This window comes from Rhinolophus hipposideros, assembly GCF_964194185.1.
Source record: "Rhinolophus hipposideros genome assembly, chromosome: 2".
In the NCBI taxonomy this organism is placed as follows: Eukaryota; Metazoa; Chordata; class Mammalia; order Chiroptera; family Rhinolophidae; genus Rhinolophus; species Rhinolophus hipposideros.
Window position 1 is genome coordinate 8,290,488 of NC_138048.1, and position 60,948 is coordinate 8,351,435.

Consider the following 60,948-nt stretch of genomic DNA (forward strand, 5'->3'; position numbering starts at 1 on the left):
CTTATACCAGACAAAGTGAACTTTAAAACAAAGGCTATAACAAGAGACAAAGAAGCACCCAGTAATCCTACTTCTTGCTATTTATCTAAAGAAACCCAAAATGCTATTTCAACGGGACATGTGTATCCATATGTTCATTGCAGCATTGTTTACAATGACCAAGGTATGGAGGCAGCCTTGGTGTCTATCAATGGAAGAATGGATAAAGAGGAGGTGGTACATATATATAAGGGAATATTGCTCAGCCATGGATGGGAATGGGTTCATGCCATCTGTAGCAGCATGGATGGACCTGACTGGAAGATGTTGTGCTGAGTACAGTATCACACAGAGAAAGACAGATGCAATGTGATTTTGCTTATATGTGGAATCTAAAGAACAAAATAAACAAACAAACAAAACAGAAACAAACTCATAGTTACAGAGAACATTTTGATGGCTTCCAGCTGGGAGAGGCATTGGGAGGTTGGGTGTAAAGGAGAAGGAATTAAGAAGTACAAATTGGTTGTTACAAAGTAGTCATGCAGATGTAGATTTTAGTATAAGGAATATAGTCAATAATATTGTAATAATTATGTGTGGTGTCAGATGAGTACTAGATTTATCAGGGTGATAAATGGGAGACGGTTGGGGGCAGGGTGAAAAGGGGAAGGGATGAAGAAGTATGAATTGGTTGTTACAAAATGATCATGGGATGTAAAGTACCAGAGAACATAGTCAATAATATGGTAATAAATAACTAGGCATAGTTAGGTATGGGTACTGGACTAGTCAGAGGGATCACTTCTTAAATTATAACCACTCTTCTAACCACTGTGCTGTACACCTACAATTAATATAATATTAAATGTCAACTGTACTTGAAAATTTTTAAATGGGGGTGGTGGTGAAGGAAAATAAGAAGTTCAAATCTCCAGGTATAAAACAAATAAGTCATGGGGATGTAATGTACAGCATGGGGAATATAGTCAATATTGTGATAGCATGGTACTGTGTCAGATGGTTGCTGAACTTCTCACGGTAGTCACTTCTTTAGGTATATAAATGTTGAACAACTATTGTGTACACCTGAAACTAAAATAATATTGTATGCAAGCTATATTTTAGTTAAAATTTTTCTAAAAGTCATTAAATGAAGTTCAGCAAAATGGGTGACTGTGCAAGTTTTGCAAGTGGGGTCACAGTTGCAATGAGAAATGGACTGCCTACAGGTAGGACTGATGTAATAAATAAATATATCAAGGATAATGTGAGTCAGTTTTTTCACTATTGGAGAAAGGAATGACAAATTTTAGAAGAGAAAATATAAAATGTACTGAAATTGAAGGTATCAGTGGAACTCATGTGTTTCAATATAAACAGTTTCAGAAGTAAATATATACATATATAATTTGTATATATATGTATTGTGCATACATGAGAGAAAAGCGAAAGAGAGACAGAGAGAGACAGAGAGAGAGAGACAGAGAGAGACAGAGAAAATATGTGTGTGAGAACTGAGATTTATAACAATGGGTACACTTAATGCTCAGATCTTAGTTTCTAAATAACCACTCTCCACTAAAAGAAGGACCAGGGCTCCTTGAAGAAATGGCTGCTTCCAGGGCTAGGACAGGAAAAATATAAGATGAGACTGGGATAGCTTTGAGAAAGAAAATAAGAAAATGCCCAAAGAATCATGGTGAAATATCAATGACACAGACACCAGGGTAAAGGGACTCCTAGCCAAATTTTGGACAATTTGAACATCAAAATAAATATTGAAATGGATTATAATCCATTAACTAAAACAGGAATTCATGAGTCTATACTGATATGATTAATTGAATATCTAAGTATGGAGACAAGAGAGCTTTTCCTTGCAATAGACTGCCAGTGAATAAATGGAGATACAATAAAGAAATCAGAAAGTCACAAGTTGACAACCATCAGAGTAATAATTAATTCAGCCAAGAAACATCAATGGATGCTAAAGTTACTTGGTGAAAGTTTAATGAGAAATGGGGTATTTGTACAGTTTTGAAGTGCTTCTCTACAAAATCCTTATTAATTATAAAGGGGTAAAGAGTACATTTGCAGTGGAGATTCTGACAGACACCACTTTAATTATGGTTATGATCACCAATAATGCGACAAATCAAAACCATGTGCCACAGGATTGGATCCAATGAGAAGAACATGGTATCACTTCTGTGATATTCCTGTCAAAATTCATAACTTGAATATAACCATGAGGAACATCAGAGGTACAAAAACTGAGGGACATTACAAAATAACCGGGCTGTAATGTCCAAAAAGTTTCAACATGGAAGTGAAGGAAGACTGAAAACCTGTTCCAGAACAAAGGAGGTTAAAGAGAAATGATAACTACATGCAGTGCGAGACTGTTCTAGGTCCTTTTACTATAAAGGGCATTGTGGAGCCAACTGACAAACTTGAACGAGATCTGATTAAATGGTGGTAATATATCAATGTTAATTTCCTGATTTTGATGTTTGCTTGTGATTATGCAGGAGAATTTCCCTGTTGGTAAGAATTATACACTTAAGTAATTGGAAGTGATAGGGCATGACATTGGCTACTTACTCTTAAATATGTCAGGGCAAAGAGGTCTTTATTGTATTTTTAGAAGTTTTCTCTAAGTTTGAAATTATTTCATATTAAAATATAAAAATGTCAAACAGTAGAGAAGGCACAACTAATAGTGAGTTAATTGTTTAAAACCTAGAACACAAATGATTTTAAAACAAGGGGACACATGTATATGGGCCATTAATTTTCAACAAAGGAGAGAAAACATACAATAGAGAAAAGAATGCCTCTTCAATAAATGGTGCAGGGAAAATTGGAGAGCCACCTGCGCAAAAGAAAGAAACTAGACTGCTGTCACTATACACCAAAATTAACTCAAAATGGATTAAAGACTTAAATATACAATCTGAAACAACAAAATACACAGGTTTGAAACTTATAGACCTTGGTCTCCGTGAGGCTTTTATGAACCTGACCCAAAAGGCAAAGGAAGTAAAACCAAAAATAAATGAACGGGACTACATCAAACTAAAATGCTTCTGCACAGCAAAATAAACCATCAACAAAACAAAAGGGCAACCAACCAAATGGAAGAAGATATTTACAAACAACATGCCCAATAAGGGGCTAATATTTAAAATGTATAAAGAACTCATACAACTCAACAACAATAACAACAAAAAAACAAACAATCCAATTCAAAATTGAGCAGAGGACCTGAACAGACACTTTTCCCAAAAAGACATACAAATGGCCAACAGATTTATGAAAAAATGCTCAACTTCCCTAGCTATCAGGGAAATACAAACCAAAACCATATAAATATCACCTGTTAGAATGGCTATTATCAACAAGAAAAAAAAATAACAAGGAGAAGCTGTGGAGAAAAAGGAACCCTCATACACAGCTGGTGGGAATGTAAACTGGTATAATCACTATGGAAAACATACGGAGGTTCCTCAAAAAATTAAGACTAGAACTACCATACGACCTAGAAATCCCTCTTCTGAGTATCTATCCCCAAAATCTGAAAACGTTTATCCGTAAATATATATGTACCCCTATGTTCATTGCAGCATTATTTGTGGTGGCCAAGACATGGAAACAACTAAAGTGTCCTTCGATAGATGATTGAATAAAGAAGATGCGGTACATGTGCACAATGGAATACTATTCTGCCATAAGAGAGAATGAAATGCTGCCATTTGTGACGACATGCATAGATGGATCTTGAGAGTACTATTATGCTAAGCGAAATAAGTCAGACGGAAAAGGACAAGAGCCATGTGATTTAACTCACTTGTGGGATATAAAACAGAAAGCAACAAACTAACAAACAAAACAAACAAATTCACAGACACAGACAACAGTATGGTGGTTGCCAGAGGGGAAGGGGAGTGAGGAGATGAAGAGGGTTAAGTTAGCCAAATACATGATGACAGAGGGAGACTAGGCTTTGGGTGGTGAGAACACAATGCAATATACGCATAATGATGTATTACAGAATTATACACTTGAAATGTATATAGTGTAATAACCACTGTCATCCCAATACATTTCATTTAATAAAAAATTAAAATAAAACAAGGGAATTAAACATTGGTTGAAAACAAAGAAAATGAATGGGGGATTTCAGAGTTCAGGATCTGCAAGGGCTTTACATTGATTCAGAGGAAAGTAGATGTAGTGTTTAACTTTAGAATTTAAGAAGGCACATAAAAATTTAAAAGCAGAATAAAGTAGAAAAATAATGAAAACCTTCCAAATTAGTAGAGGAAAAAGTGGGGAATAACAAAAACGTGATTAATCTTATAGAAAGCTAGATAGAAAATAACGCCATGGAAACTGAATAAGTATGACTCAAAAAATAAAAGCTAGCAACACCAAAATAAACATCCTTGACTATAAACCTTTCTATTTATATGATCATGTCCTTAAAATCTCCCGAAATGGAATCACTGTGTTAAAATTTACGTACATTGTTTTATTATAGACACAATCACTTTTGATTTATCAAGTAAACTAACTTCGCAAACTGTATATTTTTAATAAAAAAATTAATTGAATATCTCTTAAACTTCCCTTTGCCATGCTCCACCCTATTGATAAAGTTCCAGCCACACTATTCTACCTGCTCCCAAAATGTGCCAAACTCTTTCTCACCTTCCGGTGTTTGCATATGTTGTTTCCTCTTCTGGATTGGTCTCCCACTTACCCCTACACTTCACTATAAACATGCTCCTTTTGGTCTTCCCACAATCACCACCTCCCCGAAGAAGTCCTCTCTTTGCTCTTTTCTTTAGGTAGTCTTTCCTGAAAGATCACCTCCAGCTAACCCATAGCCACTCTCTGCAGAAAACTCCCAACAACTTTTTCTTCTAAAACTGAGGCATGTAGCGTCACCTTCTTATGTTAATTTTTATGGCACAGTCTTTATCTTTTGATACACTATGTTCAATTTTTTCTATCATAAATCAAGCCGCTGAGTGCTAATAAAACATATAATAAAAAAGTAAGTGGCCTCTGTATTAATCTTAAGTACTGCCGCCTATAATATGATTTTTAAAGCTATATTCTCAAATTCCATAAACCCCGTGGGGCTGATTGTCAGTGTCTTTCATACATAAGAAAGCCTCATTGTGGCTGTCATAAGCTTATGCCAAATCTGTTTTCTTCACCTTCTAAAAAAAGAAGAAAAGAAAACCATGTTATAAAGAGACTCTTGTGAACTTAGCGTGAAAGAAGGCACGCGAACAGTGTTCCCGACTTTGGCCTAAGCACAGGAGAAACACCTTATCCTAGCCCTGACAAGCCTCACACCATCGGAAAACCCCACTTTTCCTGATAACAATCACCTACTACTGATGAAAGCTTTTGGCGTTCGAGTTTTTGCCATTTCCAGTGGAAAATGACCTGGACTACCAAAAAACAATTGACTTTAAGGGTCTGGCGATGGCCGCCACGCATGAGCTGGTGAATTATTAACATTACTGGACCTGTCTGTAGCATTTAGGATTTTGAGAGTGTTTTACAACCCCTTTTCTTAGCCATAACTCATAGACTTGTGAAGGAGGCAGCTCCTGTCATTTTTGCTTTGCAATCTGAATGCTGATCCGTGGAAAGGTTAAATACCGTTTCCAGGGTCACCAAGAGTTTTCCTGACAGACCTACTTAAGCATTCATTGCCTCTGACATAGGGCTCTGGGGAGCAGGAAAGAAGCTAGGTGGGGAAAAGGCCTGAGCTACGATGAGAACACAACACCACAAGTACATCGCAGGGATCACCTTTCTCATAAACTACTAGGAACTACTCCACAGAATGTTTGATTATGCCCAATTCTTGGAATATTAACAAGCATTATACTTAGAATTGCTGGGGAACAACAGAGCTATAAATTGAAATTGAATGGGAAGAGGATGAAAGAAAGTACATTGACTTTTTTAACACCGAGATATACTATTTATTTTCTATCTACACCATGTTGATGTTGACACATACAGCGTATATTTATAGACACTAAAGTGGTTCTGTCATATATGCGGAAAGCATTAGGCACTGTTTGATTTTTCTGTCTAAGGACACGACAGGATCTCACTGTCAAGAGAACCCTCTCATTTCTCAGAGAGCACTGTGTTCACAAAAGTAAAATGGCTCATCCAGTATCACACAGGTACCCAGGGCACCGTACCCCCAGCTCAGTACCCTGTCCCCAAGCCAGGCTATCTCTCTCTGGCCTTCCTCTGCTGGGCACTACTGATACCCTGAAATATGTGGAAAACAACATTCATGGAGACATTTTAATTTGGGGGAGGGCATGAGTAGAGGGAACCAATTAGCAAAAAGAGCTACCAATCAACTGCAGAGGATTTGGGTGGTATGCTAAAAATACCCCCAAATCGCATGATCTAAAAACCTTAAGGAGAGGCACTCATCACTGCTCAGTGATCACAAAGGCAGTTAACCTCTCATACTGGGGCCGTGGCCGAGAAGGAGGTTAGAAACCCAGATCAGCTCTGGAGGCAGGCTGTGACTCAATCCTAGGCTCTTAGTCCTCATAATCATTTCTGTAATCAGACTGGTTTCTGCACACTGAAGGGTGCAATCATGGCTTTTTCCCACAGAAAGCAAAGTAATAGTGTACAAATCAAATCTCTGGTCTTTTCTATTTATTCCAGATACTAACTTATTTCCATTGCACTGCAGTTCATGAATACATTTGATCATAAAATAACTTGGCAGTTCTTGGGGGTTAATGTTGTTTAACCTGGAGTAAAATGGATGCCAAGGCAGGGCTGAGGGCTACGGAGCAGATGTGGACCTTCAAGAAATTCCTTCCAGTCACGCCATTCTCTAAGGAGAGTCCAAACATAGGTCTTTTACTCCTGACTTCAGCTGCAAACCACAGACTATTCGCTGTGGGATTTGGGGATTTGGTTTGTTTTCCTTTAGCCCTGTGACCATGACTTTCCTAGCATGTGAGCAAGTTCATTGTCCCTCTGCCGAGCTCCCCAATGGATCCCCACAGAACAGACTTGGCACCCAAGACAATCGAGTTAGGCTGCAGAATCTCCAGAAAAAGGAAATGTTGGAGGCAGGTGACACGTCCAGCTGAGCCTTCTTCCTGGCAGTGTGAGGGAGAGCCTGAAAAAGCTCTCGGGCCTTCAAAACTCAGTGGCAACAACAAATGAGTATTGGCCTGGTCCTCTTGGGCAAGACAGGGTAGGTAACGTGCAAATAAGTTTGACTTATTTTCATCTCTGCATTTAAAAAAGAAAAGTCACACTCTCACCCAGGCCACTTTCATGGAGTCATTCAGCTCTGCCTCCCTCATGTGTGATCCAAAGCTCTTTGCATCTCTGACTGCCTCCCAGTACCTGAGGGTCAAGTACCCCACTGAGAGCTCAGGAAAAAAAGCCAAAAAGATTTGGAGCTGATGCGGGTGACTGTCGCGCACAGATGGCCGGTTATCGATGTAATCTGTGTATCTGCGAGGCATGTGCTGTAAGGAGGCAGCTGCTAAACCAAATGAGTCAAGCCATAGTTTTAAAGAAGAGACTGTGTGACTTGGAAAAGGATAACATTTTTTAATGTATGCAGCTGTGTGGGGCGATGATGAATGGATAAAAATCAGGATTATGTGCATTAATTGATTGAGGGTTTCCCAAATTGCAACCCTACAGAGGGTCAGAGAGAGAATCCATTTCACTGAGGGGGTAGTTTTCCAAGGTCAACTTTAACTCTCTCAGTTTCCTGTTCTCCTGGTATGCCGGAATGTGTTTTGTTACCTTTGGTGCTCTGTATTTGGGGATAAAAGAGCAGGTCCATGTTTAAAAAAAGGGATTAAGCTGTCGTTTTCCTATGGAGGGAGAGCAGGGAATGTTTTTACTCCATTTATTGATCCCTTAGATGTGTGGCTTAATCTGTATGGCTGGGTAAATTCTGAATTCTCTATCCATGGCGTCACCCATAGTGTTAGTGGCAAACGAGCCAACAGGACTTTGTTCTGGGTATGTGAGCAGCGCTGAATTTTAACTGTGTTGCGCTGTCTAACAAAGGCCCAGAAGGGAAACTGCCAAGATCAATTCATTTTGATAAATCAACTGTTCCTGATGGCCATCTACACTGAACTACAGCTGCTGTGCTTTATTTTTTTGAACAAAATGATTAGAAAGCAAGCGGCTCCAACTATTACTCATACTGTTTTACTGAACTAATGAATTGTGCTGGGAAGCCTGTTATGAAGACTTTTGACCAATTATTGCGTACAAACTGGTTAAAAGGAAATACATCATAATTAGGCTAACAAATCGGTTGCGATGCTTCCTTTCCTGATGAATGAATTCCTTGGAGATGGAGGGGTTGATGGGCACATAGGGGTACTTTGCATTTTTCAGTTTATTGATTTTCATACTTCATAATATGATGGATTGGCAAACCCTGGCTTACAATTGCTCTTTGTCCAGAGTTGAATGAAGGGGGGGAAAATACTTTTCAGTATCTTAAGAAAAAAATCTCCTCCTAGACGTGAGAGGAATACGCAAACGGTCTCCAGCAATATGACTGAGAACATTCACCTAGATCAAAATGAGGAAATGCATTTCAGCTGTCACTACCGTGTCATTCCAGCCCCTCCTCAACTGCATTTATGTTGCCAGCAAGAAGCCTCACCAGATCAAAATAATTGGACTCAGGCCCGAGACAGCTGTGGCCTAGATAGGGAAAACCAAATGACGTTCAGTCTCCTGGATACCAAGAAACAGCGTATGTCATCAATGGTCAGGTAGTGATCTACACTTCAGTACTGCTCATCTGAGTGTAACACTTTCTGTATAGATCTTGAACTGTCGTTGCTTGTTACGGTTTAAAGACAAAAGGATTCTATTTTCTTTTAAAGCCCTTTACTGCAAAATTGGGGACTCAGACATCAAGTGACACAAAGCAAACTTCAGGAGCCTATGAAAGAACCAACAATCCAATCAATGACCATGCCCGTTTTTATAATAATTTATTTTTCAAAACTGAGGGGAAATTGGCATGTATACATATCCTAGACTACCAAATGACATGGGAAATGTGACTCTGAATTTATTAAAATTGGACATTATACATTACCTAAAAGAGGGGAATGACTACACAAAGAGAACGTCATTGGTTCAAGCTTTCACAGGAAGTTTTGGGCATTGATAAGAAATTTTATACCTATTTATGTTTAAAAATACTGTTGGTGTTAGGCTCTATGAGATGACATTTAATGAATTAAAAATTTTGCAGGATCCAAGTCATTTGGACTTCATGCCCAAACAAATATAAAAGAATATCTGGACACAGGGGTAGTACCTTTCTTAAAAAGAATCAGTGTACCACCTTCCCTTATTCCATAAAAGGTGTGTGAAGCACCCCTGTAATTGGCCTCCATTTTTCCTGGCCAGTGAGGACTCTTGTCTGAGGGCTCTCCCTTAGAAACTCTTGAGTCTCCTCATTCATAGAGCTCTGTGTTGCTCTAAGTTCTTCTCTGTAATAAAGTTCCTTTCTCTTTAAAATAAAGATAATACCATGTATAACTTGAAAAGGTGTGGTGTCCTTGGAAGACCAATGTTAAAAGAGTCAAATCACTAGTAACTTAAAGGATGTTTCCCAACCTTTCTCACATCGTAGAACACATCAAGTTAATGTTTGCTCAGACCAGGCTGTCTGAGGTCAGGCCACCAGCCTCCAGCAGCAACCTGCCACCCTGTAGACTGAGAGCATACACATCTCGGGCATACTATAAGCCATACGTCTGGGAAGCTTTGCTATCTAGCAGAGGTTCTTACGCTTTTTCATGCCACAGACCCCTTTAGTATCTGGAGACACCTACGGATCCCTTCTCAGAATAATATTTTTAAATGCATAAAATGAAATTCATAGAACTGAAAAGGAAACTGATCATCCTGAATTACAGTTACAAAATATTTAAAAACCAAATGCACAATATAGTATGTGTGCTTGTCATTAAAGCATTATATAAGATCCTGACAAGTCTCTAACTACCATGATTTCAAAGTACTCACGAGTAAAAAAAGTATTTTAAGATATCTGCAACAATTAAATTGTGATATGAAAACATTTGTTATTTCTATAAAGTTATGGGTGTTGCTAATACTATAGTGGTTTGGGGCCTTTATTCATAGTTGAGGGAAATGCCTCAACTTTCAGTTAGAAGTGAGAGAAAATAAGGATGTAATTTTTTTTAAATCCCAATTCACGGACCCCCTGAATTTTCTCCATGGATCTCCAGTTGAAAACCCTGAATTAGAAGAAGAAAGGAAAAAGAAAAAGAAAAAAGAAAAAAGGCTCTTCTCTGTTGCCTTCTATTCTTCCATTTCCCCAGACTTGTCTGGTATTTCTGAATCCTCTTTTTCTGCAGTTTCTCGATATTTCTGCTCTGTACCTATCTTTCCTTCATTCTTTCCTTACTTCCTCCTCCCATTCTCTTCCTTTACTCCACTTTCCTTTCTCCCTTTCTGTAACCCACCATTCGATACACTCAGAACATGAGCAGGTCCATCAGGGAAGGCCCTTGAATTCGCATGTCCATGGCAGCCAATGGAGGTTTGGGTACAGAGGGGAACATACCTTGCAATGTTGCCAAGGTGTGAGTGGATGTAGCTTGCCCAAAACTAGGACTCTTTGTCTTAAGTAAAAGAAAGAAAGCAGCTTCCACAGCACTGAATGGAAATGGGCAATTGTTTGTGACCTTTAATCAATATACAGTCAGTAAAGTTATCCAATCTCCAAACTAGAATATTTGCAGACATAATTTTTATCACTTAAACATCAAGTTCTTCCTATAGAAACTGTGGTTACATTAGTTAACCTCATATCATAATAGAAATTAGTATTAGCAAAACCCTAAAAATATTTCTGGACAGTCAAGAAAATTGTAAGGAAGTGCAAGTATTTAAAATTGTTATCCGTCTACCTCAAATACACAATCATACACTGGCACTCAAAAATATAATACTTCACACATTTCACACATACACACACATACACACACACACACACACACACCACACACTCCTCTTCAAATAAAATTCTAGAAGCACCAGATATGATTATTCTCTTAGAAGCCACTGAATTCTCTGGTTGGGCTTCTGGGCTACCACTGAGTAATCCAGAGGACGGTTAAATCCGCCAGTAAGTAGTTAAAGAAAATACTGAATAAATATGTAAACAATAGTAAAACAAGAGACTCATAAATGAAATTTTATTTTCAAATTGTGCCAGATAGGTTAGATTTATCAATGCAGAAAGGGAAGTCTTTAAATGTTAAATATTTCATTTCAATAAAGCACGTGTAACAACATTTAATGTCTTTTTGTGTAAGGCTCTCTGAACTAATTTGCAACAAAAATTCAGCCACCTGGGTAGAAAATTGCCTGAAAAAAAAAATGATAATTTACAAGAATGCCAACTGAGGAAAAGCATTTAATACTATGCTACCTAGGCAGAGAACATGAGATCTATTCCAATTACTTCGATACTCTGACATGAAGATTTTTGTGTCATTTTTTCTTAATTCATTGTGAAGAAGACCCACTCAGGAGGCAGGTGGAAGGATATGTGTATAAGTCACACTTGAATTCAAACTTTTTTTTCAGATGACTCATCCCTTTCCAGACTACATAGGTCTTCATTCTGGGTTTCAAGGACAAATAAACATGATGTCTCTGATTCAAATTGTATGATCTTGAGCAGTTACTTTCTTCTAAGTATCAGTTTCTTCAAATATAAGAGAACAGTAATTCACAGAGCAATTATGAAAATCAAGATAGACAATCCATGTTAAGTGGTTAGTACTGAGCCTGGCACAAAGTTCTCAGTAAATGATATAGCAGCTGATCCACCAGCTGACCAGATAATATTGCAATCTCTGAGAAGGAAGCATACTTGGACTTTATATAATGTGGAATGCTTTTACTTGTTTAGGAATCTATTTTGTTCCCCTTATAGTTGGTGAAATATATACCAACGGTGTGCCAATGCTGCGCTAGTTTTCACACACCAAAGTTGGTAGAACTTTGGTTTTTAACCTCAAATATAAACAGCTCATACTATGTCTAGGAGTATGTCACCTGCCTTAATACCACATAAAGAAAAATCACATCCACCTGGAGAAATAGCTATAGCCTTGTTTCTATTAGGGAGAATAAGTTAAAATTTTGTGATTTCTGTACTTCAAAATGCAAAGTACATTGGCTTAGCCTGTGGATTTCCAAAATATAGTATTTTTTTAAAAAGTAATACTGATCTTTAAAAATAGGGCAATGATTAAAAATCCATCTCCTTTATTCAGTACATTCAAATATAATACCTATAAAAGCTTTGTATTGTGGTAATAATCCCTTACTATTTCCTCTCTCTCCCTGGCCTTTTCATTTATTCATTTCCCATTAATCGTAAAATTGAAATAAAAAGAGAATGAATTTTTTAAAGTCACTTTCCATTCTGGAGCTTTGTTAATTTCTTCTAAGTGTACTTTAGTGCAGTTTAATTTGCACCTAGGGGTAGCATACTGTTATTGCACTATTCACTTATTCCTCCAGATAGAAGCCATTAGCCGGGCTAGCCAAGTCCTCCACCTGGCCACCATCAGTGTACGCATCGCGCCAGGCGAAAACAGGAGGCTGAGTGTTCCTTGGGGCCTGTTTCCTTTGGTATTCAAAATCCCTACTTTCTCCAGTGGGCCTGTGGTAGTGGAGGTGTATTTATGGAACTCGCATCATCTCTGACCCTACTCTCAGCAGAAAATGAACATACCTATATTTCTAGTCTGATACCATGTTTCCCAAAAATAAGACCTAGCCGGACCATCAGCTCTAATGCATCTTTTGGAACAAAAATTAATATAAGACCCAGTCTTATTTTAACATAACACCAGGTATAATATAATATAGTATAATGTAATATAATATAATACTGGGTCATATTAATTATTGCTCAAAAAAACGCATTAGAGCTGATGGTCCAGCTAGGACTTATTTTCGGTGAAACATGGTAGTTCAGTACCAAACATAGTTTTTGCTATTTAAAAGCTATTGCACTGACAAACAAAGAATCTTTAAAGTACACTTACTAATTTGACATTGGTCGATACATGTGATGTGTATGTGTCCTTTGTTAATACCACCAAGCAATTTTCTGACACCAACTGGGTGTCCTACAATTTAACTCATTTCTGACACTATCGGCCTGGAGAGAGCGTCAGATCTCACAGGTTAAAGGCTCAGTACCACAGGACTTAACCACTCCCCCACCTTCAGACCCTAATTAAAAGTTCTGGTTGTCACCTGTGCTTCTGACCCACTGGCTATAAACCGGAGTTTCCCATGACCCCCTTCTTATATTTGATAGATTTGCTAAAGCAGCTCACAGAACTCAGAGAAACATTTTACTTACTCGCTTACTGGTTTATTCTAAAAGGATATAACTCAGGAATAGCTAGATGGAAGATATGCATAGTGCAAGGTATGTGGGAAGGAGATTGAAGCTTCCATGCTCTCTGGATTCACCACTCTCCCCGAAACTACACGTTCACCATTCCAAAAGCTCTCCAATCCCTGTCCTTTTGGGTTTTATGAAAGCTTCATTAGAGAAGCATAATTGATTACTATCCTTGGGCATTGATTCAACCCTTCATTCCTCTCCCCTCCTCAAGGTCAAGCTGGTAGGACTGAAAATTTGAACACTCTAGTCATACGGTTGGTTCTCCTGACAACCAGCCCCTTCCTTAGGTGCTTTCCAAAAATCACTTCACTGGCATATTCTCACTAGTCTGGTTGAAAGGGGCTTATTAAAATATAAAGATACCTTTATGGCTCATCTCTCAGAAAAGTCCAAGGGTTTTAGGAGCTCTGTACTGGGAATGGGACAAAACCAAATATGTGTTTTTTATAATAAATCACAATACTGAAATTCAATGTTTTGTTAACGTTATAAGGAAAGTCTAGAGAGAAACAGGAGTGACCTAGGTTGGCTCAGCCAATATATTATGGATGTGCACACTTTGGAAAATATACAGATTTTGAACTATGGTAAGATTGTCTTTGTAGGGTAACTGTACAACTCCATACCACTATGAATTAGATTTTGATAAATTTGAAATGTCACCTGATATACACCTATGTTGAAAATGATTTTTCTCTTAGATGATAGCATCACTAGTTTCTAGGTTTTCTTCCACAAACTTAGCATTTTCACTAATTTATAAGAAGTTTCACACCTTACATGTCACCTGATAAGCACTACTTTTAACACAGAATAGTGTGAATTTAAAATTTAACTCATGTTTCATCTGGATGGGAATCTGGTACCCAAGAGAGCAGAATTTTTTTTTAATTTTTGTATTGGGAAATATTGGGGAACTGTGTGTTTCTCCAGGACTTCTCAGATCCAAGCTACGTCATTATTTTCAATCTTAGTTGCACAGGGCGCAGCCCACCATCCCATGTGGGAATTGAACTAGCAACCTTGTTGTTAAGACCTCACACTCTAACAAACTGAGCCATTCGGCCGTCCCAAGAGAGCAGAAATTTTTAACTAAGGATCAATTATGTCACATTTGAATGAAGGAAACATTAAACATATTGTATAAAATCAATAGTGTGGGGAAATGTGCAACACTTTTAGATGAATAGGACACAGAACAATATTTTTATTCTCTACGGAAATCTTATAAATAATCTTTTTTTTAATTTGTTAGTTTAATTAATCTTATATTTTAATTTTTGAACAATATTCATATCTTCTCCTTAGGTTTCAACAAGAGACATAGGATTCAGAAGACCTCATCTTGGAGGTCTTGGGACTTTATCTTAGAGAATGATTCTTGTCCTTGGTCATGTTTTTCTTGGTCTTAGTTGCTGCTAAATACTATACCTACAGGTAATTCTGGAAAAATACCCAACAAGTTATTACACCAAAGAGCTGAAGGGAAGCCTCAAAGATCTTTAAATCAAGTAAATAAAAGTTGCAAGTTTCTTCTTCTAAAGCAAATTAACTTTTTCTTTTTAATTAGTTGGGAAAACCATCTGCTAAATAGCTTCTTTTTTTACTCTGTGCAATTTAAATGGCTGTTCAAAGTTGTTATCTAGGTGCCTAGCTCAGAGTCTAGCACATGGGTGATGCCACATAAATAGCTTTACAAGTAATAAGAGGTAGTTTAGTGAATAGATGAATGAATGAATGAATGAATGAATGAATGAATGAATGAATGAATGAATAAATGAATGAAGACCATATTCTAAGTCTTAATCTATCACTACCAATTTAGCAGAAATGTCCTGAGAATTGCTATTGTTAATGTTACATTAACATTTGTCACCATCACATTTTCCCTATTCATACTGTCAAAAATATGCATGTAGAATTGAACTCTAGATTGTTCTGAAGTATGAGAAGCCAGGGAACAGAGCAAATCAAGGTGGGGGAAACTTTCCAATCTCTTCAACTTCTCTGATAAATTAATAAACTATCCTGCATGTTGTTCTTGATTTTAAAAGTTTTAAAACAAATTACTTTTTTCTTTTATCTTGGCCCCTTTAAGAATCAACCAAAATCCCAGTTTTCAAATGTGAAATATCCTTCAACCATAAAAAGACAAAAAGGGAGGGGATAAATGATACATTCAAGGGTATAGTTTCAATGAATTAGTTTGCTATGTTGCCTCACAGCAGACAGTCTGGAAATGACAATTGATAGGCTTTTTGGTGATATTAGCAGAGTAGTAAATATAATGTATATGCTATTTTTATTCCAGACAGGATGACTGGAAGTAGTTACTGGTGAATAACAGTAAATTGTACCAGATGCCAAGTAAATCTGAATAGCCTTTAAGCCGCACTTCTCATATTCACGTATTAATTGGTATTTTAATTTTTAGGTATATAACTCAATACCAGGTTTCAATACAACCTCACATAAAAAGAAAATTTCAAAAATGTCTATAGAACAACATCCTGTTCTTCAGAACAGGTTAGATTCATATTTACATCATAAGATCAAGAAATTATTCAGTATCTACCCAAGAGAATGAAAGCACACATCCACATGAAGACATCCATGTGAATGTTCTTAGCATCGTTAGTCATATAACCAAGAAGTAAAAACAATACAAATGCCGTGAACTGGTGATTAGATAAACAAAATGTGTTACATCCAGACAATGAAATATTATTCAGCACTAAAAACGAATGAACTACTGATAAATGCTACAACATATGTGAACCCCAAAAACATTATGTAAAACAAAATAAGCCAGGTACAAAAGACCACATAGTATATTATTCCACTTATATTTAATGCCCAGGAAAAAAAAATCTATAGAAATAGAAAGCAGATCAATGATTACCTGGAACTTGGCATGAGAGCAGCGGTTGACTGCAAAGATCTCTTTGGGTGACAGAAGGTTCTAAAATCGAACTTTGGTGATAGTTACACAGCTCTGTAAATTTACTTCCTCCCTGATTTCCCATCAATCCTTATTTTACGTGACCTCTCCGTAACACGCTTTTGAGCCTTAGAGTTGGTGCTATAATGGACTGAGACTTTGGGGAATGTTGGGGTGGGTGAATGGATTTTACAGCTTCGCCTCTCCAAATACGCATAACACTTCCAACTACCTCCTGCAGTTTCCACTTGGATAACACATTGACAGTACAGATACACATACTGAATTTCATCAAATCTAAATTGTCATCAGTTATAAAATAACCCATTACTTTATATACCTTTAATTTGAAAAGTTACCAAGTTGATCATGATATGCTATTCATTTTAAGAACCATATAGTAAGCCATACATTAAAATGTGTGTGTGGGGGGACACTTGGGTTCAATGAACTGTCATAAAGAGATGAAGGGTTTCCTCAGGGGAATTCAGAAAGGAAGATATTTCAAGGAGCTGGCAGAGCATGAGCAAAGGCACAGATGTTTGAAAATGCCTGGTCTGTTGGGCAACTATGGCAGCTAGAAAGACCAAAGCCAATTTGAAACAGTCTGTTATCAAAAAGATCCGAGCAATTAATCAGGCTTCCAACAATCATCCATAATCCCCTACCTCTGAAAGTTACTTCAGCAACCACGTTCAAACTTACTGAAATGCAGTGTCACTTCAAATGAAAACGTACCATTCACTTTAGTCTTGAAACCATCCTCTTTCAAGTCACTTAGTGAGCAGTTACACATTTCTAGGAATTCTATAACTCACAAATTATCAAATTACATTAGCTCTTTAGAATTCTAAGATAACTGTTTTCTTTTAAAACTGTGTTGAAGGTTGGGGGAAAAACACGTGGAGAATGTGTAATGCTTGCACAGATCTTTACTAACAATATTATGCAGTCCAAAGCCCAGAACATGCTATAGTCTATGGGAAAATGTTAAGGATAATGAAGATCATTTCTAGATTGTTGGATCCAATTTATGATCAATTGGATCACAAAGAGAAAAGAAATGGGTCTCTCCTGTTCACTTTACTTTGGGGAGACAGTATCAAAACCTACAACAAAGAAAGCAGAAATAAGGGTACTTTCCTAGCCGGCCCTGCTCCAGCTGTCTTCACCTGGAAAGGGCAGAGGGAATCAAGCCCAGGAAAGATAAGGAAGAGTCAGAGCATCAGGTGGCCCATTTACTGTGGTCACAGCAGCTAGACCCAGCTGGCCTGTGTAGCGAACTCTGTTTCCTTGGGGTTCTGGAAGCACTTGCAGATGTTCAGGAGGAACAAATACCAAGGAACTTGAAAGAAATCAAGTGACCTCTATTCAAGAAAGCTTCACACTCAGTTATCTCTGCCCTCCTTGCAGGGAATTGCTACTGCTTTCAGGCTGTCACACCTCAGCTCCCACTCCTCAGGCCATGCTTCAGGCTTTCTTTTACCCCTGAAGTTGCTTCAATTCACCTCACAAAACCGAAGCTGCCCACAAAGCCACCAAGCTCTCTGCTCTGCGCGGTTCCAGAGAATAATGTATGGGAGCGAGGATTGCTTTCATGCTGGCACGTAAGTACCTCACCGTGGCTGATGTGGTCTTGTGATTTAATGCTTTGATCGGTTCTTAGGGATGCTGATGGAGCCCTGAACAAACCACGACCAGTGTCTAATCTAAACATACTTCACGGATCCCTTCTTCCTGATTTGCCTCTCCATCTGTGTCCACAGTCTTACTAAAGTTCACGGAAGCCTAAGCTTGATTTGGAAGCAAGCTAATCCCATCATTGCACCAGCAGTGGTTCTCAGCGGGAGACATTTAGCCCCAACGGGACATTCAGCAAAGTCTGAAGACATTTTTGGTGATCACAACTGAGAGGGGGGAGGAGGACTACTACCAGTATCTAAATGGCAGCATCCAGAGATGCTACTAAACATCCCACAATGCACAGGACAGCCCCACAGCAAAGCATTATCCAGCCCAAAATGTCAATAGTGGTAAGATTGAAAGAACATGCAGTAGTCTAACAAAATGTTACTAATGCCGTGACTATAAACTCATTTCTCACTTGTCATGTATTCTTAGTGTCTAGAGTTATAGTACATGCCTTCAGAGATTTAACAATAATAACAACCAGAATATGGACCTGTTCTGCATACCTGTCATGCATACATTTCCACATTCAGAAATCACCAGCATCACATAAAATAACGCACGTCGAAAACATTCTTGATTTTTTAATTACTAAAATACATGTAAGCCATTCACATGCATAAATCATGAACAAATCATTTAATAAGTGCGTGAAAGAGCAAAGTCACTAACGGTTTCAACACATCATTTTCACTTCTGAACCTGTTCTCCAGATTGTTTCTCAGCCCCATTAAAGCCTTTTCTGCATTGAACACGATATCCCCTGACCATAACCTGGAAGAATGTCTGGAGGGGAAACATCTCCCTCTTTCCCGTCAGGAGATCTGAGCCACACACCTGATGGGCATGGCTGGAGTATCTAGTCTGGACCTGTCTGATGCCCATTATGATGTTCCTACAATTCAGTATTGATTTATGTGAACATCTTGTTTGTTGGACAAAACGCTAAGTAGAAACATGAGCAAATCAGTGGTTTCATAAATGGGTATGAGTGAGACGGTGAAAAGGGAAGAATATTGGAAACAAAAAAAAAGAGAGTTTTGGGGTTTTTTGTTTGTTTGTTTGTTGTGTCACTAAGGCTTACGCCAAAGATGTTGAGGATAATTACTTCAGCTGTGTCCTTTGCTCTGCATCTGAAGCGCTGCCATTGTCCCCAGTTTGGGACTTGGTCCTGTATTTCTCCTGATCAACTTGTCCGTCTGCCAGTTACAATGCGCCATCAAACAAAACTTTTACCAACTGCTACCCTTATGCCCATTGGACTTAAACCAGCTACTCTTCCCCACATTTTATACTCTGAACTAAATTGTGTGTGAAAATTACCTTTTATTGACTTTAGTGAGAGCCTTGTACAAACAACTGAGGGTAGATTTCAACTGCCCACTGCCAAAATAGCCCTCTGTCCCATCTGTTGGATGCACATATCATTAAGACTTTTATTAGCCTCAGAAACAGAGAATTCATTTTATGGTGTTCACTAAAAATCTACAAAAAAACCTTGAAAAGCAGCTCTTACCGGTCTTAGTAACCACAGCATCTGAGCAAATGCTGCTAAAGAACCCCATTAACCAGACATTAAAAGATACAACTGTCTCCAAACGATAGTACCAAAATGTAATTTCATGTTTGCAAAGTCATACTTTATATTCAACTACTCAAAGAAAATACACCTACTGTCCCTCTGAAAATGAAGACTTAAAAATTTTTAAGTCTTTTTTAAGCATAGACTTTTTAAAAATTCAAAATGTAAATAATTTCAATTTTGAAAGAATAAGAAAATTTCCTCAGAAACATAGGAAAAACAATCTTTATAAAGCCCTGTGAAGCAAAGATATGCCATAAGAGTCACCATCAGAAGAAACCAAGAGCTTTCTTGGAAATGGAAAAGTTGTAAAAGGCTTAACCATTCGGGGCCCAGGGAGGAGTAATGATCTTTTACCGGAAGAAGTGAATAAAATCATGGAAGCCTAATATGGCGTTTTACAGTTCTGCTTACAATTACGCATTAAACCATTTACCCCTTGTGGATGAGTTCCTGAAGCCTGCTGAGATGTTGCACTCGGAGAAACGAGTACATGCTGTTTTCTCTTCCGTTGTGGTTTATTTTTATTAAAACAAAAAACTTACAACAACCCCAAAAAATTCACGTTTGCTGAAATTTACTCTTCCCAAGAAGAGCAGCAGCATGGATGAACATTTGTCCAATGTTTGTAGTAAGTCCGACAATAAAAGACAATGGCTTATACATTCATGCCCAGTCAATGTCCAATGGGCTACAATTCACAAAACAAAGGCAGCAGATGGCATACCTAAATTTAATTTGCTATCTGATTTATCCTTGTGTTACCACTCTGAAATGCAAATACTGAATGTTTATCTAACACTGTTAGAAAATACAAGACCATGCTTTGAGCAAAGTTTATCACGTTATCTGATGCTGGATCAATTCTGAGAATGCAAACTGTAGCCCATCCAGAGGCACTCTCCTCAGATGAAGAGGGAGCTGTCAACAGCCAATCCTCCATGTGTCAGGGATGGCATCTGACGCAGTTTGGAATCACTTGCTCATGGCCCTAAAGCAATAGCAGAGACCATCCAGAGGAAGAATGTGCCTTTGATTCTGCTGTTCTAATTTGAAATTAGAGGGGATTTTTGTGTGTTTTGTTTGATTGATTAATGTGGTCACTTTTCCTTGCAGGTTCTGCTCTTGAACACTCTGCTACCATTTTTGGTTGCCCATCAGTACATCAGACCAATAGTCTAGACCATCACATTCTAAAAGAAATCTTCTTAGGTCTTATGTTACTGCTCCTGGCAGCTCTCAAAACAATTCCTGCTGCCCTCAAGTTTAAAGTGTTGCCTCCACGTCAGATTGATGTTGGGGAGCAGCATGCAGTGCTACAAAATTAGATTATTAATTGTGGCGAGCTCAACCCGCCTTGCATTTGGAGACTAAAACTCTGAGGTAAAAGGACATTAAACAAAGATTCTGGAAACTTCTTTTAAATCTCAATCAAGGTGTCAATTTTGCTATTTAATTCTCAGAATTCTTTGGAAGGGTTTTATTGTTTAAAAGTATGATGATATGATGCCTAGTCCTCCAAAGGAACTGTGCAACATTCCAATGTTAAAATGTATCACTCTTCACAGGTGAAAATTCATGTGCTAACATCCATTGTACTGATCATCTTTCTGAGAAAAGATGGCAACTTTTTCAAATGCCTCCAAGAGAATCTATTACTCTCAAGTGTCAAACAGAGTGTGTGACATAGGGTTAGCCTACAAAAAGTCCTCATAGTAATATAGTAGACAGAAACACAGTGTCTCAATGACTGAGAATCCAGGAACAGAAAAAAAAAAAAACAAAAACCAATCTGGTGTTTAGAACCAGATTGCCAAATGACAGCATCAGCTGCATTATCTGAGTGCCTCGAGGATGCCCTTCCAAACCAATTTTAAGAATAAATTGAAATTGAACCAGAGCCATCTAAAGTAGAACACAGACCTTTGTGAAGATTCATATCAGATAAACAATAAACAGGTTGTCAGAAAATATCGACATCTTTTTTAATTGATTTTATGCTTTTATTTCTCTACCCAAATGACATTTTATATTATTAACATTTATTTATGAAAAGGCTGCCCTTTCCTCAAAAGGTTTTAAGGAGCTTTAATGTCCTGTTACAGCCTGTTAAGAATAAAAATAGTTCGCCATTACTTTACAAACAGAATAAAATAAATATTTCTCACATATGAACTAAAGGCAGAAATGTATATCTTCTTATACTTTTGTTTCCCATAGAGTAAAGCTGTTAATATGGAAATATAAGATGTAATTTATTCATGTACTAATTCAAAATATATGGGAATTCTTCCCTAAAATCCATCATCTCATACACAAATCAAAGATCCAAATATTAAGATGGCCTATAAGAACTAACAAAGATAAATGTAGGTACAATAACAGGTTGATTTATTTGGCACCATTCCAGTTTACCTCCCCATGCCTCTGTCCTGATTAATTGCCCTCGGCAAGGAACTGGAGCCTAGTTATGCTGTTTTCTTAATTCCCGGTGATAGGGTGTTGATATAAGGATAGAAAGAGAACCACTGCCTTTTCACTAACCCATTCTTCATGAGTTAATCAATCATAACTTGTCCATTTAATTATCTCCCAAATTCCAAATAGAGATATGCTTGCAGTTTCCAAATATTTGCATGATTAAAGATGTTTTCCTTGTTTCAATAAGGAACCTCAAATTGATGAGTCAGGTGTTAAGATTTATGGGATGAAGTTGTCCTGTTTATCTCTCAGCTTTCAAAAATACTGGTCTGCAATTCAGTAACAAACAACATTCCCAATAGAAATACATAGACTCTGCCCATTAATGATGATCAACATGTTTATACACATGTATGTATCCCAACATCCGTATGTGCCAGAGAGAAAAGCCAGCCAAGAAAGTGTTTATTAGCTTTCCTCTTCACATCCATAAAAAGGTAGTTTATTGGAATATTAAATATAATTACACAAAGCTAACACGCCATTGGTACACCTGGATAACATTTTCAGGTTGTTTTGCCCTCCTTGGAGCAATACCAATAGATGGGGTCATCAATCAGTTATACCCATCAAGTCGCAGGGAAATTCTGGCTGCCTCACAAACAATTGCACAATTCAGTTAAGATCGGGGTGTGAGAAGAATTTTCACCGAACTGACTGAACCAATCACCTATTTTGATTGGATGCAAACAAAAACAAAAGCTAATCTCTTCTCAGAAATAACTGCCCATTTAGGAGCTTCTTTTTTCTATCATGTACAATCCTATTGTGTTTCTAATATCACAATTGAAGTCACAGTGTTCTCCTTTCATAGAAATGGTCTAGCAACTGATGATCGGATATGATGAGGATGATGGTGACCGCAGAGGTGATGCTCACACAGGATTTCTGAGAAAATAATTTTTATATATGATTTTTCCCTATTCAATATCCAACAGACACTAATACATGTACAAAACACTTTAACTCTTCCAAGTCATTAGAATTATTTTCTCTGGTTTAACAGAAATTACACATTCCCTGATTTGTCTCTCTTCCCTTGTGTCATCTGGCCCTTTAGTGAAAAAGAGCCCTCTATTTTTCACTTGTCAGTTCGAGGTAGCATTCAAGTTGAGAGAACAGTTTATCCAAAATCATCAACGGGCCCAATTGTTAAACCCACATTCCAAAACAAAAAACAAAGATGTCAAGAAAACTACTCCCTTAATATTTGTGCCTAACCACTTGCATGCCAGGCAGCGCAGGGTTTGCAGAGCAAAAATCAAGCCTTTTTCAACTCTGAATACTCCACAGCACTTAGCCCAGTAACCTTAACATTGAAGTCAAAATAAACAATTCGTCTTGAAAAAAATAGGCCAAGAATCCACAAGGCCAAACCTTTTTTTTTTTTAAGTTTATTAGGGTGACAATTGTTAGTAAAGTTACATAGATTTCAGGTGTACAATTCTGTATTTCATCATCTATAAATCCCATTGTGTGTTCACCACCCAGAGTAAGTTCTCCTTCCATCACCATATATTTGATCCCCCTTTACCCTCATCTACCACCTCCCTCCACCCTTACTCTCTGGTAACCACTAAACTATTGTCTGTGTCTATGAGTTTTTGTTTCTTCATTTGTTTGTCTTCTTCTGTTGTTTTCAGATTTACATGCCACATACAAATGAAATCATATGGTTCTCGACTATTTCTGTGTGACTTATTTCGCTTAGCATAATAATCTCAAGATCCATCCGTGTTGTCACAAATAGTACTATTTCATCTTTTATTATGGCAGAATTGTATTCCATTATGTATATATACCACATTTTCTTTATCCATTCATCTATCAAAGGATACTTTGGTTGTTTCCATGTCTTGGCCACCGTAAACAAAGCTGCAATGAACATTGGAGCACACGTGTCTTTATGTATAAATGTTTTCAAATTTTTGGGGTAGATACCCAGGAGAGGGATTGCTGGGTCATATGGTAATTCTATTCGTAATTTCTTGAGGAACCTCCACACTGCCTTCCATAGCGGCTGCACCAGTCTGCATTCCCACCAACAGTGTATGAGGGTTCCTTTTTCTCCACAGCCTCTCCAACGCTTGTTACTATTTGTCTTGTTGATGATAGCCATTCTGACTGGGGTGAGGTGATATCTCATTGTGGTTTTTATTTGCATTTCTCTGATGATTAGTGATGTTGAGCATTTTTTCATGTCTGTTTGCCATTTGTATGTCCTCTTTGGAGAAATGTCTATTCAGGTCCTCTGCCCATTTTTTAATTTCATTGTTTGTTTTTTGTTGTTGAGCTGTATGAGGTCCATATATATTTTGGATATTAGCCCCTTATCGGAGGGGTTGTTTGCAAAAATCTTATCCCATTCAGTTGGTTCCCTCTTTATTTTGTCCATCGTTTCTATTGCTGTGCGGAAGCTTTTTAGTCTGATATAGTCCCATTCATTTGTTTTAGCTTTTACTTCCCTTACCTTTGAAGTCAAATTCAGAAAATCCTCTTTGAACCCAAGGTCCATAAGTTTAGCACCTATGTTTTCTTCTATGCAGTTTATTGCTTCAGGTCTTATGTTTAGGTCTTTGATCCATTTTGAGTTAATTTTGGTACATGGTGACAAATAGCAGTCTACTTTCATTCTTTTGAATGTGGCTTTCCAATTCTCCCAGCACCATTTATTGAAGAGGCTACCTTTTCTCTGTTGCATGTTTTTGGCTTCTTTGTCAAAAATTATCTGTCATATTTAGGTAGATTTATTTCTGGGTTCTCAATTCTGTTCCATTGGTCTGTGTGTCTGTTTTTCAGCCAATACCATACTGTTTTGATTATTGTTGCCCTGTAGTACAGGCTGAAATCAGGGAATGTGATACCTCCAGCATTGTTCTTTTTTCTTAGGATCGCTTGGGCTATTTGGGATATTTTGTGGTTCCACACAAATCTGACTTTTTTCTCCTATTTCTTTAACATATGCCATTGAGATTTTGATGGGGATTGCATTAAATCTCTGTATCGCTTTGTGCAATTTGGCCATTTTAACTATCTTGATCCTTGCAACCCATGAACATGGAATATGTTTCCATTACTTTGTGTCTTCTTCAACTTCTTTTAAAAATGTCTTATAGTTTTTAGTATAGGTCTTTCACATCTTTGGTTAAGTTTATTCCTAGGTATTTTATTCTTTTTGTTGCAATTGCAAAAGAAATTGTTTTTATTTCTTTTTCTGAGATTTCTGAGAATACAGTAAGGTTAGAAATAGACTTTTTACGTTGATTTTGTAGCTGGCAACCTTACTGTATTCGTTCGTTTATTGTTTCTAATTGCTTTTTGGTGGCATCTTTAGGGTTTTCTATATATAGCACATGTCATCTGCAAAAAGTGATAATTTAACTTCTTCATTCCCGATTTGGATGCCTTTTATTTCTTTCTCTTGCCTGACTGCTCTGGCTAGGACTTCCAATACAATGTTGAAAAGCAGAGGTGTTAGGGGACATCCCTGTCATGTTACTGAATGTAGAGTAAAGGGCATCAGTTTTTCACTGTTAGTTATATTAGCTGAGGGTTTGTCAGACACAGAGCCAAACTTTTAATTTAATGTTATTCCATTTTTAAATGGAATCAGTTAGTGTTTGCCAAAATGTGTTCCCCTAATCACTGCTCATAGTATTGAAGAGAATGTTCCATAGCCAAACACACTGGAATAAATGAAGCAATGGTCCCAAGTCTTCTAATTTTAGCTGGACTTCACCAACCTGGCATTCACTGGGAGATACATTTGAGAAAAACTGTGTCAGAGTATCTTTGTGATGATTTACAATCCACATTAAAGATTCTAAAAAGCCCTACACTGAAAGAGGTTGTTTGTTTAAGTTTAAAGCAAACACATTTGACCTTTGAACCATTTCCTACTTAACACCACAGAATATGCTTGGGGAAATGCTTTGAAAGAAATTGAGACATCACATAGGATGATTTATAACACCATGGGCAGTTTATAGAGTCTCCAAAATCTCATGCTGTTACATTAAACACAAATAGACACAAAGGTACCTCTTGGCTTATTAATCACTAAAGCTGTGCATAAAAAGTAATTTAAATATATAAACATGAGATGGGGAGCACAAATTTCAATATCTATGGAAAAATTACTGCAACAAACCAAAAAAAAAATGTTAATTACTAACAGAAGATCCTAATTGCCCTCTACTTGGATTCACAGAGCATCCATTGAAATAAAGTCTCTAGTATACTTACAATTCCAAATGAACACCACAAGTCATCCACAAATGATGATGTCCTCCCTTAGTGTGTATTTTTCATTCTTTTTACCCATCCGGATCTGAATCTCTTCTCTAAATGTGGACAATGCTCTAGCTAAGAAGCCACAGGTGGCAGAGTCCCTTTCCACTCTTGAAGTTAAAACACACTCCCACTTCCCCAGTCTGTCTTGTAGCTACACATAGAGCACTGACTTATGACTGTGACTTTGACGTGGGAACTGATCACAAACACAAGTAAGGACTGCTCAAGATCCAGCCTGGGAAGAGTGGCAGCAGCAGCAGTGATAGCTGTATTAGATGTTTTGTGTGGGGCTTATGCCCAGGTTCTAGAGATGGTCAAATGGCTTGGGCCTGGCCATCAGTACCTCCCATCATTCTGACCACAGAACTGTTTCAAGGACAGAGAGGCACATACCAAGTCAGTCCACTGAAGTTCAATGTGAAGATTTGGGAAGAAAAAGCCATCTTACCAATAAGACTGCCAATCTAGTAGGATGCAAAACTGGACCCATTAGTGCACATCGTGTTACCACATGGCAGAACTGACCAAAAAGAGAGACCCAGGCTTAACAAGTATCATCAAGTGAATCTATGAAGCCAGCACTGAACTTTCAGTTACATAAATAATGAGTTCTCTCTTTCATTTAGCTATTTGAGATCAGGGTTGTTATGCATAATAGAATTGCCCTAGATTTGCTTCTTACAGGCCAGGCTGGAGTTTGCACAATGGCTAACAGATCCTGTATTACTGTTGTACCTGTATTACTGCCTCAGACGAAGTGGAATAGTCTATACTGAAACGTAAGAAGAAAGCTACCTGGCTTTTTAAAGCAGACAATGATGGTTTATGGAATTTGCTCAGTTAGTTGGGTTTGGTAACCTCAGGAGGCATAGCTGAGATCAACATTACAGACTGGTTTCACCACGCTGCTTGGAATACTATTGACATTACTCTCAATTAAATATCACATTAGAAAAATTGAATGGATTTTATCCCAACCCCTGTCAGTCAGATTAATCAGAGTAACCAGTACAGTAGCATGGTCACAGGATAATTCACCAGAAGTCAAGAGTATATAGAAAGGAGTAGATATATAGGAAGAGGTAGGGAATTGTTGAAAGACAATTCTTCATGGAGCCTTCTGTTTCTGCCTGTCTTGGGACAGCTGTTATTCTGGACTATCTTTTCAAAGATGTTTGTATACCAAAGAGCTTAGAAGATAGAAGTGGCATCTCCCTCTAGGGCAAAGGAAAGTTCTGTTGCCCTCCAATGTAATAAAGCTAATGTCTCCTCTGAGACAAAGGTTCGGCAGATTTACTGGCAGCCCCCTCATTAAAATTGAGTTTCTGAAACTCAGTCTACCTCAATTAGAGGTGTTAATTATGACACACACCTGTGTAGCCAGCATCCACATGCACCCACCTCCACATTATTCCAGTGGGACTGGGGTGCAAAGGGACTGACACAAATACAAAGCTTATGCTGCCCACTGTGCCACAGATAATAAAGTCCTTTGATTCTGACCCAGGAGTTTCCTGTCTTCTGCCAGCATCTATGAAACTCTGGCAGGATAACTTTTTATCTTGCAGGTAGGTTAAAATCTCAGGCCCCTCACACTTTTTGACAAAGACCTGGATTAATGTACAGAGATAACATGCTTCTAAGTTGAAATACTCAATGTTATATCAGTTCTCCCCAAATTGCTTTACAGATTAATGCAATCCCAATCAAAATCCCAGCAAGATTTTTCATAGAAACTGACAAGTTGATACTGAAAAATATATGGAAATGTAAAGTGCTTAGAACAGTCAAAACAGTCTTGGGAAAGAACAAAGTTGGAGGACTCACATACTGTATTACCTTAATACTACTTAGTATAATAACTAAGATGTTGAGATAGTTGTGTAAAATTAGACAAATAGATCAATGGAACACAATAGAAAATCCAGAAATCACCCCCCACATATATATGGCCAAATGAATTTTGACAGAGAAACCAATGTAAGTCAATAGGGAAAGAAACGCATTCTCAACAACTAGTACTGGACCTACTGGATATGTATATTTTTAAAAATTGTTGATCCATACTTCACACCATACTTAAGACCTAACATACAAAGCTCCTATGAGAAAACATAGGCAAATACGTTTGAGACCTTGGAACAGGCAAAGATTTCTTGGAAAGAATGTAAAAGGCATGAATTATACAAAAAAAACATTGATACCCTAAAACTTCATCAAAATTTAAACCTTATGCTCATCAAAAGATAATATTGAGAAAATGAAGTTCAAAAAGCCACATACTGAAAAACATGTGCAAAATATATTTTAATAGAGGAACTGTATTCAGAATGTATAAAGAACTGGTATAAAACAATTTTAAAAGGCAAACAAATTTATTTAAAAAGGCAAAAGACTTCAATAGATGCTTCACTGAAGAGGGTTTATAAATGGTCAATAAATACATTTAAAAAAATGTTTAACATCATTAGTATCAGGAAAATACAAATTAAAACCACAATTAGATACTACTACACACTCACTAGAATTGCCTAAAGATTAATAATACCAAAATGTTGGAGACAATGCAGAGCAACTTCATACTGTTGAAAGTGTAAAAATCATACAATCACTGGAAAAATGTTTGGCAAAATTTTATAATGTTGAACCTCAACATTATTTATCAATTCCACTTTCATTTACTTCCTCCCCAAATTAAAACATATGTCAACAAAATGATTTGTATAAGAAGGTTTATTGTAGCTTTAGTCATAACACAAAATTGGAAACAACACAAAATCCACCAACAGGAAAATGGATAAACAAATTGTGGTACAGTCATATAATGCAATATTACTTGTTAATAAAAAGGAACAAACCAATAATGCAAACAAAAAGACGAATCAATCTCAAAAACATTATCTTGAATGAAAGAAGCCATACTCAAAGGAATGTATACAGTATGACCTTATTTACATGAAGTTTTAGTACAGACAAAATTAACGTATGAAGCTAGACATTCCCATAGTGGTTGCCTGAGGGGAATATAGAAATAGACTAAAAATGTACTCAACAGAACTTCTCGGGGTGATGAGCATGTTCTATACCTTGATTGGGATATTTATTACATGGGTTATACATTTGTCAAAACTCATCAAACTTTACACTTAAATCTATAGAATCTATTATATGTAATTCTCAATTCAAAATGAAAACAAAATATATTTTATTCTACTCGTTTACCTCCAGACTATTCAAGGTCTAACATCCAAATTAGATAGGCTGAAGCTGGGATTATGTGCTATTTCCACAGGTGTGCAGAAAGATATCCTCTCAGACTTCACACAACTGCCAAGCAACAGTGCCAGGAAAACCATTAATCAAGATTTGATAGTGCCTCTTTGCAGTCAGAAGAAGAAAACAAAGAACACTTTGGGTTATATATAAAAGCAGGTAAAACACATCCAAAAGACCTATTCAAGCACAATGTTGGCGTTCTTAGTTCTCGTGACTGTGGCCCTAGCGTCGGCTCACCATTCTGGTGAGCACTTCGAGGGGTAAGTAAACAGCTCTTTAAATGAGCAAGTCTTTCTTCCTTGGTAGCCCCCAAATTTGAATGTATTACCCAATTTTGAATTCTCCTTTGTTCTTCTGCTATCTCACCATTCAGCGAGAAGGTGTTCCGGGTCCATGTTGAAGACGAAAATCACATCCGCTTACTCCAGGAGCTGGCCAGCACCCACGAGGTAAATAATAACTATACTACAGGTCTGCTTCACACTTACTTTAAAATCTTAGATTGCACTGTGGTTCCATCAAAGGAAGAATGACATGAAATATTAACTATAGCATTTTTGTAGCAAGAAATAAAAACCTGAAAAACATTTAATGCCACATACTTTCTTTTTCTGCCTAAATCAGATTGTCATAGCCCTCTACTATTGTAAATCCAAGGTAACTTTTTAAAGAGCTGACAGAGTACGACAACTGGATGAGCTGGAACTGTTGCAAAGGTCATAGAACATCTAATGTACAGTCATTTCCCTTCTAAGGCAAAAAAGAAAAATGATCAACTTGGATATTACTGAAAAACTGGGCTTTTGTCCAACTTAAAATTCATTTCCACATCCCATGTATCATCTGTTCTCTTTGATTTTCTTTCATTCCAAATCAAACAGCTTGAGTTTTCATGACCTTGAGTCAGGCCTTCTTAATTATACAACATGGTGGGGAAAAGAAGGTAAAAAGCCATGAGTGATTTCCATACTTTCCAGAAACCAAATCTCTATGCTAGTAAAAAAAAACAAAGAAAGAAAGGAAGAAAAAAAAAAGAAAAAAGAAATCCACTGTATATAGGATGAAAACCCACATTTTTAATTCTATTTGTAGTTTGGTAGGAAGCTATTGCTGATCATAAATTGTTCACTTAGGCCAATGCTGTTTCTTCATGAATATATAAACCAAAATAATCTACTAACTCCTAAATATCTACTAACTCCTAAATATCTACCATCTGTCTTTAGTTCTTTAGGCTTTTTATTACTTTTTTTTTTTAAGTGTGGAGAGATAAGAAACAAAAAAGATGGCAGAGAGTATCATAATCTGAAACAGATTCAGAAGTTTAGAATTGAAAGAGAATATAGTCATCTAACCCAGCATTCCACTCAAATCTGGAATTTCCTCCATAGAAACAGCATCCCTGGTTGCTAACCCTAATAAACCTGTTTGAGTACTTCTGGGATAGTTAGAATACTGCTTTTCAGAGTATCCCATTTGCCTTAAAAATCATTCTAATTCTTATACGAGCTGGAAGCTACCTTCTCAAACTTTGACCCATTGGACCTACTGGAGGCAAATATTGTCTTACCTCTATGACTTATCTTTTCCAGGCCTTCCATCATTTCCCTTAGCACTGGTTTACAGACACTCCATCATTCTGGTCACCTCTGGATATTGCTCAATCTTTCTGTCTATATTTCTTTTTTAAAATGTAGCTCTCAGAATTGACAGTGGGCCTCCAGATGTGCTCTGATTAACACATACTGCAGGACCAATGCCTGCCTGCATTTCTAAAGCAGATGTTTATTAATGGGGCTCACGATTCTTTTTAGCATCTTGAATAGAATACTCTCAGCTCATAGCAAACCTATGGCCAATAAAAACCACTAGGTTATTTTTTTCCTCACATGAATCATCCTCAAGCAAGATATTCTTCCTTCTGGGCTTGCCTAATTGATTTTTTAACCCAAATGCGAAATTTTATATTTACCCTGCTAAAATTTATCTTGATAATCTGTTTCCAACATGTTGAGATCACTTTAAAAATGAATTCAGGCATCCGGGGTAATAATTCTTCCCCCTAATTTTGCATCACCAGCAAGTTTGATAAGCATGCCTTCTCAACTTTTATCTCTGTCACTTTAAAAAAAAAAAAATACGCAGCAAGTCAGGGGTCAGCCCAGAACTAGAGGTCTCCTTCATGGATCGTTCACTCCACACATATTTATCATGATTCTCCAATGTTCCAGACATGTGTTAAGCACTGCAAGTGATTCATTAACCAACTCTTCTTGGATGGGTTGGCTCAATTACCCATGTTTCTGTGGTGTTACCTACAGATAGCACTGTGCTTTCCAGTTTGTAAAGAAGAATATAAATGCAGAGACTTGGTCAAATGCTTTTCTAAGATCCAGATTTAGCACTCAGGCTACTGGTCTCTTCCAATAATAAGATGAAGTTAATTGGGCTTGACTCATTCTTGCTTTAAACCATGCTGGCTCCCGGAGATCACAGCTTCCTTTGCTGAGCACTCACAATCCATCTGCTTCCACTTTACTCTGCAGCTTTGCCGGAATCCATGCCAGGCCCCAGGAGCTCCTGCTTCTGGAATCCACCTGTTTTTCTCTTTATAAAATCCAAGACTTACACTTCCACTCCTCAGCAATCCCTTCAAGCTCTGATTCCTCCAAAATTGCTGAGAAAATTCTGCAATCACATTGGCAGCACTTTTTTAGTTACCTGAAATTCAGCATTTTAGGTGGGTCGGAAGCCGAGAATCTGGATGCAGACCACCTGAGTTCAATCCCTGGCCCTACTGCTTGCGAGCTGGACCTTGGACACCTCTCTGAGTCTCAATTTCCTCATTTACCAAACGAGAAAAACAGTATTTACCTTATAGGATTGTCGCAAAATTTAAAAGAATTAATATAAATAAAGTACTTAGAAAGAACATATATAGTAAGAACTATGTAAGTGTTTGCTACTATTATTACCATCATTACATCTGGGATTTGGAGGTCAATTTGCATGACCAATATAATCTCCTTGGGATTCAATGTTCTTTTTCCAAAGAAAGTTATTTCTGCTAAAATTATAACATGTGACAAATTCTTTACTTATGTTAAGTTCATCTCTCTACACAAGTAGAAGCAAGAGACAGTGTAACTCCTCTGGATAGACAAAGCCCAACAAGAGTTAAAAAGGGCTACTTTCTCTCTTTCAGCTGCAGACATCATGCTTTAGCTCCAAGCAGCAGGAGCATGTTTCTTCTTTCTTCATTTATTTCCAACATGGTTGAAAATCAGATTTGTATTCTCCTTACCAATCTTGCAAGTATAGCAGATTCTGGCCCGTAGCCTTCCTGATAAGATCATTACAAGGGCATCTCATCTTTGTATTCATCCTTGGCCACGTGTCCTTCCTCCTGGCATTTGAACACATCCTTTTAAAACCAAATCGAATGTACCGGAGAGATCTGTGACCACACAGTACTCTAGCCGCCTCTCCCTTTTCATCTGTAATTGTACAGTAAGGGCTTTAATTTACCTCCTTACAATCAGGGTTGCACTTGTTCCTTCATTAGTGATATTTACCATAAAACCTACCCTCTTTTCTCTGTGCTTTCCTGAACTCTGTTTGTCTAGGTTAAGGTACATGTTGATCTGTGCCTAGAGTAACCTGGTTATAGTCTTCTAACGTTCCCATCACTCCCACTGTACTAGTGAGTTCCTCCACGCTGTCTGGAATCAGGCCGACTAGAAGTCACTTCCTCTTCCAGCAAGAAAGGAAAATCCCACCAAGATAAATGAAGATTCCATACGATGCTCACCTTAGTCAAATGCGGGGTGAAGAAACAAATTTGTGTAAATTTGTGAAAAACCAAAAATCCCCAACACCAATATTCTTGCATACGCCCATCTTATTCCCCAAAGAAACTAAGATAAAGACTATTTATCTTAACTTAAATGGACACACTACTTTATCTTGCTTTGGGTCTAGTTTTGTGATGTGTTTTAGGAAGGAATCTTTCATTATTGGCCAGCTGGCTGATTAAGTTGACATTCCCACAGTTCTATCACTTAAAGATATTCTTTTATCTTCCAACGAATGTTCCTTATGGTTCTTTGTCACTCAGTTTCCTAGATTATAATTTTATAACCACAGTTTTACAACTTCTTAACATACAATTCAATTCCCCATATCATATATATACATATATGTATATATGTATGTATATATAGATGTAGATATAGATATATATTACTCCATTTCCATACTTCAGACATAGATCTCATTCACAAGGTATTAGTAATTACAGCAATTTATATTTATCTCCTTATACTAATATTTTGAGGATAAATGTTCTCGATTTTTTTGAGTATTATCTATCCTAATTTAGAGAATCCATCATTCTCACTGCAATATACAGAGGGTGCCAAAAAAAGTATATACATTTTAAGAAAGAAAATAACTGTATTAAAATTGCAATATTCAATATATACTGATAATGAAAGATGAATACAAGTCATGTGTTACATTTTTTTGGCACCTCCCGGAATATCTCTCTCTCACACACACACACACACACAAACACACACACACACACACACAATATTTGGCAGAGCCAACACCAATGGGCAAGAGGTTATGAGATCAGGGAAGACAACTTTCAACTAAAAGCAGAAAGAAATCCATCCATAAGATAATTAGGCTGTTCTGAAGAGGGACTAGATGTACTCAAGATTGTACTGGAACCACCACCAAGGAAACGGTGCAGGCATTTGTTGCTCTGAGTGGAAAGCTAGCATTTTAATATTGGTTCTTTCAGAGCAGACCCTTGGACAAAGAGGAAGCCACTGTTAGAGAAGGACAAAGATTTGTGGGCAAAGATTTCATTTGAAATCTTTGTAGGGAGCACTGTTAGAGAAGTGAGAAGTGGTACAGAGGAGGCCAGGAAGGCAGCCAACAAAGGGGGCGCTATTAAGCCAGCCCCCACAGAGGATGACTGCAGCTTAATCCTACAGGCTAATTCTAGGAAAAGGGAGCAAATCACAGGCTTCAGAATTATCCCACTGAGAAGTGGGTCACTGATTGAGCACTTCTCCAGAAACAGTTCTTTCTCTGATACCTCCTCCCTGCCTAGAGCTGTTAGCTCAGTTTTTCCTAATCTCAGGGAAAGATCTTTCAAGCAGAGATCAGACCTCAGCAGTAGGGAGTCCCCCGAGCATGCTAACAGGTCCCAGGGTGCTGCCAACTTGCCTACAGGTGTTTGGAGGACTTCATGTACTTTCCCAATTCTCAACTTCTGTGTCTATAATAAAGATGCATCTCCCTCTCCTATCCCACCTTGGAAGGACAAGAGTTTATTAGGAACACAAATTTAGAGTTAACTTTTAAAAACATACTTCCTCCTATAATGTGCTTGTCTTCATTGCCCTTCTCTTTACAGAACTCGCCAACTGGAATTCTTACCAGCCCCGTGCTTTCTCTGTCCTTGTCATGACATGCTTTACACTTCCTCCACTACCTTTTAACGTCTCATCTTCAGTCTCTCACTTTTGATTCACTAGCCCTTATCAAATCATCAAGACTCTCTCCTTTCAACACCTAATGACAACTACATTCACACTGTTTCTTCTGGAATCCCTCCTGATATAATCCTGTTATCCTGCTTCCCATTTTCCTGACATTCCCGATGACCCTGACTCATGACTCAGCACCCACTAGACATGTATAGTGGCTTGGAGATTACCAGGACAAGATATAGGCTATTGGATTCTCCACAAGTGTATCTAAAATCGAGTCATCCTAACATCTTACCTTACCAGTTTCTATTAAACAACCTCTCAATCTGCCCAAACTCCTTTCCAAGTTACCTAGCAGTGGTCCCAAATATCACCACCTGCCACATCTCTAGCTTAAGACTAATTCGTAAATATCTAAACAGTGATCGTGCATGACACAGAAGCAGAGAAAGACCCACTTTCAGGCTCATCTCAGGCTGGTAGGCCTTTACTCAGCTCAAAGACGGAACAGGAAAGCAGACACTTACAAGAGGCAGCATGTCCTCGGTTAATATTTTTTCCATGGGAAAAGGAGATTTGAAATCACACATTCAGAAAGAAAAACATTAGAATTATCAAATACATCATCCTGTTATTTTTGTGCATAATTTTCTCTAAAATCTCCCCCAATGAGGACAAAAGCCATGTTTGATTTTCTCACTATTGTATTCCAGTCTAAGGCACAGAGCCTATTATATAGTAGTAGGTCCTCAAAAACAGCTGATGAATAATGAATAAATGAAAATGTCAGTACATTACCAGATCCTTAAGAGTATTTTGTTTCTGGCCGTGGTACCAGGATGACCACTGGGGAAAGATAAACATTTTTCTTCTTTTTTGTATCCTACACAGGTCAGGCACACTCCTGGATCCAATATTACTGTGATATGTACAGCACTGAGTTCCAAGATAAACTCATTAAATAGTCCATTATTGTACTATTAAATAGTACAAAGGAAAGTTCAATTTCTCTCTGTTAAATTCTGTGGCTCTAGTTAATTCATCATCACTCATTCAATGCATTTATCCATTACCACAAACATTGCTATCATAATAAGCAACTTCTCTAGAAAATCAATAATTAGAAAAGAGTAGTTATAGAATACCGCAATTAACTAGCACTATGGGAAAAAAATTATATGTTCTTCATGCTTGTTAATAATCAATTAAGCTGATGTAAATATGTGTAAACATTTGTGTTGTATCTAAGTGCTTGATCTCAACTCTTGTTCATTCACAGGAGATATTTCTAAGAGATTTCATGGGTAATTTGAGTTTGAAAATAAATCAACAGAGTAAAGCAATAGTGTGCTTGTCAATGATAATTTACCCAGTGGATTATAGGTGCCCAATACAATATATCTTATTCCTTATTCAGATCGACTTCTGGAAACCAGATTCTGCCTCACAAATCAAACCTCAAAGTACAGTTGACTTCCGTGTTAAAGCAGAAGATATTTCTGCTGTGGAAGACCTTCTGGAGCAGAATGAACTACAATACGAGTAAGTTTATGTTTTATAGCTATTACAATTCTCTCCCATGTATGCTCTCATCCAAGCCTCTGAACAACCCTGGGAAGGTAAAAATAAGACCAAGACCATGACTTCCCCAGGGCCTATAAATAGGTCATGGCCCAGCACGCCCTGGATTCCACATCTTATGACTTCAGGCCTGGTCGATTTTCTGCTTAGTTATTACTCCAATAAAAATGGACCCCCCAACCCCCCTTGAACCCCAAATCTGCAGTCAGATATCTCATCTCCTACTGGTTTAAAAGTTATATATAGACCGCAGGCCAAACCTACTGACACTTTATTATCAGCTAGACACCATTTTTGTCCCAAATTGTATCAAGTCTTCTTCCCAAGTGAGCAGCCAGACGTATTGTGAGCCATAAGGGCCGTTCATGCTCCTTTAGATTAAGTACCAGACTAGAGTCAGACTGAGTGGTCCTTCTGTCCTTTATCCCCCCAAGGCCTCACCACTATCTGTAATGGTAGGAGAAGGCATGGAGAAAAGGACTAAAAAAAAGGAAAGTAGTTCCCCAAAAGAATAGAGCTGGCTAAGCAGATCACCCCACACGTCCTCTCCCCAAATAGCACACTGGTCCATTTAAGCCTTTAAGATGAGGCAGTTGTCCATTTGTTCATCCAATACGTGCCTACATATACCAAGTACCGAAAAGGACAGATATGGCCCCAACCCCTTCTGGGGAAACAAACTTTAAACAAAGAATTGCAATAATGTGTAGTACGTGTCAAGAAGAGTAAAGAGCTGGAGATGCGGGGGAATAGACCAAGTCTAGGGCCTAGAAAGTGCCACCCTAAGAAATGAGGCTTTAGTTAAGAACTGAAAGATGAGTAGGAATTAACCAGACAGACAAGACAAAATCATACTCTAGTGAGAGAACAGACGGTATGCTAAGGCTTAGAACTGGGAGAGACCATGTTGACCTAGAGACATTTACACTAGAGGGAAGGAGGAAGTGGGGTCTTTAATAAGAGTCCAGAGCAGAGTTCTTCCTCCAGGGAATGAGGTAAAGGCGCGGCTTGGGCTCCAGTCCTGAACATTCGAATGTTTATCCAACAGTCCCCCATCACAAGTTCAAGGAAATGTGACCTACATAATTTTAACAGAATATTTCTCTTGTTTTTCACATCTAAAGAATATAGATTAGTATTTATGTTAGCATGTTAGTATTTTCACTTATAAAATCTGTACCTCCATCAGAAGTGGAAGTACAGATTTACACAACAAGTAAATTCTTTGGGGCGGAAAAAAAACAAAACAGATTCAAATCCTGGTTCTGTAACCTCCTGGCTGTGTGACCTTGGATAATTTACTTAACCTTTCTGAGCTTCAGTTTTCTTATCTATAAAATGAGGATATAATGCCTCTCTCAAAGGGCTGTGTGTAAAGGAAATAGAACAATATGTAAATAAATTGCAACTGACATTACTATTGCTGAGGACACTGCTATGGTTTAGTATCATACAAAGAGGGAGATTGTACATTTTTAAAGGTCAACAGAAACCGTTATGTTTAACCCCATTATCATGCTTCACACAGCTTAGCTATCTGCTTCTGCCTGTGGGAAGTCAAAATTTGACCTTAAGAATCGACTGTCTTTTTAAAACAAAGATATAACACAGTAAGTTTCAAAATGTGATTAAGGTTCATGTCTGTGACATTTTGCTCTTCTTATTACACTACGAAGGACTTCTAAATTTCTAGCCTTTAGGGGTCTTCAGCAACATTAAAAAAGATGAGTTTCTTTATAATTCCTTAAGAAAAACAAAAGGAAGAGCAGGGACCATAAGCTTACCCTAGCCACCTGAATGATGTCCTAATTCTACGTATATCACAAAGCCGTAAAATGGCTTCTAATCACATATCAATCTTTTACTGGGTAGGAAATGTACATACTTTTAGCGAGTAAACTTTGGAAGAACTGTGTATGAACGTTGTCTCATCTGGAACACAGGGCATTCCCTGAGAGCTAAGAACTTGTTAACTTCTGCTTCTCTGTTCACTGCTTAGCATATTTGTAGCATATAATTTTCTAAATATTAAATAATAATAAGTCCCTAGAAATCCTGGAGAAGCACACCAGCAATATCCTTGCCAGGCCTGCAAGCAGTCCCTAGGCAACCCATTATTACCTCATATGGTAACTAATTTGTATTTAGATCTCTTCCTGCCAGCAAGATTTTGCAGTAGTGTTTGTATACAATAGGAAACATCTACAGCTCTTTGGATGTTTCAGTGGTTCCAACCCCCTTCACCAAGGCCTGTATCATTTGGCAACTTTAATCAGATTTTGAATCACCACAGGAAAAAGTTCACAATGTGTGCACCAAGAAAAATCACTAGTTTTAAATGTGGCACCCGTAGGTACAGAAAGACTAGGGCTTGGATGGTGTCATTCTCCTAAGTATGGTCTGAAGCCAAGCTGAGGGAACCTTTCTGTGGGCGGCCCTTCGCAGGACTCCTTCCTACAGTATCTCAGGAAGGTTGCTTTGCCCCACCCAAAATGGGGACAGGCTGACTGCGTGTTGCTAACTGCCAAGGCCATCATTTTTCTGCATATTCAGACCCGCACAGGAAAGTGTCCTCGGATGGTAATGGGTCATGCCGGAGGTAGTTCTGCGATAGCAATAGGGCACGCCGTCCAGTATTGACCAAATAAATACTCCTGCACCGGGAACCTGAGAGGCAGAGAAAACTGCGGTGTGTCTCTCCTTCTCAGACGCTGTATTTCTTGCTCTGTTGGGAGTCCCTGTTATCTAATTTGCCTGCGTGTTTGTATTTTGTTTAAAATAAGTTGGATAGCACTATAAAACGAACATATAAAAATATAAAATAGTGTATATGCCTCTAGATGTTGAAGCTGTAATGCAGTTCCTATTACACTAAGAGGCATCGTTTTAATCTCCTAGAATAGAAGCTCATTATTTAGTTATAATATTTTGTAATATAGCTAAAGTAGTGCTTTGCCCTCAATCTAATAAAGTCAAATAATTATGGGGCTGGAAAGGATCATTTTAGGTCAATCCCCCGCCTTCATGCCGAAGTCAGCACCACATTTCAACCTCATTCTGAGGCTCTTCTGCAAGTTACTAGAGGTGATAACTTTACTCATAGGCGTTCTCTTAAATGTAACTGCTTTTTAATGCTTCTTTGTCCTAGTATTGATGACAATGTTTAAATTTAACAGTCCTAACTCTAACAGAATGTCTCATCTTAATACCAAGCAAAACACCAACCCCTATATAGTCACTGGTTCTCCTAAATAATTTAATTTGCGGATTGGGTGCAGGAGAAAAAGCAGTGAAGTGTGGCGGGAGTGCTGCTGCCCCCTCCACTGAGAGATGGATCCTGATACGGTCAAAGATCGTCACCATGGTTACGGTCTTAGATACAAATATCTAGTGAAAGTTCTGAGGCTGTGGAAGGCCTGAGAGCAATCATGTAATACTGTCTTTTCTCTGGGCACCACCAAGAAACCGTGCGCCCTAGATGACACAGTACGGACTTTCTTGCTGACAATGGAAAATCTTGTTAAAGTGAAAATAGGTGTCACTTACCATTCCCTCTTGGATTTTTAGTTTTGTCATTCAGTCAGAGAAGTTCATCCTTGTTAGGCAGGATTTGTTCTTTCAGTTTGAGGATCTTGGAATGTAGTTGTTTTCTTAAGTTTCTGCTTCTTGATTTTTTTTTCTAGTTTTCAGGGTTTTTGTTTTGTTTTTGTTTTTAGGTTTTCGTTATATTTGAAAATCATTTTCCTAAACTATCTCTATTATAGGCATTAGTTCCCTCAATGTTTTCCTGGATTTTATGAAAATGGTAACTAGTAACTTTACCATAGTTTTTTTTTTCATAAACCTTGGAAGACATCTATGCAGGCCTATGGATTTGAGTCAAGTCAGTGCATCTTAGAACTAAACAGGACATTAAACACCACCTAATCAAATGCCCCCATTCTAAAAATTATAAAATTAAGGCCTAGAGATTAAATTACTTTTCTGAACCCAATTTCTGAGGCAAAACTAGGCAAAACTATGACCCTGATCTTTTGATTTCTAATTTAGGATTTCTTCTTCTTCTCCCCTTTTCTTACCAATCCAGTGTGGGTGATGAATATAATTATAGCACCTACTATAACCACTGTTTCTAACTGTAGCAGGTAGAATGACTGTCCATCCAAAATGTCTGCATCCTAATCCCCAGAGCATCTGAACATGTTATGTTACCCAGCAAAGAGGAGTTAGGGCTGTAGATGGAATGAAGGTTGTTGGCAGCTGAACTTCAAATGGGTACATTATGCTAGATTGTCCAAATAGGTCCAATATAATCACACGGGTCCTTAAAAGTGGAAGCGGGAGGCAGAGGAGGTCAAATGATGCGATGTGAGCTTGAGCGGCTCTTGCTGGCCTGGAATATGGAAGGAGAGAGCAGAGAGCCCAGCAGTGTGGCAGCCTCTAAGAGCTGGAGAGGAAAAGGAATCAGACTGCCCCCTAGAGCTTCCAGAGAGGACCACGGCCCTGCTGGGTCCTTGACTAGCCCAGTGAGACCTGTGTTGGACTTCTAATAGACAGAAGTGTGAAATAATAATTTCATGTTGTTGTAAACCACCAAGTTTGTCGTAACCCACAGCAGCCATATAAACTAATGCACTGACCAAGTACTACTAATGGCTGCTCAATGAGAAATTTGCTTTCCACAGAATACATTTTAAAATCTGCTCCTTTTCCTTTTTTATAAAGAATCTACCGTAAGACCTTAAGACAGTACTTGCCTTTTGCTAGGAAGAAATTTCACTGAGCGTTAATTTATTGCATTTTCCATGAACAGACACAAGTTCATGCCCAAGTTAACCAAATGAAGGAGAGACTGAGAGGGAGGTTCAGAGGGTGTCTCTGACATGCTCATCAGGGCAACCTTGGTGCAGCCAGAGGAAAAGGAGACTTTTGATGTGCTGCTGCGATTTTCTGTGGGCGAGATAAAAACATTTCAAGGCTTGACTGTGAATAGAAGTTTCTGCAGACTAGCCTCTGTCCATAATATTCCTGGTGCTGTGATGCTCCTAAAAGTTTGTCCTTTCAGAACACACTTTCCACACAAAAGTAGCAAAGAGAAACAAAATCACACATACACACCCCCTCAGGCCTACCTCTTCTAACAGGAATTTCACCTGAACAATCATTTATAGATATAAGCAGGCCTCAAAGGTCCTGTTACCCATTTTCCTATTACCTCACTACAGAACCATTCTTAGGTTACTTTAAACCTGCGTAAGACAGGCAAGCAGAAACTAGGTCTTTAAACCCAGTATTCTTTTGTCTAATAAATTTTTAGCTTGTTAAGATTTCTGAATTTCCACCTGTCAAGATATCTTTCTCAAAACCTAGAGAAAGGCCTCAAGGGACGAGACCAACTGTCCCAGTTTACCTGGGACTGAGTAGGTTCCTGGGACATGGGACTTTAGTGCTGAACCCAGGAAAGTCCTGAGGAAGAAAGACCACAGATAGGACTCAAGTGCATACTTGCATGTGGCAGCCCACAGCCTTGACCAAGAATGCCCCAGATACCACCGCAAACCATTTTCCAAGTTTAGGATCCTAGGACACCCAAATATGTGAAGTCTGGGCCACTGGAAGAGCCCTAGTATCCTTCTCAATGATTTCTCCACCCTTTGTGATCATCATCTCAGGTTGGGGGACGTTAGGAACAATCAAAGAACACCTGTGACTCCACGGAGAATGCATTGTACCATCTAAAATGCAATGACTCTGGTTTTTCGCATGTGTTCACTGGGAAATATACTTATGTTGACAGTAGCACCCATTTTTATTTATTGCAGGGTATTGATAAGCAACCTGAGATCTATGCTGGAGGCTCAGTTTGATAGCCATGTCCGTGCGACCGGACACAGTTACATGAAGTACAACAATTGGGAAACGGTATGATGCATATTTGATTTAGTCACACACTGATTTGGAAATTGAACCAAGAATGTCACATTAACCCCCATGGTTCCGTTTGGTAGATAGAGGCTTGGATTCAGCAAATTGCCAGTGAGAATCCAGACCTCATCTCTCGCAGCGCCATCGGCACCACATTTGAAGGACGCACGATGCACCTCCTCAAGGTAATTGTTCTTAACCATGACCTTGCTGTATCTGAGGACTTTAAATCAATGAATTCTAACACATTCACATCTGTTTCACAGATATGCTCATCCCAAACATTGTTATAACTCTTTCACTGCCTATATCCCCCAGGGATATTTTACATATGTGGGTTTTTAATTCATTATTTTGATTTATTCAAAAGGAAAAATGCAATAAAATAGGGGATGCCCTATAAATTTAACTACATTCCTGTAAGCAATGTAAATGATCATCTACCTTGATGAGATTCTGCTCTCCCAGATGTTGTTTGCAAATCCATTTGCTGCAGAGCTTCCTAAACTTCATGTCTATCAGACAAAGTGTATCAACAATTTGTTTCTGTCATCCTCTAATGCCATTTTTGTCATGTAATTCTAATGAAGAAAATTAAAAACTGAAGAATAAGTGGGAGAGAAGGAAAAATTCTTACAAGATTAGCAACAATCATGATTATTTCTAATTACTCATCCAGTTGTCTTGGTCATGTCACCTAATAATAACAGCTCAAAATAACCTTTACATGAGTACAATTAAGCAGGGTAATCAAGCGTCTTCTGAAAATATGAGCTTGTCAAGCTTAATAAAAATAATGAACAGCAATGTAAGTCTGCAGCTCAAACACTGTGAGTGTCTAGAGGTAAGAACATACTGTGCTAGTTTTATGTTTTAATGTAATCACGGGATGTAGCTCTCGATGCTGCCAACTTTCACCTGTTGAGTCCAAAGCCCAGAAGGCTAGGGAATGGTAAGCCTTAATGTGATGAATCACAGTTTCTCTTTTCCTTTTGTTTGCAATAGGTTGGCAAAGCTGGACCAAATAAGCCTGCCATTTTCATGGACTGTGGTTTCCATGCCAGAGAGTGGATTTCCCCTGCATTTTGCCAGTGGTTTGTGAGAGAGGTCAGTAGATACTGTAATTTTTTGCAGAGTGAGGCAGAAAGTATTATTTTACTTCAGTCAATTCCTTATAACCTAGCTATAATAAAAGAGAATAATAACAGAAAAAAATCATAATTCCAAGTCCCAATTTTTGGGTATTAGTTTCAGCTTTCACCAAGAGACCTTTATAAGGCAAGACTTTCTTTAAAATCAGTTAATACATTGCATTTATTTGAATTTCACTCATCGGAACTTTCACACCCACCTTTTGTGGAGAGGCTGATAAGCAGTATAGTGGACAGGTCATTTAAAAGTTAACGATTGTGGATAAACCACTAACTTGATCATTATCTCCTAGATAATCACTGTATACTGCAGCATAAAAGAAAACAGTACATAGCAGTCCCTACTCTAAATGATACTGTTTTTCATTCCTTATCATTCTAATGATAAAATATATCTGTGAAAGCCCTTTAAAAATAAAGTTTTTAAATATCCATGAGCCCATATTGATATAAATAGATGATTTAATAAATAAATAAAAATGAGAGAAGGAACAATTCTTTCTTACAGAATTACAACTAATGAATGTAAAAAGAATGAGCAAAATTAAGAACCACCATTAGAACACCATAGTAATAATCGCTTCAGGAAAATCAAGGGATGGGTGCAAAAATCATTGGGCGAAAGTATAAAGAGAAATAGGATCTTTGCAGTCTCAAAGTATCTCCTCAAAAATATGTGTCAAATTACAAAGACAAAATTTACAGTACAGAAACCTAGCAGAAACTACCTTAACGAAATGAGCAGGTTAAAATCACCTGTATAAGACAAGCAATACCTTGGACCACTGATATTATGCACTGAAAAGGTATATCATCTTTGTGGTGTTCTTCCCCCAAATGCATAAATTCCTCTAATCATAAAAAAAAAAAATAATAACAAAAAAAAGAAAAATCAGGTAAGACCAAATTAAGGGACCTTCTGCAAAATAACCAGCCCAGTACTCTTCAAGAGAAGTGTCAAAGTTATAAAAGACAAGGAAAGAGTGAGGAACTATCACAGATAAGAGGAGATTAAGGAGACATGACAACCAAATGCAATGTGGGATCCCAAATTGGGTCCTAGAACAAAAAGAGAACATTCGTGGAAAACCTGGTGAAATCCCAATAAAGCCTATAATTTATAGTGTTGTACCAGTGTTAATTTCTTCACTTTGATCACTGTACTCTGGTTATCAGATGGGAACATTAGGGGAAACTTAGTGAAGCATACATGAGAACTCCCTGTATTTGCAACTCTTCTCTAAGTCTAAAATTATTTCAAAATTCAATGTTTAAAATATTGAAGTGCTTTAAAAATATAAAAATATTATTATATACAATATAATATCTTTTTCTGAAGCACATCTGTGTCTCTTTGTATCTTTTTGGTTTCTAAACATGTCCAATTGGCACCATTTCACTTCAGTGGATATGTCACCACCTGTCCTCCAGAAGGAAAGAACTTTTGTCATTACTCTGGTTATCTCCAATTGTAGATCACTAAGAGAACATGGTTCCACAGCTCCTCTAACCTAAAAAAGCCCATGCTTTATCATGTTGTGATAACGAATATGTACGTATAGAGTCACAAAGAGTATATGACAACTATTAATACAAAGAAGCCTTAAATATTTTAAAGTCTACTCAAGCAAGTCTAGGGAAGAATTAAATTTAAGTTTAAAATAATTCTGGGGCTGAAGGACGATGACTAAGAGAACATAATAAATGGGCATGAAGTGCTCGGTCATAGATAAGCGTCCACATTACTTAGCATAGAGAACTAGTGCCGTTCCTTAACAGTTACTCCTTCTCAAGAAAGAGGAGTAAGACAGAGACTTCCATCATTATGCAGCTGGGAGCCTCAGTGAGAGGCTCCCCAAAATCCATCCCTCAGGTTGAGCTCACTTCATAATGGAAGACTTTCTCATTCTTCTTCCATGTCAGACATTCCGTCTGGTGAGTTTCATATATAGATGATATATTACATAATTGTACACTTGAAACCTATGTAATTTTACTAACCATTGTCACCCCAATAAATTTTAATAAAAATAGTAAATAAATAAATGTCTAGATGATATTATGAGGAGCATGCATAGCCACCCATAGAGATTCCTCACTTACTAGAAACGAGTCTTACCTTCAGATCCAACTAACTTTGAAAAACGGTTATTGCAGTTATGATTTCAAAGGAAGAGAGTATATATGTTCTTGACAAGTCTTTAATTATATTAAATTTGTTCATCTTTAAAGTAAAAAGTTAAAATAAAAAATAATTACATGGGTTACATAGGAATGAAATAGAGTATCCTGGAAACAGAGAAATAGAAACAAGTATTTTAAATGAAAGTATCAGTAGTATTTTGCTAATTGTTTTTTAAATATTAATAATATCTACCTCAATAGGAGACACCACTTTCATTACCGAAGTCAACATTCATCCTGTCTGTATAAAGTTTAGCAGCATCACGCATTCCGATTTTTCATGAAAGTCTGTTTCTTGATTCATGCATAGGCTACTCGCACCTACGGACATGAGACCCACATGACAGAACTTCTGGACAAGTTAGACTTCTACGTCTTGCCTGTGTTCAATATTGACGGTTACGTGTACACCTGGACCAAGGTATATGCACTAATATGAGAGGCGCGGATCCGATTAAAACCAACCACTTCCTATTATACTTGTCCTAACCTCATAATCCACTTTCAGAACCGAATGTGGAGAAAGACCCGCTCCACCTATGCTGGAACTAAATGCATTGGCACAGACCCCAACAGAAATTTTGATGCTGGTTGGTGTGGTAAGTATTTGGCTAATAATATAACTGAATGTCACATGTATCTGTTGAGAAGCATAGGAGCAAAAAGAACATAGGAAAACATAATAGTGTCTAACATAAGAAAAATGTAAAATTTTATATTGTAGAATTCTAACTTCTGAAAGCATAGACAATAAAGTTTACTCATTCGGTCAACAAAAATGTACTATATGCTCTAGTGTGTTCCCAAATGCACTAGATGCTAGGAGCATAAGACTGAATAAACCAGACATAATCCTACTATGTGTGGAATGTACAATCTAGAAGAGACCATCATTAAATAGTTATTTAAATATAACTGTGATATAAATATAATTTTGTGATTCGACTCTCAGAAAATGATTACAATAATATAGAAATTTCTCATGGATATTATTTTGTCCCATGCTTATTAATTTTCTTACACTATAATACATTGATCTCATTGTATAATACTACACAGGGAAACACTGGTGATTTCAAATGCAACTTTTCACCCTGCTAGCTTAAAAACACAGCACTTTAACCTTGTGACTAAATAGACACATACTTTATAACTTATACATACATGAGGGTGATTGTAAGTACTCCTGTGAAAACCACTTATGTTTAACTCTCTCATTTGAAAGACTGAAATATGTCTTGTGAGACCATTTACCACTAACAACAATGTTTGTTTTTCTAGTAATGGGAGCCTCTCGAAATCCCTGTGATGAAACTTACTGTGGACCTGCTGCCGAGTCTGAAAAAGAGACCAAGGCCCTGGCGAATTTCATCCGCAACAACCTCTCTTCCATCAAAGCCTATCTGACAATCCACTCATACTCCCAGATGATGCTTTACCCTTACTCCTATGATTACAAAGTCGCAGAGAACAATGTGGAGTTGGTAAGTAGTCATGATATTAGATATGGTATTTCACTGTTGACATTTTTAAAATTCTATTCCTGAAACAAAATCTTAAGAACAATTTCTGGAAGTCCTATTATTGATTTTTGGTAATAGAAGCAAAAAAACTTAACAGTAGATTTACAAGAAATCTGGAGATGGCTAGATAAATGAGCTAAAAGAAATATGATTTTGATGGAGAGAATGGTCCCTAACATGTGGTTTATTCACTAATTTTCAAAATAACAATAGTTCCACTTCTACCTGCTTCACCACAATACTGACTCATGATGATTTCAGATACATCTGGGATAATTAACAAAATTCCTTCATCTCATATCTAATCTTAATCAGGAAGTCAATTTTGTCAAGTTGCGTTGAGCTGGGTTTGACACAGGCAAAGTATGACAGATGCCAATAGGGTTGTGGCACATTTGGTTGACATTGGGTTAAGTGATGAGATCCTAAAATTGCTTAATTCACTGTTTGATTAAGTGAGAGACAGATGTAAATCAATCAATGAACAAATGCTGTGAATGGGTCCTTATTAGATACAGGAAATAATGCAAAGAAATGTGAATATCCCTGACTCAAAAAAACTAGCAATCTAATCAAGATATAACCACATAAAAAGCAAAATAATATGAGTTTTATAACATTCAAATTAACAAATATCACACAGCAATGCCTAATTTTTTTGAAATAAGCGGGTTTGAATTCTTCAAACTACATATATATATATGTATATATATATATGTTTATACATATATATGCATATTTATATATACATATCTACATATATATGTGTATATATATACATATATAGATAGATAGATAAATAGATATATAGATATACACTCTTTAATTTTATGAAACATCTGGCTGCCAGAAGTTGGGACCAGTGATGTAAAAGCACAAGTATAAGATTTAAAGCATTTGAATTACACACACACACACACACACACACACACACACACACAAAAAGGGATTTCACTCAGACAATGACTAGATATTTGGCTAACCTAAATACATAAATTTGAAAGCCCAGTAACTTTAACAACTGAAGATTGTTTTGTGCTCAGATTCAATCTTTCAGAGACCAAATAAAACACGTAATGCTGTAACTATTTTGTGAAGAACAAAACAGAAAAATAACGCAGCCTCTTAGAAAAAAGATAGCTAATCGTTGGCCAGATCCTTTAACAAAATGCTATTTTTCACAATGTTTCCCATTTTCCCTGTCTGTAGGGAAACATCATTAGTTGGAACCATTAAACAGTTGAGTTTTCCAGTTACACTTGATCTGTATATATTCCCGGTGGGCGCTCACAGGCATGCCTTCCCAGAGATGGGTGTGGTCAGCTCCCCACTCCAGTCCTAGATTTCTGGCCACTAGAGGAGAAGAGGTGAGGGTATGCTGTTTGCTCAATTCACGTGACTATGTTTAAATTGTACCACACCAGAAGAGAAAAAGACAAAGCCATGATAATTAAGCATGAATGAGTTAATAAGTAAAACAGTAAAACTAAAGTTATAAACCACATTAAGTGAAACAATAACCACCATGTCCAGTTTGCTCAATAGGAACTAGTGTTAAACACAAATTCTAGAAAACTAATGCTAATAGAAAAGCTTAAAGTACGCTTTGGAATTGAACTGCTTCACAAAGTTTCAATACCTTTTCTTATTTTGAGAATAAGTTTAAACCCTTTTAGTGATGAAACTTTTGTCACGCCACTGGCTCCATTCAATAACAGTAATAACATAGTATCTGGGCTACTCTTAAAGTCTACAGATTATCCTTAAAAAAAAAAAGAATCAAGTAAATTCTACCTTTAGAATCTCTTGAATAATTTTTGCTAGTTCCTATGGGAGTTTTATCCAGAAAAAGACCTGAGAGTTAGTGGGTGTAGTGGGCCAGTTCACATGTGCCCCCAAGTGGTCTGAAGGCATTCCAGCAGGATGTGAGACACACACTCGTCCCCAAAACTCAGCTTTTCATTTAAAATCAAGGAAAGAGAGGTAATAGTAAAAAAGTATTAGAAATCCTGCAAAATCATTTTTTAAATTCTATTAGCAAAGAAGTGGGATAAACAGAATTATATCAAAATAAAATATCCATAATCTGTTCTCAAAAAAAAGCACAATCCACAAAATAATCTCATTTTGGAAGTTTATTTTTACACTCACACAACTAATAAATTCAAGGAAAGTTCCGTGCTACATCTTTTTCAGAACACAATAAGATAGGTTATCAAAAGACAAAACTTAATTGCACTTACATCACACTCATTGATTTAAAAGTACTTTAATTTCCAATAATTTTTTCTGTGATTAAACTTTTGCCTAGTATCTTAAGAGAAATATTTAAATGCCACTTGTAAAATCTAAGATAAATGTTACTTGATTATTTGATTCATTGGGGATCTAAATTTAGTTTGGCACCCCAAAGCAACTTAAATCTCTTGAATAAGTAAAGATTCTTTCGATCTTTTTCTTATTTTGTATAATTCCAATTCACTTACTTCATAAGTATATTTTGCTAGAATAACTCATAACTACAGTGTTATTACAAACATATGTTCAGCCAAAAGAGAATTTGAGTCTCTGAAAAAGAAAACCATTACCTTTTTTTCATGGTTTTTATGTGTAATGAGGATATCAAGGGGGAAAGTAAAAGTCTTGGTATAGAAAGATGCAAGATCCTTCCAAACCTAGTGCCTCCATATTGATTCTCAGAAAAATGTGACCCCACGGTAGAAAATGAAAGTTAGGAAAAGATTAATAGGATAAATTGTAGGCATACCACATTATAGATAATTCAGAATTTTCTTAAAGTAATACAAAGTAGATTTTGTCTTATACAAAATTTGGCATATATATATATTTATTTATTTATCCTTACAAAGTATATAAGATATTTGTAATAAAAAATGCTTCAAGACTCTAGGCTGAAGGAAATTATTCTGTACTTATATTAGCATTCTCAGCCCAAATCTAAGACATATCATAAGTAGTAATCCTTTGATATCTGAGTCATGATGAAAATGTATGTGGCTTCATTTCTGAAAGATCTCACATGTAGATTGCCTGACAATTGCTCATATCATGAGACAACCTTCAGAGAGAAGAAAGGCAAAGATAGGAATGCAAAAGACCAATGAAGTGAAAGAACAGAATACCATGGGTTATAAATAAGGCTACCAAAAAATATATCTTCAGCAGATCAGTAAACAAGTATGAGGAATGATGGGAGTCTTTTCCTTGCATAGTGCTTTCCAGTTAGCAAACCACTTTCACACATACCAGTACTATATTATTTAAAGAAAGAATACAAAGTGTACTGTGAGTTTCCAATGGGCTCATAAATTGCCCAGTTCCTCGCTGTTGACATCTTCAATATAAAGCTAGCACTATCGTCAAAGAAAATTTTAAGGCCCAGATAAAGAGCACACTTATAGTTCCAAAATTTAAAGGATAATGAAATGAATTAAATGGCCTCTTTACTGTCAAAGGAAAAAATAAAATAAAACTAGGAGACATATTTGAAAAGGCTCCAAGACTTCTCCAAATCTTTGCATCTATTGAGTATGGAGAAGCTCTCAATCTTCGATCCACCTTCCCCCCCCAAAGAGGCCCACATAGCACTGTTAATAATAAACATTATTATAATACCACGTTCAAAATGTTCAGGAATGTTCAGGAAGTTCAAAATGCAGGAAGCCAGAATAATCACCGGTCAACTAAGGACCTTGACCCACTCCCTAGACTGACCAAATGGCAAGCTGGTGTGAACAATGCAGAGAAAGGGAAGATCCAGGACATGCATCTCGTACCACGTTTCTGCATTAGAAGCACAGAATTTCACAGCTGGAAATCTTGGAATTTCTCTGCTTCTGGTCCCTCGCTTTCCAGCAGAGACAATGAAGGCTTGGCTAAGCCAAGTACAGTAGTAGAAGAAGCCTAGGGCCTGAAGGTGTTGCAAGGTTGCCGCAATTTCCAATGGCACACACCTCTTTGTACGGCCGTGCTCAACGCTGGTGCCCTTGTGGCCATTTGGCAAAAGAGTATTCGTGCCTGACTTCTCAGGGCCCAGTCTTTAGGATTCTGGCCCGGACTTTCATTAACCAGGAGAACAGGAATAAACAGTCTTTCTGAAAAATTATTAAACTTGACCAAAGATAGAAATCTATTTCTAAAGTCTAACACATTCCTGTCTAGTGTCACCTCACTACCTCTTAATTAAAGTTTTAGTCAATGAGCCACCAAGATGGAAATCCACCGCTCAACCCATGCATGTGAGCGTAAGGCAAGATTGTGGTTGGAGAGAAACATAAGCAAGAGAAGGAAGAAATACTGTGATTAGGAGGTGGGCAATTGTAGGGCCGTGCTCACCCGCAATCACAGCTGTCACCATGTCCCTGCCTGAGAAAAGTGACAAGGCAGGCGACCAGCAGCTAAGGCAGACAGGACAGGATGTGAGGCACAAAACACCCACTTCAGGAATTTTCTCAAAATTTCAAATCTCACTTAAAAGACAAAAAAATTTTAAACGACAGCTGCAGAATTTCTTTGACTATTGAAACTGGTGGCTGATTTACTGTTACACATTTTAAGTGACTTCTTGGCCTGTTAAAATCCTCCTGCAGCGCCTGGTCAGTACAGTTACCAGAAATTTCACTGAGTACCTAGTGAGTGCTCAACATAACCCGTGGTTCCTGCAGTTGAGAACTGAGAACGTAGGAGCTTATTGGAACAGTAAGACTTGGATATCCTGTACCACTCGAGAGAAGGACAGCCTCCAACGAGGCACAGCCACAGGAATTCAGGGCAGGGAAATGGCACTACGTGATGAATCTGTTCATCAATAGTTATAGAGGAGATACAATTTGTTCTGAGCCTTGAAGGATGGGAAGAATTTCTGGGGGGAGGGGACAGAGAAAGGAAGAGTGCATTTCAGGCAGAGAAGAGCCAACAAATGTGCAACAGTGGGACTGAAAAATGGAGTTGAGGCGAGTAGAAGAGGTCAGTAGGATTTGAGCGTTCTTGTGAGAGAAGAGTGGGAATGAGGTAACCAGATTAGGGAGGAACTTGAATGTCAGAATGAATCCTGAGCCCAAGACCTGCTAAATAGGTTTACCAGCTCAAATATAGGACTCCCAGTTACATTTAAATTTGAGATAAGCAATACATAATTTTTACTATTTAAGTATGTTCCAGATAGTGCATGGGACAGACTTATACTGAAAAAGAGTTTTTTGTTTATCTGAAATTTAAATTTAACTGGGTATCCTGTATTTTTGTTTGCTAAATCAGGCAATCCTGCTGGTAAAGTGATATTTTAGCAGGATTGACCTAGCAGGAGAGTTTAGGAAACACCTGTACTACTGTCAACAGAGAAAAACAAGGATTCAGAGCACCTTTAAAACCAGTTATCTTCCTTTTTAGTTTTTGCCTATAAAATACACTCTTTGCCATAATGATGTCTTTTACCCTACTTTCCTTGAAACTAATTTTGCCCCCTTCCCTGCCCCTAGAAGACATTTGGCAATGTTGGGGAGACAATTTCGGTTGTCGTAACTGTGGGAGTGGTCCTGGCATCTGGTGGGTAGAGGCCAGGGGAATGCAACTAAACACCCTACAATGCACAAGGCAGCCTTCACCACAAAGAATTATCTAGCCCACATGTCAGGAGTGCCAAGGTTGAGAAACCCTGCTTTAAACAAAGATAAGAACAGAGTCACGTTCTTAGCCAAAGATGCCTGGCTTTCACAGGACCTTACACTCTCCTCACAAAGAATTTACAATGTTTTGCACATCTGAAGTGCAAAAGAGACCCTGTACATCCCCATTTTACAGCATTTATTTATTTTTTTAATAGATATTTGGAAGAAGCACCACTTCCACACACACAAAAAGAAAAAAAAAGAAAAAGAATTTCTGTACTTTGAAACTTCAGCTGACTCACGTTTCACATTTTCCTTGAATTTTAAAGAGCTTAAAAATATGTCTGTAGATCAGCCAAAAAAAAAATTTGGTTTACATCAGTGGAAACATTCCCACACTCCCCGTGGGCTCGGCCGAGATAGCAGGCCCACTCCCCTAAGCCAAGTCTTTCCCTAACTCCTCCTCTTTAATCTCAGGGCTTTGTAGCCAGAGCTAGGGCTTGTTTACCCTGGTTTTCTCAGAAACATGTTTGTGTTTTCAAGTCCCAAAGGCTCTCTCCTCAGCCTGCTTGTAGGCTTTGCATGCTTTTCCTTTTGCACGAAAAAAGTTAAACTATAAAAGTTAAATTCCCCCTGGGTCCCTTGGTGCAAGTTAGCCATTATCATAGGACATAAGGAAGAAAACTGCAGTTAAAGATCATTCCAATGCTTCCATTATCACATGCATCCATCCAGAGGGATGGTTAAACTGAGGACTTCAAGTTAGAAACAAAGTTCTGAAGAAAATTCCTTTGAATTGGTTTATACCCCAAGTCAGTCGGGGGCGTTTGTTTTCTTCTACTGTAATAATGGACCAGTGAAAGATTAGAAGAGGCAGTCCACCCTCGTGACACTGGCTGTGTGCGTGAAGGTGGCAATGACGACTGTGAGCGCAATCATGAGACAGGGGCTTCCTGATCACATGCTACCTGGGAACACAGGTCAGTGGAAAAAACATCCTCACCTTATTCATCTCAGCAGCCCCCTGGAGCTCAGAGCCCGGGGAAACATTACACTAGTTGGTCCTTTGTCTCTTGGGCTTTGAGTTAGATGTGACATTTTAGACTCCCTCTGTCTTTTGCTCTATGACCAAGGCTTCTTTTTAAGAAAACAGGTGACAAAAGAGAACATGCATAAGACGTGGTAGGAAACTCAAATCTAAGGATTAATAAAGGCTGGCCATGTTTGGCCTTGACTGAAAGCACAGTTTTCTCTGAGGCTGATTTATATTTAGCTTCCTTCTGTTCTTTACAATTGGTACAACCAGCTCCAGCAACACTTTTTGAAGTATTCGAAGGCCACAAGAAGTGAAAAAGAGCACAGGATTTAAAGCAAGAAGAACCTAGCTCAAGTCGGCCACTTACCAGGGCTGCGTGCCCTTGGGCACATTCTTTCATCCTCTCTGAGTTTCAGCTCTTTTATCTGTAAAATGGGGATAAAAATATCTAGCTCTTATCAAGAGCTCTTTGTAGAGTCAGTCTAAGGTTTATGTAAATGTTAGTTCTTGTTTTGAACCCACTGAGTGAGGATGTAAGATGTCCCTCAAACGACAGGTTGTATAGACAGTGTCATTAATTGGAGCTTTCCAAGATGTGGATCACACTCTGATGTTGCTTCTGTGGGTCTTTTGTCAGCTGTCTTAGTCCCTTTTCACAGGGCTATGCAAGGGAAAGGAGGTACCACTCTCACATTTTAGCAAATGCAGGAATCACCTCTCTTCCGTTTCTGAAGAGGTCAGCCACCCGGCTTGGTTGAAACATTCCCCCCAGCATGCTACTCCCCTCCCCCCATGGCATTCCATTCTGCTAGAAAATTCTGTGTCGATGAAATGTGGACAGATAATGTCGGGAAGATAAATGAGTAACATTTGTGAAAGTATTTGAACTCTTCAAGAGAAAAGACTCACATTGATTCCAGGGATTTTTGTTAAGATAACTGGAATTTAAAATATGATATTTTGGTTGATTAATATCTGTTCTGACTTTTTTGTCTCTTGGCTTTGAGGGGCTGAGAGAAAGGGTCCACAGATTTCATTTTAAAAAATTAATGGAAATCAGTAAAGGGCACAGCAGAGGTCAATGTCTAAATGTGGGAACCCATCAGCTGTCACTACATGGTACAGCCACCCTCCCCACAAGCATCCCAATCTCCACTCAAGTGGGTCATAGGTCACCCTTTGCAGAGCTAAGCACTCTGCACCCCCATCCAAATCAGGTCCGTTTGTAATGCCCTGAAGTCCTAGAATAAGACTCCATCCACCAATCATGTGCTAAGTGCTGTGCCACTGGCAAAATGAATAGCCAAGGAGCTATTCCTCTGACAAGGAGTTCCCCTGGGGGGCAAATAAATGCCCCCCCAGAAAACACTGATGACAGCACAGAGTGACAGGAACTCTGATAGACGTGTGAGCCTGCACAAGGGAGGGGGTTCAATGCTCCCTAAAAGGGTTAGGGCAGCTTCGCAAGGAAGGGGACACTGAAACTGAATCTAGAAGAACAATAGCAATTCTCCATGTGAACAAGGAGGGAAAGGGGACTGCACCCAAGGGAGAAGGATACCCTCCTCACGGAGGTCAGGAGAGGCAGGGGCGGGTGTACAGGGATGAGTTCAGGGAAACCTAGCCCGGAAGGAACCTGGGGACGCAAGGCAAGTGCCACAGCCTGAGAGAGAAGGGAGAGGCTAGCTCACTTTCTTTGTGCCAGGAAAGGAGGCTCGCCTTCACCAGAAGGTGAGGGCCGCTGAAAGGTGTGCTGGCGAGGTGATGCTCAGAGATTGAGTGATGGCGTAGACACCCAGGTGAGAGGGCAGCTGAGGACAAGGAGAGCCAAAGCCAAGGGACTAAATGTCCCTGCAGTGTGCACCAGTGACAGAAACAAAAGGACGGCAGTTTTAGGATAACATCAATCTCAGATATTGCTTCAGTATCAAAGGCAGAGCACAAGATACCTATGAGGCTTGGAAAGCACTCAGTTATCACATCGAGGGAAGGCAAGGCGAACATTTTTGTGTGGTCCTAACGGTGGTTATGTCTAACCTGATAGATTGATTAAGTCAGAAGAGGTAACAGATCATCACAAGTAGGCCCCTTAGGTTTTGTGGGATAACGCAAATGTTATGTTATGCCAGTAAATATATTGAGAGCCTGGAGGTCAATTGACACACAGGAGTTCAATAGATGATAACAATGATTTGTCTTAAATCTTCTCTAGTCGTCATAACGTTTCGCCTTTGGAACTAATCCTGAAGAATCATATTTCTTTCTCCCCAGCTTTCCTGAGATATAATTGACATGTAACACTGTGTGATTGAAGGTGTACAACAGGACGACTTGATACATGCAGGCACTGTGAAATGCTTAGCACGTTAGTGAACACACCCTCCACTTCACACAGTTACCATTTTCCTGCTATTGTTCTGGTGAGAACACTGAAGCTCTACTCTCATAGCACCGCTCAAGTGTGTTAACACAGTATTGTTGACTGTTTTCACAGTGCTGCCCCTTAGATCACAGGAACTTATTAGAGTCTGGTTTCTGCTAAATAAACGTAGTAACTCAAGGCTTAACGGAGAGGGGAAAAAGCACACACACAACAGATGTAAAGGCTGAAGAAGGAAACTAGAGAAGGAATAAAATCTTGGGGGAATCAGAGGTTCTGCCTTACAGAGAAATAGCTAACTAGCGATGTCCTTGGGTAATGGCAAGTTAAATTGTAGAATAGTAAAATTTAACTTTTTAAATTTACTTTAATGTTTACCTCCCAAAAGAATTGGTACCTCATCATGTTTCACATCTCTAAAAGATGGTTTTAAATCCATTCTGAGCATTATGCAATGTTTGTAGATTATTCTGATTCCAATTGGCAATAGGCCCTCTACTAAATAGTGGCGAGAAGACCTAACCAGTGTGTTGGTCAGAATAAGGTTAAACAACAGGGACCACACCTTTAGATCACAACAGTGAACGTTCCATGCAGTAAGAGGAAACACATATTAGTTTACCAGTTTGGAAGAAAGGAAAGTGAAACCCTAAAATTTCCAAGTTACTGGGCTAGAACTCCGAGAATAATGTTGGTTCCAAAAAACAGATCGCATCATTTCAGTGGACCAAGCCAGAAAATCACGATTTAAATTTTATAATTCTTCGTAAATGTTCTAATTTACCATTTGGTTGATGAAGCATTAACTCTTTGGGAACTAGAACCCTTGAAGTATTACAGACCTGCCCTCATCAATTTTACATAAGACACTACTAAACTGCTTTTGATATTAGAAAAAGAACAAAGCGAAGTTGCTACATTATAAAAATAGAATCATTCTGATTTCATCACCAACCTTACAGTTTTCCAAGCATGTGTACAAGACATAATTATGATGCTAAAATACAAAATACAGCTAGCTTCATAACCAGAATGAATTGTGGCTTATTCTCCTGCAGTAAACAATCGGATTTTCCAATCTGTATTCCCATGACAGCCTACGCAGGCCTTGTTTTCAAGGGATTCATTTAAACAGGCAGTATGTCAGTGTGTGTGAGAGCACTTACGGTGCCGGGAGGGACTAGGGACAGGGGCCTTCTCCTTAGGACCTCTGTGCAGGGGCAGGAGGGCAATGAGCTTCTGAGAGGGTGATGTTGCTTCTAAGAAGAAAACAATACACATACGTTAGGATCTGCTACTTCTTTTTACTCTGGTATTCAAATGGTCTGAAACAGAATGAATAGTCTCTAATTATTCAGTCTAAATCTTCCAGGCTAGGACCACCCCTCGTCCTTGGATCTGACAATTCCTCCACATCTCTAAACTGGCACTGAATGGTGCTTTGGCTCTTCAGTCGTTCATATGCGGAGTTGCTAATGCTCCTGTCCCCACTCCCATAATCCTATCATGGCTTGATCTAGGCTTTATAATCTGCCACAGTCCCAGGTGGTTTTTGTTTTCTGTTCGGGGTTATTTTCTGTGTGTTTGATTTTTCTTCATTGGCCTGTGATAGGTAGACCACCTCTTTGCACAACCATAAAGACTTCCTTGCCTCCAGCTTTTCTCTCACAAGTTCCAGAGACAGGACTTACCAAACTAATCCTTAGACATAACCTAGTTTTTAATACAGTGACATTTTACTATGTCAGTAAATGTGATGTCTGGGACAGTTACAGATCGCTACACCTCATTTCTCTAGCCTAAACTAAGGTTTAAAAAAAATGTTTAACAAGCCTAAATAAGAATTCCAGTTTAAAAGCAAAAGGCCATCTAAATTCTGTGTAAATAAAAAAGAAAATGAAAAAAGTGTCATCTGACTGAAATGGAACTTAGTCCTAGGATTCATACTTTACTGCAACAATGATTTAAAATAAACGAAGGACCAAATTCTCAAATAATAGGGTAAGAGAAGTGCTAACCATCCTCAGAGGTCCAACAAATAGTTACTGGAGAACCACCAAGTGGCAAGCCCTGAACTGGACCCTGGGGACACTGAGATAAAAGACAGAAAAGTCACTGAGGATTCAGAGGCCAGCAAATGGTGTTGACACAATATGACGCATTCTGTGAGTGACAGAGGGAAGCTGGGAGTGATTGCTTGGAGCTTAGAGAAGACATCCTTTCACAAAAATCACTTGGATCATAAGACTAAGTTAGCGGGGAAAATTGGAGTGGGGTCTGGGTAAGTGTGAAACACTAACCAGAATTGGGACTTACACATCGTCAGTGTCTTAAAAATAATGTGTTTGTTTGTCAGTGTGTGCTTTTATTTATTTACTCACTTACTGCTGGTTCTGTTGCAGAATGCCCTGGCTAAAGCGACTGTGAAAGAGCTTGCCACACTGCACGGCACCAAGTACACATATGGCCCAGGAGCGACAACAATCTGTGAGTCTTGGCTTCAGAACTGTGCAAGGACACCGCATGCCTAAAAAAGGCGAAAAATGGGTCCCAGAGCCCTTCTTTTCTGATCATGTAAAGCATGTGGCTTTTGCCTGAAATTGATTTTTTTTTATTTTTATAAAACACGTCATCAGTCTTCTGTTTAGAGAAAAAAGAATATCCCTTTCAACTCATGGAAGCGTTTGCTCTCTGTGAACATCTATTGAGAATAGACCATGTGCCCTTACAGGGTGCTAGGAAAGAAAGAAAAGAGGGAGAGGCAGAGAAGGAGAAGGAAGGGACCAGCACAGAACCCACAGTAAAGAAACAGGAAGGTGAACATACTCGTAGATGTGCTAAGTGCTGGGACAGAAGGCTGCACAAGGAAAGTGCACACCCCAGGACTCGCCAGCCCAGCCTGCAGAGTCAGGGATGAGTCCCACAGTGGGGACATGCTGTATCTGGAAGGACAGTTGCTGGAGGAAAGCATGAGAGGGAGTGTTGTCCTGGCTAACAGCCTGCAGGTGGCTCAGTGGGGCTATACAACTGCTGATAGACTGACCAGCTGAATGAATGAATGAAATGAATGAATGAATGAATGAATACATAATCTATGTGGCAGTGACATCACAACTGTTATTGAATGAATAACTGAATGAATGCCTAATCTATGCAAGGATATACGCTAGAACCTGAGGAAACAAAAATGAACGCACAGCCCTGCTCTATAGCTGTTGCAGTTTCATCATTCAGCACAGTTTCAGCAGGGTTTGGCGTCCTCTCCTCTCACCAGTCACCATGCATCTTTCCTTATTTCCTAGGAGATACACATTCTTTTCCCAGAAAATATATATATTTTGTTAACAAGTTATATACTCTATAGCAGTTGACCATAGCATACAAGTACCCTGAGAAGTTTATACATTACCAATGACATGCTTCCTAGGGTATGAAACACATCATTCTCACAAAGTAAGCTTAGAGATAAGACTGGACTCATTTTCTTCAAATAGCACCCCTCCCCCCGTATCTTTTATGATCCAGTTTACTAGAAAACTGGCCTACCTATATTATTTTGCACAGCGAAACATTTGTAATTATAAAAGGAAGCTGGCACGTTTAAAAATGTCCTTCCAGATGTAAAGATCTCTCATCTGCTGCTTTGCGCATTTCAGATCCTGCTGCTGGAGGGTCTGATGACTGGGCTTACGACCAAGGCATCAAATACGCCTTCACCTTTGAACTCCGGGATAAAGGCAGATATGGCTTCACCCTTCCCGAGTCCCAGATCCGGCCGACCTGTGAGGAGATGATGCTGGCCATCAAGCACCTTGCCAACTACATCCTGGAGCACCTGTACTAGCCGAGAATGCTCACAGCCTTACTTCAAAATGCTCACTCTTTGTTTCTTTTCTACCCTGAATTCTAATTTGTGATTGCCTGGAGGTTTCCAGATCCCAATCCTTCTTTTAGGCTTCTGGGTCTATTAAATTACTTGGATCTTTTAATGTTTGTCATAATAAATGTGAATCCTTATAACCGGAAAACCTGACAGACGGTCTACTTCTTTGGGAAAAAGTGGTGTGAACAAATGATGAAGCCAGCTGTGCACAGGTAATGGGGTGAGTCAGCCGTAAGGGATTTACGTCCTTGGGGGGCTGGGCAGCGCTGCAGAGTAGAGATGCACCGTTTACAAAGAATAACTATAAGGGGAAAGGTAGGGCTGTTAACACAGCATAGGTGAGAAGACTCCATCTTGGTTTAGCTCT

At 38.3% G+C, this 60,948-nt stretch overlaps 1 protein-coding gene across 1 annotated transcript; it reads left to right on the forward strand.

Moving 5' to 3' along the window:
- The first annotated feature begins 29,800 nt into the window (after positions 1-29,800).
- CPB1 (carboxypeptidase B1) lies at positions 29,801-60,722 on the forward strand. Its single transcript, XM_081063469.1, has 11 exons — positions 29,801-30,044; positions 30,158-30,233; positions 36,709-36,833; positions 42,695-42,794; positions 42,881-42,982; positions 43,803-43,904; positions 46,443-46,553; positions 46,641-46,731; positions 47,414-47,616; positions 59,101-59,185; positions 60,355-60,722. The coding sequence occupies exons 1-11, from the start codon at positions 29,974-29,976 to the stop codon at positions 60,540-60,542; spliced, it is 1,254 nt and encodes a 417-aa protein (XP_080919595.1). The 5' UTR covers positions 29,801-29,973; the 3' UTR covers positions 60,543-60,722.
- The last annotated feature ends 226 nt before the right edge of the window (positions 60,723-60,948 follow it).

What these genes read in the sequence shown, in the direction of transcription:
- CPB1 (XM_081063469.1), top strand. Translation starts at nt 29,974, where the DNA reads ATGTTGGCGTTCTTAGTTCTCGTGACTGTGGCCCTAGCGTCGGCTCAC. An exon ending in GCCAGTGGTTTGTGAGAGAG is followed by an intron (nt 43,905 to 46,442) that starts GTCAGTAGATAC and finishes ATTCATGCATAG; the next exon opens with GCTACTCGCACCTACGGACA. An exon ending in ACGTGTACACCTGGACCAAG is followed by an intron (nt 46,554 to 46,640) that starts GTATATGCACTA and finishes ATCCACTTTCAG; the next exon opens with AACCGAATGTGGAGAAAGAC.